At 42.9% G+C, this 71,356-nt stretch overlaps 3 protein-coding genes across 7 annotated transcripts; 1 reads left to right on the top strand and 2 right to left on the bottom strand.

Annotated features, from left to right (window-relative positions):
- Positions 1 to 22,151: 22,151 nt before the first annotated feature.
- Mix23 (mitochondrial matrix import factor 23) lies at positions 22,152 to 41,744 on the bottom strand. 4 transcript variants are annotated; one of them, XM_034515099.2, is made up of 5 exons: positions 41,355 to 41,744; positions 31,848 to 31,973; positions 29,365 to 29,511; positions 24,547 to 24,606; positions 22,152 to 22,431 (listed from the first exon to the last, which is right to left on the bottom strand). In XM_034515099.2, the coding sequence occupies exons 1-5, from the start codon at positions 41,403 to 41,405 to the stop codon at positions 22,381 to 22,383; spliced, it is 435 nt and encodes a 144-aa protein (XP_034370990.1). In that variant the 5' UTR covers positions 41,406 to 41,744; the 3' UTR covers positions 22,152 to 22,380. The 4 variants fall into 4 exon arrangements, with proteins under 4 accessions (XP_034370990.1, XP_076799005.1, XP_076799006.1 ...); XM_076942890.1 differs by having other exon boundaries at positions 41,249 to 41,385; XM_076942891.1 differs by lacking the exon at positions 41,355 to 41,744 and adding an exon at positions 40,365 to 40,455.
- Positions 41,745 to 41,845: 101 nt separating this feature from the next.
- On the top strand, positions 41,846 to 68,045 carry Fam162a (family with sequence similarity 162 member A). Its single transcript, XM_034515098.2, has 5 exons — positions 41,846 to 42,029; positions 60,151 to 60,273; positions 61,660 to 61,768; positions 65,669 to 65,777; positions 67,787 to 68,045. The coding sequence occupies exons 1-5, from the start codon at positions 41,996 to 41,998 to the stop codon at positions 67,877 to 67,879; spliced, it is 468 nt and encodes a 155-aa protein (XP_034370989.1). The 5' UTR covers positions 41,846 to 41,995; the 3' UTR covers positions 67,880 to 68,045.
- LOC117717759 (WD repeat-containing protein 5B) lies at positions 54,530 to 70,796 on the bottom strand. 2 transcript variants are annotated; one of them, XM_076942888.1, is made up of 5 exons: positions 68,181 to 70,796; positions 64,982 to 65,059; positions 61,453 to 61,815; positions 55,306 to 55,547; positions 54,530 to 55,024 (listed from the first exon to the last, which is right to left on the bottom strand). In XM_076942888.1, the coding sequence occupies exon 1, from the start codon at positions 70,443 to 70,445 to the stop codon at positions 69,459 to 69,461; it is 987 nt and encodes a 328-aa protein (XP_076799003.1). In that variant the 5' UTR covers positions 70,446 to 70,796; the 3' UTR covers positions 54,530 to 55,024; positions 55,306 to 55,547; positions 61,453 to 61,815; positions 64,982 to 65,059; positions 68,181 to 69,458. The 2 variants fall into 2 exon arrangements, with proteins under 2 accessions (XP_076799003.1, XP_076799004.1); XM_076942889.1 differs by lacking the exon at positions 64,982 to 65,059.
- Between the last annotated feature and the right edge of the window lie 560 nt (positions 70,797 to 71,356).

Here is a 71,356-nt window from a genome sequence, read left to right as displayed (position 1 = left end):
CCACATCCAATAGAGGGTTAATATCCAAAATATACAAAGAACTCAAGAAGTCAGACTCCAGAAAACCAAATAACCCAATTAAAAAATAGAGTATGGATCTAAAGAAAGAATTTTCAGCTGAGAACTCTCCAATGGCTGAGAAACACCTAAAGAAATGCTGAGCTTCCGCTGCTCGCCCCTCTTCTGATCTGAGGCCTGGGCCGGACCTTGTGAGTGCACCCTGGATACTGCCAGACACATTCTGGGGGATCCATAGAACCCATAGCCAGCACTAGCACTCCCCTTCCGCTGCTTGCCCCTCTTCCAGTCTGAGGCCTGCTGGTGAGTGCACCCTGGATACCACCACCAGACACATTCTGGGGGCTCCACAGATTCCACAACCAGCTTTAGGTAGGAAAACCCACATACTACCCTGAGCTCATAGCCGGGTGCCCTGAGTGCTCAGAATCCAGCAGATACCCCCCCCGCCCCTGCCGGCTAGCACCCCCCTTCTGCCCATCTCCCACGTCTGAGGCCTGGACCAGACCTCTGCCAGGTCTGCAGTTGTGTGGACCTCGGATTCCACCTGAGACATCCTGGAAGGTCCACTCAACCCAGAGCCACAGAGGAACAACTGAACTCAAAGTGTCAGACAACATATCTTGAGATATCCAAGAGGAGACACTGCACCCAGAACAGCAGACAACTAGCTGGTCTGCTACCTTGGAGGCACCATATCCTGAGGCATCCTAGAGATACCACCTTAATCAGTGCAGCTGGAAAAAATCACAGAGACATCTGGACCCCTAGAAGACCAAACACAATCGAGACAACTGGAAAGGCAGGCTTCAATCAGAGACAGAAGTACAGGTAGCACTAGATTTAACCAGATGGCAAAAGGCAGGTGCAAGAACATAATCAACAGAAACCAAAGTTACATGGCATCATCAGAACCCAGTTCACCCATCAGAGCAAGCCCTGAACACCTCATCACACCAGAAAAGCAGGATTCAGAATTAAAATCACTTCTCATGATGATGACAGAGGACTTTAAGAAAGACATAAATAACACTCTCAAAAAACAGATAGAAACCCTTAAAGAGGAAACACAAAAATCCCTTAAGAAATTGCAAGAAAATGCAACGAAATGGGAGAAGGAATTAAACAAAACCATGCAGGATCTAAAAATGGAAGTAGAAATAATAAAGAAATGACAAAGGGACAATACCCTGGAGATAGAAAACGTAAAAAAATGATCAGGAGTCATAGACACAAGTATTACCAACAGAATACAAGAGATGGAAGAGAGAATCTCATGTGCAGAAGATACCATGGAAAACATTGACACAACTGTCAAAGAAAATGCAAAATACAAAAAGCTACTAACCCAAAATATACAAGAAATCCAAGACACAATGAGAAGGCCAAACCTAAGGATAATAGGAATAGATGAGGGGGAAGACTCCCAACTTAAAGGACCAGTAAATATCCTCAACAAAATTATAGAGGAAAACTTCCCTAACCTAAAGAAAGAGCTGTCCATAAATATACAAGAAGCCTACAGAACTCCAAATAGTTTAGACCAAAAAAGAAATACTTCCCGCCACATAATAGTCAAAACATCAAATGTACAAAACAAAGAAAAAATACTAAAAGCAGTAAGGGAAAAAGGCAAAGTAACATATAAAGGCAGACCTATAAGAATTATACCAGACTTCTCACCAGAGACCATAAAAGCCAGAAGATCCTGAACCGATATCATACAGACCCTAAAAGAACATAAATGTCAGCCCAGACTACTATACCCAGCAAAACTGTCAATCAATATTGATGGAGAAACCAAAATATTCCATGACAAATCCAAATTTACACAGTATCTCAACACAAACCCAGCACTTCAAAGGATAATTGGTGGAAAACTCCATCACAAGGAGGGAAACTACAACCTAGAAAAAGCAGGAAAGTAATCTTCCAAAAACCGTAAAAGAAGGTAGCTACACAAACATATCTCCACTGCCAATAACAAAAATAACAGGAAACAACACTCATTTTTCCTTAATATCTCTTAATATCAATGGACTCAATTCTCCAGTAAAAAGACATAGACTATCAGACTGGATACGTAAACAGGACCCAACATTTTGCTGCATTCAGGAAACGCACCTCTGTGGAAAGGACAGACACTACCTCAGAGTAAAAGGTTGGAAAACAATCTTCCAAGCAAATGGTCCCAACAAACAAGCTGAAGTAGCGATTCTAATATCAAATAAAATCAGTTTTCAACCAGAAGTAATCAAAAAAGATAAAGAAGGACACTTCATATTCATCAAAGGAAAAATGTACCAAGAGGAACTCAAAATTCTGAACATCTATGCCCCAAATGTAAGGGCACCCACATACATAAAAGACACTTTACTAAAACTTAAAGCATACATTGCACCCTACACAATAATAGTGGGAGATTTCAACACCCTACTCTCAGCTATGGACAGATCATGGAAACAGAAACTAAATCGAGACACAATGAAACTAACAGAAGTTATGAACCAATTGGACTTAACTGACATCTATAGAACATTTCATCCTAAAAAAAAAAAAGAATATACCTTCTTCTCAGCACCTCACCGCATGGTACCTTCTCCAAAATAGACCATATAATTGGTCACAAAACAGGCCTCAACAGATACAAAAAGATTGAAATAATCCCTAGTACCTTATCAGACCACCATGGATTAAGACTTGTCTTTGACATGGACAAAAACAACAGAAAGCCCACATACACTTGGAAACTGAACAATGCTCTACTCAATGATAACTTGGTCAAGGAAGAAATTAAGACAGAAATTAAAGACTTTTTAGATTTAAATGAAAATGAGGACACATCATATCAAAACATGTGGGACTCATTGAAAGCAGTACTAAGAGGAAAAATCATAGCTCTAAGTGCTCACAAAAAGAAAGTGGAAAGAGCATACATTAACAACTTGACAGCAAACCTGAAAGCATTAGAACAAAAAGAAGCTAGTATACCCAAGAGGAGTAGATAGCAGGAAATAATCAAACTCAGGGCTGAAATCAACCAAGCTGAAACAAAAAGAACTATACAAAATATCAACAAAACCAGGAGCTGGTTCTTTGAGAAAATCAACAAGATAGACAAACCCTTAGCCAGACTAACCAAAGGGCGCAGAGACAGCATTCAAATTAATAAAATCAGAACTGAAAAGAGAGACATAACAACAGAAACAGAGGAAATTTAAAAAATCATCAGATCCTACTACAAAGGCCTATACTCAACAAAATTGGAAAATCTGGAGGAAATGGACAATTTTCTAGATAGATACCAGGTACCAAAGTTAAACGAGGAGCAGATAAACCATCTAAACAGTTGCATAACGCCTAAAGAAATAGACACAGTCATTAAAAATCTTCCCACCAAAAAATGTCCGGGGCCAGATGGTTTCAGTGCAGAATTCTTTCAGATCTTCAAGGAAGACCTAATACCAATCCTCTTCAAGCTATTCCATCGAATAGAAACAGAAGGAACACTACCCAATTCATTCTATGAAGCTACCATTACACTCATACCTAAACCACAGAGAGACCCAACAAAGAAAGAGAACTACAGACCAATCTCTCTTATGAATATTGATGCAAAAATACTCAATAAAATTCTTGCAAACCGAATCCAACAACACATCAAAACAATTATCCATCAAGATCAAGTAGACTTTATCCCAGGAATGCAGGGATGGTTCAATATTCGGAAATCCATCAATGTAATCCACTACATAAATAAACTCAAAGAGAAAAACCACATGGTCATCTCACTAGACACTGAGAAAGCATTTGACAAAATTCAACATCCCTTCATGTTAAAAGTCTTGGAAAGATCAGGAATTCAAGGCCCATATCTAAACATAGTAAAAGCAATATACAGCAAGCCAGTAGCCAACATCAAACTAAATGGAGAGAAACTTGAAGCAATCCCACTAAGATCAGGAACTAGGCAAGGCTGCCCACTCTCACCTTACCTATTCAATATAGTACTGGAAGTCTTAGCTAGAGCAATTAGACAACAAAAGGAAGTCAAAGGGATACAGATAGGAAAGGAAGAAGTCAAAATTTCACTATTTGCAGATGATATGATAGTATACTTAAGTGACCCTAAAACTTCCACCAGAGAACTCCTAAACCTGATAAACAACTTTAGCAATGTGGCTGGATATAAAATCAACTCAAACAAATCAGTAGCCTTCCTCTATTCAAAGGATAAACAGGCAGAGAAAGAAATTAGGGAAATGACACCCTTCACAATAGCCACAAATAAAATAAATTATCTTGGAGTGAATCTAACAAAGCAAGTGAAAGATCTGTATGACAAGAACTTCAAGTCTCTGAAGAAAAAAATTGAAGAAGATCTCAGAAGATGGAAAGATCTCCCATGCTCCTGGATTGTCAGGATTAGTAAAAATGGCTATCCTGCCAAAAGCAATCTACAGATTCAATGCAATACCCATCAAAATTCCAAATCAATTCTTCATAGAGATAGAAAGAGCAATTTAAAAATTCATCTGGAATAACAAAAAACCTAGGATAGCGAGAACTATTCTCAACAATAAAAGAACCTCTGGGGGAATCACCATTTCCGGACCTCAAACTGTACTACAGAGCAGTAGTGATAAAAACTGCATGGTATTGGTACAGAGACAGACAGGATGATCAATGGAATAGAATTGAAGATCCAGAAATGAACCCGCACACCTATGGTCACTTGATCTTTGACAAGGGAGCTAAATCCATCCAGTGGAAAAAGGACAGCATTTTCAACAAGTGGTGCTGGCTCAACTGGAGGTCAACATGTAGAAGAATGCAAATTAATCCATTCTTATCCCCTTGCACAAAGCTCAACTCCAAGTGGATAAAGGACCTTCACATAAAGCCAGATACACTGAAATTATTAGAAGAGAAGTTGGGGAAGACCCTCGAATACCTAGGCACAGGGGAAAAGTTCCTGAACAGAACACCAATGGCTTATGCTCTAAGATCAAGAATCGACAAATGGGACCTCATCAAATTGCAAAGCTTCTGTAAGGCAAAGGACACTGTCAACAAGACAAAACGGCAACCAACAGATTGGGGAAAAATCATTACCAATCCTACATCCGATAGGGGGCTAATATCGAATATTTGCAAAGAACTCAAGAAATTAGACGCCAAACAACAAAATAACCCCATTAAAAAATGGGGTACAGAGCTAAACAAAGAATTCTCAACTGAGGAAACTCGAATGGCCGAGAAGCATCTTAAGAAATGCTCAACATCCTTAGTCATCAGGGAAATGCAAATCAAAACAACACTGAGATACCACCTCACACGAGTCAGAATGGCTAAGATCAAAAACTCAGGTGATAGTAGATGCTGGCGAGGATGTGAAGAAAGAGGAACACTCCTGCATTGTTGGTGGGGTTGCAAGCTGGTACAACCACTTTGGAAGTCAGTCTGGTGGTTCCTCAGAAAATTGGACATAGCACTACCTGAGGACCCAGCTATACCACTCCTGGGCATATACCCAGAAAATGCCCCAACAAATAACAAAGACATATGCTCCACTATGTTCATAGCAGCCTTGTTTATAATAGCCAGAAGCTGGAAAGAACCCAGATGCCCTTCAACAGAGGAATGGATACAAAAAATGTGGTACATTTACACAATGGAATATTACACAGCTATTAAAAATAATGAATTCGAGAAATTCTTAGGTAAATGGATGGAACTAGAAAATATCATCCTGAGTGAGGTAACCCAATCACAAAAGAACACACATGGTATTTACTCACTGATAAGCGGAGATTAGCCCAAAAATTTGAAACAACAAAGATTCAACTACCAGACGACATGAAGCTCATGAAGAAGAAAGAACAAGTGAGAATATCTAGGTCTTTCTTAGAAGGAGTAACTAAATACCCAAGGGAGCAAATATGGAGACAAAGTGTGGGACAGAATCTGAAGGGGGCGTTGTAGGGAGACCATTCCATCTGGGTATTCATTCCATGTGCAGTCACCAAAAATAGACGCTGATAGGGATGTCAGGATGGGAAAGCTGACAGCAACCTGATAAGGCTGTCTCCTTAGAGGACCCCAGAGTCGGACATACCCAGAGACAGATACCCACAGCTATCCATTAATCTGATCAAAGGTAGCCGGGCGGTGGTGGCGCACGCCTTTAATCCCAGCACTTGGGAGGCAGAGGCAGGCAGATTTCTGAGTTCAAGGCCAGCCTGATCTACAGAGTGAGTTCCAGGATAGCCAGGGCTACACAGAGAAACCCTGTCTCGAAAAGCAAAAAAAAAAAAAAAAAAAAAAAAAAAAAAAAAAAAAAAAAAAAAAAAAAAAAAAAAAATCTGATCAAAGGTTCCCAATGGAGGAGTTAGAGAGTAAATTGAAGGAACCTTAAGGGCTGGTGGCCCCGTGAGGAGAGCAACAATACCAACCAGCCAGAGCTCCCCAGCCTAGGAGCACATATGGAGAGATACATGACTCCAGCTGTATATGTAGGGGAGGATGGCCTTGTTGGGCATAGGTGGGAAACAAGGTCATTGGTACCCTGAAGGCTGAGCACTGAGGGGGGGGAATCTGAGGGTGGGGAGGGGGGCTGGGGGTAGGTGGGTAAACACCTTCATAGAAGCAGGAGGAGGGGGGATGGGATAAGGGGTTCCTGGGTGGTGGGGGAAATATGGTAAGGGGATAAAATTTGAAATGTAAATATTATATCCAATAAAAGAGGGGAAAAAATAGAAAAGCGGTTAGAACCAACATTCTTAATAAAATGTCAGCCCTCTTTAAAAAAAAAAACTATCTTGATACTAAAATTTGTTTTGAGAATTGTATATTGCAGAATGATCAGCCTTGGTGTATCTACTCAACAAGCAAGCTGGGCAGACCTGCTCAAACCTCTGAGGTCCGGGAATTCCATCTGGAGGCAGCGAAGACACAGCATCAGAGGACTGTCAATTTGCTCTTCCCCCCACTCCTCTTCTAATATCTCAACACCCATAATCAGCTTGAAGAAGCTAATGATGAGTCAGCGCCCCTATTCCCTGGGCTTGGGGACTAAGGTGGTAAATGTTGGGCTGTCTTTCTAGGGAAAAATAGTGGTTTTGTCGGAATAGAGAGGATTAGCTAGGGTTTATTGCATAGCCATAACCTATTAGTAGAAATCTGTATAATTAATATCAAGATGAAGATATAAATTCTTAAATGGCACCAATTTACTTTGTTTACAAATTTTAAGGTTTTCATTGGCATGAGCTTCTTAGTGATACAAGAGTGAGATGAATATTGTTACTCTCATAGGCATTGTACCAGTATAACACATTTAGGAATACAAAGCTTAGACCCAGTCCTTCTTTAACTTTTTTTTAACTGATTTGAGATGGTCAGCCTGTGAGTTAAGGGACTATTATAGCAAAGTCATAACTTGGAGTTTATTATAAGGGTGTTCTCTATGTTTTATTTAGAAATAGCTGAGTGGAGTTAACAGGCAACAGTCCAGATTACCTTACATGGATAGCTGGCTTTCAAAACATCAGAAATCCTTAGAATTGACATGACAAACATTTCAGTATTAATGTTCATTTTCATTAGAGACCTGTCTGCTCCGGACAGCTTCCTATATTGAATTCTAAGAAGAAATTGAGCATCCTTGGAGTTACTCCAATTGTGGTGAGACAGCCACTAGGCAAGAATTGCCACTTTCCTTCTACAGACAAATTACTGTCCAGAAAAGGACACACTTGCAGAATAGTCGACTGATTATATCTGCCTAGACAGAGTAATCAGCCCTTAATAATTCTGCATCACTAAGGTCTGTCAGATGATCCTGGGCCAGAAGGCAGACGAACAGATGCTCCAACGTTTTGAAGTAGAGCGAGTGTCTTGGTGTTCAGAGGTCTCTATAAATTGGCTAAGTTTTAGAAACTATGATTTGTGCTTCCCACAATTATAGTTAACTCAGTCATTCTGGATTTCTGATGGGGTTAAAAACATATAGCTACTGACCTTAAGAGAAAAGATTTGAGTGGATGGTCGTCAGCTGACATTCATCCTAAAGCCAGGTTCAGAACTAAATGTTTTAGTTAGAATAAATGACAGAGGAGCTGGTTAGTCAACAAAAGGATGGACTGAGTATTAGGACTATCTGTACCTCACTGGTACAAATTGGCATAATTATGCTCTAATTGTATTTTGAGAGAAAAGTTTCATTTTAACAGGAAGGGTGATGTGTAGGAGGAGCTAAGGTAGGAGGAGTACTGAGAGGGAGAAAAGGAGTAAGAAGAGGAGAAGAAGAAGGAGAGGAGAAGCTAGGTGATGAAAGAGAGAAAGAGGGGGGAGACAGGGAGGCAGATATTCATGTATCTCCACCAGTCAAAGATGGTTGTTATATCTAGGTTGGTCAGTGGGTTACACCTCTGATTGAACAATTCCAAACTTATAAAGCCTATGATTAACAGTATTTTTAAAAAAAATGTATAAATGCAAAAAGGAAAAGGGGGCATGGGATAGGGGTTTCCTAAGGGGGGTGGGGAGGAAATGGGGATAGGGGATGCCATCTGAAGTGTAAATAAAATATCTAATAAAGAAAAAAGAAAAAAAAAAGAAATGCTGAACTTTCTTAGTCATGAGGGAAATGCAAATCAAAGTGACCCTGAGATTCCATCTTATACCAACCAGAATGCTTAAGATCAGAACTCAGGCGACAGCAGATGCTGGCAAGGATATGGAAAAAGAGGAACACTCTAATGCAAGCTGGTACAACCACTCTGGAAATCAATCTGACAGTTCCTCAGAAAATTGGAAACAGCTCTACCTGAAGACCCAGCTATATCTTTTGTGGGCATATATATACCCAAAAGATGCTCCAACATATAACAAGGACACATGATCCACTATTTTGATAGCAGCTTTATTTCTAATAGCCAGAAACTGGAAACAACCCAGGTGTCCCTCAATGGAAGAATGGATACAGTGTCTCCTCCTCTACAGCCTTATTAACACTTACTGTGTGAGGACACACCTCACAGTCATTTTGATTAGTGGGTTCAACCATAATTTTCATGTCTCTGTTAGGTGCATGCACAGGGTCAGCTGTTCAGATCTCTTGCACATTCCTTCATTGGGCTATTTGTTTTACTAGATGATTGAGTTCCTAATAAACTTTGCATATTAATCTCTTATTAGGTGTGTGTCTTTTTTTTTTTGGTTTTGTTTGTTTGTTTGTTTGTTTTTTGTTTTTCGAGACATGGTTTCTCTTTGTAGTCCTGGCTGTCCTGGAACTCACTCTGTAGATCAGGCTGGCCTTGAACTCAGAAATCTGCCTGCCTCTGCCTCCCAAGTGCTGGGATTAAAGGCGTGCGCCATTAGGTGTGTGTCTTATAGACATTTTTTTCTTAACCCATAGATGTCTGGCACTGAGTGGGACAACTTTCATGTGCTCCCATTTGTATGCTGCTTCTGTTGCCTGTGTTTTGGGGGGATCAAATCTAAACAATACCCCCCAAGGCCAGTGTTGTCATATGCATGTTTTGTTTTATTTTAACTTTGAGAAAGGGCCTCATTGAGTTTCCCAGACTGCATATTAATTCACTCTGTAGTCCAGCTGCTCTTAGACTTACAGTCTGCCTGCCTTAACCTTCCAAGTAGTTGGTACTGAATGCTTATGCCACCAGGTATGACTGATATTTTAAGTTTGACAGATAGTACATTCAACTTGTGGATATCTTTGGGCCACAAGACTATTGTGCTTCACTCCTGAGCCCCAGAGACCAACCAGGAGCAGATTCCAATGCAATCCAGTTAGGGTCTCTTTGTTACAAACTTGAGCTTGGGCTTACTCACTGCCTTGGTGAAGCAGCCCTGAACTCTCATCAGGACAAGGTTTTATAAGAAATTGGAGCAAGTGAGGGGTGTCCATCCAGGCAAGCAACTAATTGAATGAATATTGTAAGCTGACAGGCAGATGCTCTGAAACAAGACCATGAACAATCAAAAATGGTCTGAAAGTATATCTGAAACAATCAAACTAATCTTTAACTGTTGCTAGGAAGTATCTAGGGATAACTTTAGGGTGTGGTCCAAAGACAAGCCATGGGGTCCTTCTTGATACTTGGGTTCAGCTATGGGTCAAGTTCTCAGGGTTTGCTTTTCTTTTTTCTTTTTTCTTTCCTTTTTTTTTTTTTTTTCTAAGATGAGGTCTGGTCCCAAGATAGAGTAGCTTTGGCCTTCCAAGACCATTTTAATATTAGTGCTTCGAATGTATGGATAAACTTGCCCCTGCCTGCGGAGTCTTCAACCAGATACCCTAAGAAAGAAGGGGAGAGAATGAAAGGGACAGGAGATGCAAAGAACAAGACCAAGACAAATTTTTTGATCGAGGTCATTGAGCTGTAATTTCTCAGGCAATTTATACAGGCAGGGAAGGGGATAGATAATGTGGGGGAATTTCACAGAAGCTGGGCGTTCTGCCACGATGGATATCTTGCAACCGCCGATATTTTTGTCTGGCTCAAGGCACAGCAACCACTTTCCTTAGGGCACAGTGACCATTGGCCACCTGCTTTCTCAGGAGTCAATGGCTGAGGAAAAACAAAACCTAAAACTATTCTTTCAAAATGGAGTAAGGTTGGCTCCCAGCACAAACTATTCTGAGTTTTTTTTCTATATATCTCTTTAATTTTTTTTTATTCATGTTTTAGAAGTTCAGGCAGCCTTACCTACCTGACCAAATTTACTCCTAAGGGTGTGGAGGGGTGGGAAACCATTACAATGAGATTTATCTCTTAATTTATCATTCAGACAAACTAAACACTACTGGTGCCTTGTTTTGTTGTTGATTTTTATTTTATGCATGGTCTGACTATGCAGCCCATGGATGGCTTGACCACACTAGTTTATGGTGTATACCAGGCTAGTTTGATGTAACTCAGGGTGAGGCCATCATAGCTAGGACTTTGCTTTTTATTTCTGAATTAGTCTCCAGGATCTTTTTTATTTACCTGTACAGATTTCCTATTTCCTCATCATTCACTTGTCAGTAGGGTGCACATGTCTGGAAATTCCTCCTAGGTTCTATTTGGAGCATACGATTGTTCAGAATAACACTGTACAATGCCCCCAATCTCACAGAACCCAGAGGAAGCGGGCCTCCCAGGAGCTCTAACCTGGGCAGTATCTTAGGTAAGGAGACAGCAATACCCACCCCAAACAAGGAGTAACTGGGACCCACTAGGAACCTGGAAGTAACTCCTGGCCTGGAGCACTGGTTCCTTCCTGTCTGCACCTGAGCACTGAGCAGATCTTGGGCCCCAGCTCTAACTCCAGTAGTAACACCCACCCCCACACAGTTCTGATACAACCAAGATAATAGGAAAGACTGGCTCCAGTCAGAGACAGGGCAGGTAGCACTAAGGAGATCCAGATGGTGAAAGGCAAACGGAAGAACATAAGCATCACCAATCCAGGGTACTTGACATCATTAGAACCTAGTTCTCCTACACTAGAAAGTCCTGAATTCCCCATATCACCAGGAAAGCAAGATTCAGATTTTAAATCACTTCGAATGATGATGATAGAGGACTTTAAGAAGGACATAAATAACACTCTCAAAGAATTTGAGGAGAACACAGGTAAACAAGTAGAAGCCCTTAAAGAGGAAACACAAAAATCCCTTAAAGAATTACAAGAGAACACAACCAAACAGGTGAAGGAATTGAACAAAACCATCCAGGACATAAAAATGGAAGTAAAAACAATAAGGAAATCACAAAAAGAGACTACCCTGGAGATAGAAAACCTAGGAAAGAAATCAAGAGTCATAGACACAAGCATCACCAACAGAATACAAGAGATAGAAGAAAGAATCTCAAGTGCAGAAGATACCATAGAAAATATTGAAACAACTGTCAAAGAAAACGCAAAATGCAAAAAGTTCTTAACACAAAACATCCAGGAAATCCAGGACACAATGAGAAGACCAAACCTAAGAATAATAAATTTATAAATTATACCCCAGAAAGAGCAAAAAAAGTAATCCTCTTTCAACAAATTCAAAAGAAGATAGCCACACAAAGATAATTCCACCTCTAATAACAAAAATAACAGGAAGCAACAATCACTGTTTCTTAATATCTCTTAACATCAATGGACTCAATTCCCCAATTAAAAGTCATAGGTTAATGGACTGGATATGTAAACAGGACCCAGCATTTTGCTGCATACAGGAAACCCACCTCAGTGACAAAGACAAAGTCTACTTTAGAGTAAAAGACTGGAAAACCATTTTTCAAGCAAATGGTCCTAAGAAACAAGCTGGATTAGATATTCTAAAACCTCCAGCCCGAGAACACAAAGGGAGGGACTCATGGCTCCACCTGTATAGGTAGTTGAGGGTGGCCTTGCCAGGCATCAGTGGAAGTGAAGGGCCTTGGTGGTTGAAAGTTTGGATTCCCTAGTGTTGGGGAATTTCGAGAGCAGGGAGGCAGGAATGAAAGGATAGTGGGAGCACACCCTCATAGTAATTGGAGGAGGGGGGATGGAGTAACGGGTTAGGCATCAGTAAAAGTGGATGACCTTGGTGCCTGAAAGTTTGAATTCCCTAGTGTTGGGGAATTTGAGAGCAGGGAGGCAGGAATGTAAGGATGGTGGGAGCCCACCCTCATAGAAACTCCCAGAATTATATGGATTAGACAGACAAAGGCAGGTCTCCAGAAGACTAGATTCCAGAATTGAAACAAAAATTATTGTGATACTAAAATTTGTTTTGAGAATTGTGTATTGCAGAATACATAGCCTTGGTATATCTACTCATCAAGCAAGCTGAGCAGACCTGCTTGAACCTCTGATGTCCTGGAATTCCAGCTGGATGCAGTGAAGACACAGCATCAGAGGCTTATCAATTTATTCTTTCCCCTGCCCCTCTTCTAATATCTCAATGCCCATAATCAGCTTAAATAAGTTAATGAAGAGTCAGCGCCCCTATTAACTGGGCTTGGGGACTGAGGTGGTTAATATTGGGCTGTCTTTCTAGGGAAAAGTAGTGGTTTTGGTGGAACAGGGAGGATTAGCTAGGATTTATTGCATAGCCATTACCTACTGGTAGAAATATGTATAATTGTTATTAAGTTGAAGTTGTAATTTCTTAAATGGCACAAAATTTACTTTGATTTCAAATTTAAGGTTTTCATTGGTATGAGCTTCTCATTGATATAAAAGTGAGATGAATATTGTTACTCTCATAGGCATTGTGCCTATATAACACATTTAGGAATACAAGGCTTAGACCCAGTCCTTCTTCAACTTTTCTAACTGATTTGAGATGGTTAGCCTGTGAGTTAAGAGCCTATAGCAAATTCACAGCTCTGAATTTATTGTTAGGGTGTTTTCTATATTTTATTTAGAAATAGCTGAGAGGAGTTAACAGACAACAGTCCAGATTGCCTTACATGGATAGTTGGTTTTCAAAACGTCAGAATTCCACAGAATTGATGTTACAAACATTTCTGTATTAATGTTCATTTTGATTAGAGTCCTGTCTGCTCCTGACAGCTTCCTGTTGTGGATTCTAAGAAGAAATTGAGCATCTTTGGAGTTACTCCAGTTGTGGTGAGACAGCTACTAGGCAAAAATTGCGTTTTTTTCATCTACAGACAAATCACTGTCCAGAAAAGAACACATTTTTGGAATAGTCAACTGATTATATCTGCCAATACAAAGTAATCAGCCCTTAATAGTTCTGCATCACTAGGTCTGTCAGATGATTCTGGGCCAGAAGACTGAAGATCAGATGCTCCAACGTTTTGTACTATAGGGACTGTCCAGGTGTTCAGTGATCGCTATAAATTGGCTAAGTTTTAGAAGCTATGCTTTGTGCTTCCCATAATCTCAGTTAACTCAGTCACTCTGGATTTCTGACGGGGTTGAAGATTTATAGTCTCATAGCCAATCCTAGCTATTTACTTTGAGAGAAAAGATTTGAGAGGATGGTTTTCAGCTGACATTCATTCTAAAGCCAAGAAAAAAAGCCAGGTTCAGAACTAAGTCTTTTAGTTAGGAGAGATGACAGAGGTTCTGTTTAGTCAACAAAATGATTGACTGGGTATTAGGTCTATCTATTTGTACCTTACTGACACAAATTGGTATAGTTATGCTCTAATTGTATTTTGAGAGAAAATTGTATTTTGTATTTAAACAGGAAGGGTGGTATGTAGGAGGAGCTAAAGTGAGAAGAGTAAGGAGAAGAAGAGAAGGAGTAAGGAGAGGAGGAGGAGAAGGAGAAAAGGAGCTAGGTGGTGAGAGAAAGAAAGGTGGGGGGACATGGAGGCAGATATTCGTGTGTCTCAGCCAGCCAAAGATAGTTGATATATCTAGGTTGGGTATTGGGTTACACTTCTGATTGTATGGGCATCTTGTTATTGAACATTCCCAAACTTATAAATCCTTTGATTAACATTTAAAAAAATGTATAAAAGCAAAAAGGAGAAGGGGTTGGAATAGGGATTCTCTAGGGAGGAGAAATGGGGAAAGGGGATGGCATCTGAAATGTAAATAAAATATCCAATAAAAAATAAATTTAAAAAACACTGTACAATGCTTTGCACTTCTAGTGTAGCTGCTGCAATGCCTCCACTTAATTTGTAAGCTCACAATAGTCCTCATATTTTTCGTTCAGTTTAGACAAAGCATGATTTACTCTTCAATCATTTCAAACACTGACTTTATTTTGCTTGTTTGCTGGTTTCTGTCTATTTTGTTTCTATCATTCCCCTTCTGTTAACATGTGCTTGGCTTGACTCTTTCTACTCCACACACAGCTCTCAGCAGCGTGATCATTGTCGCTCTTGGATGTTTTACAAGTTTTGGACTGTTCTCTATTATTTTTTGCTGCCTTCATTTTTATGGTTTTATGTCTTTTTGTAAAGCTATTCATCGATCCATCAATTGCTCTGGCGTATATTGCCTCATGGTCCTGTGTTTGTTAATTTCCAAAATTCTTCCTGGTAGTGATTTCTACTTTTACAACATTGTGATGCTAAAAAATAAAAGACATTTGCATGGTATCAGTCTGCTTAATTGCTAGACTTGTCTTGTGGTCTGGTATAGGACATGCTGGACAATGTTCTGTATATTTTGTTAGGTCAACTTGGTCAGAATTGTGAAGTCTGGAGTTCTTTTATTGATTTGGTCTGGACAATCTGTCCAATATAAAAAATGGTATATGGAAGTCTCTTGCTGTCACTGTATTTCTTTTGTTGTTTTGCGACAGGGTCTCATTGTAGCCTGTGCTACCCCAGAACTCATGATCATCCTGCCTCTACCTCTGGGGTACTGGACGGCCATGTGCCACCAACCCCAGCACCTATTACTATATTTTAAATTACCTACTTCCTCTAAATATTTTGATAAACATTTTCTTTATATATTTAAGTGCTTCATAGTGGTGGTACAGTTACTGAACCCTCTTGACATACTGATCTCCTCTTTCATCACTTTTAACTTCAAGTCACTTTGTCTGAGACAAGTCTCAGCACCACTACTCTTGGTTTCCATTTTTGTGAAATACCTTCTTCTGTCCTCCCACTACCAGTCTTTATGTGCCCTTAAAATTAACAACTGTGGGGCTATAGAGATGGCTTAGCAGTCAAGAGCACTGGCTGCTCTTCCAGATGGTCAATTCCCAGCAACCATATGGTGGCTCACAATGATCTATATGAGATCTAATGCCCTCTTCTGGTGTGTTTTGAGATAGCAACAGCATACTCACACAAAATAGATAAGAAAATCTTTTTTTTTTTTTAATTAGTAACTGCTAGAATATATGTTATAATTGAGTCTTGGGGTTTTATATTTACACACACACATATATTTATTCACTGTCTTTTCATTGGAGAATATAAGCCATTTACATTCAACGTAATTACTGACAGTAATGACTTATATTACTATTGTGCTGTTTTCTGGTTGTTTTATAGATATGCTGCATCTACAAGAAGGTGGAGGCAATGAGAACAGGGCAGTTGGTACTTTCAGCACTATAAAAGACTGAGAAATCTCCCTGTAGGCTTATGCTTCTACTTCAGAACTTTGATTGCTCCCCTAGCTACAAGGGAAGCTAGGCACCCAGTAGAAAGAGCTGGGGTTCTATCAGTAAAGGAGAAATGGGGTGTGGCACTAGCAGTATCACACACATTTGTCGGGAGCCAAGCCCAGGAAATTACCTGCTGTTTTAGAAAGTCTAGTCAGTACAAGGTTAAGAAAGGACATTCACAGGTCACAGGTCTCAGGTCCCAGGAACCTAAAGAACGTCTGGCATTTCCTTGGAGCAGATTATGACAGTGGGATGGTCTAGGGTGATAAGATTATGACAGTGGGAAGGTCTTAGACAGTAAGGATCCCATAGTAAGATAGCCCTAAACAATGACCCTCACCCAAACTTCCCGGTTTGCTGTGTCTTTATAACCTGCCCCCAAAATTAAAGTTTCAGAGCTTGATCAGAACCCAGACTTGCTCTCATTCTTTGTGTCTCTTGTCCTTTCATTCGTTTGCCCCCTTCCCTAAGGTCTCGTCGAATCCCCGCGGGCCGGGGCACACATTCTGAAAACTGGGAAAGATCAAGGGTTTACAAACAGAAGAGGAAAGTCAGCAAGTTAAGAGTATGGCCAAGACCTGATTGTGGGAGTACACAAAAGGGACACCTAACCTGAGAGGTAGGCATGGCTTAATGAAGTGACAGCGGAGACAAGAGGTAAAAGTTGGTCAGGGGAGAGAGAAAGCAAGCTCAGACATTGGAAGTGACACTAGGTCTTGGCTAGGAGCAGAAGGCAGCTCAGTACTGGAGAGGAACAGAGGGCATTGCGCAGTGATGGTGGGAGGAAGCCAGGGCAGTGGGGACATTCAGAGCCATTTAAAGAAATCTTTTAGCTTTAAGGTAGTGAGCAATCGTTGAAGGGCTTTACATGGGATAGCTTTTGCTTGCTAGAGTTCAAAACTGGAGTGGAAACAATTCATTCAGTAGCAACTATTTCTAAGCACTAGCGGACTAGCTACCCCACCCGACATAGTGTTGGGAGGGATATAGTCACCCAGGCCTTGTCCTCTCCCTTCCACAGGAATACCCCCAGGGGCCACTGCATCTAGAAGCCAACTGCTTAAATCCTCCCCTGCTTGAGAATTCTTATAAATGCTGAAGGAAAAATCAGAGCTTTCTTAGATTCTAGCAAACTTTATTTCTGCCTGGAGCAGCAGTTTTCAATCTGTGAATTTCAACCCCCAACTCTATCACAGGGGTCACCTAAAACCATCTGCATATCAGATATTTACATTATGATTCATAACAGTAGCAAAACTATAGTTAGAAAGTAGCAATGAAATAATTTTATGACTGGGGGTCACCACAACATGAGGAACTGTATTACAGGGTAAAAGCATTAGGAAGGTTGAGAACCACTGACCTAGAAGAACATAACTTTAAACTGCTATAAATACAACACTTTAGTTGATAAAAACAGGTAACATGGTAAGACCAATAAAATGCAGAATGTAAAAATAATAAATCCTAAAACCTTACAACTAAAGCCTCAGGGAGGGACTAAGGAGATGGCACAGCTAAAGGTGTTTGTTGTGCAAGAAGAAAACCTGTTTGGTCCTCAACTGGGAATGTTAAAGCAGGACCCTAGGGCTTGCTGACAACCTTTCTGTCTGAATCAGTGAGCTCCAGGCTCAGTGAGGGACCCTGTGTCATAGCACTAAGGTGGAGACAGAGTGAGGAAGACATTAAACATCAACCTCTGGTCTCCATGCAGACGCACACAGAAACACACAGAAGAGCAAACCTTAAATGTTATCCTTGGGGCACCATAGTACTTATTTCTGAAAATCAAGGTTAAAAGGAGCATGGGACGCACATGGTAAAGCACACTTTTAACCCCAATACTCAGGGACCTAGGCAGGAGGATCACTGCAAATCTGAGGGCAGCCTAGGCGAGTAAGACTCTGAGTCACAGGAGTATAGCCTGGCATGGTGGCTCATGCCTTTAATCCTAACACTCAGGATGCAGAGGTCGGCCAGTCTTTTTGAGTGCAAAGTCAGTCTAGTCTATATAGTGAGATATAGGCCAACAACAAGGCATATATAATAAAACCATACTAGCTCGTGCACTCGCGTGCACACACACACACACACACACACACACACACGGGTGCTCAAGTACACACATGCCTGATTCATCAAACTCCCAAAAGGACAGAAGTCCAAATCATAAGTTGTGTCACATCTTTACACAAAGTATGTATTTTCTAAATCATCAATTTTACTTGGTTTCTCTTTCTTCTTCTCCTTTCCCACACGGATAAAAAATTGACCTTGCTAGAAATGATCATTTTCTATTTTCCTTACTTTTTCAGTGTTTATGCTTGGAATGAATTCTCCTAAAGGGTCAATAAAATTTAGAGTATTCTGCAAGGCTAATTAAGTATGTATACAGAGATCGCAAGGAAGCTGTCTGATTCTAATGCTTCATTAGACCCCCTAACCCTGGGTAGCACAGACACTTTATAATTGAAACGAATCTCCTGTTTACATGTTACTCCTGAATACGTGGGACATTAGCAGACTACTGAAGTAACACTAGCACAAACTGCTCCATTCCCAAATAGCTTTAAAGCACAACTTACATTAGAGACTAATGAACTGAAAGTCCTTAATTACAGTACTGAATATGTTTCAATACCTAATTAAACTGGTTCCTCATTATGTTCTCCGACCAGCAGTCATTTGCAATCCACTCACTTCCCTGACTTCCTTATCTATATTTTTGCATAGAACTTGACGTGTTTCTTCATGAGCCTGTCATCTGCCAAGTAAAAGCCAAATTCATCTCTGAATATTGGCATGTTGTTTCTCTCAAGTACAAGCAGCAAATCCAAATTACTGTGCAGTAGTGACTGTGGACAGGGGTCTCAGCAAGCAAACCTACCTTCCAAAATGATAAAGGGATTTTATCTTTCAACCTGAAGCTTTAAATGCTATTGACACAGGTTCAGTGCATTCGTTTACACTAATTCACTCCAGACTGAGGTAAGTGCTCAATTAATGTCATACTGGATTAATTCAAGCACCTAACATGACTAGATTAGCTAGAAGGCACTCTGATGGTAGGTCTGACAGTCTGGACGGCTCATATAATCTTAGCCAAGATTCCGAATTTCCCCAAGAATGTCATCCTAGCTGTATTTTCATTTACATCATCCAGACTTTTATCTCATGTCATTTAAAAATTGTTACAGACCAACTCTATAGAAAAGACTTTCAGTATTGTCTTTTAATTTTTTTTTCTCGTGGAAAAAGTTATATGGTAACTGTAACCAACTTTGCAAGAAAGGATCTATGTGGCTCTGGAACTCGCTCTATAGACCAGGCTGGCCTTGAACTCGGAATTTGCCTGCCTCTACCTACCAAGTGCTGGGATTAAATAAAGGTGTGTGCTGCCTTAAGGTCTTTTCTTTTCTTTCTTTTTTTTTTTTGGGGGGGGGGGGGGGGCTGGAGATCAAATCTAGACTCTTTTATTATGTAGGTAAGCACTCTCCTGAGCAAAGTCCCAAAAGGGTATATCAGCATCTCCAGCAAACACAGTAAACACTCCAAAAAGTTTTGTCAATGAAAAAAAGGAACTCTTCTGCCTCCATGGCTGACTTCCAGAAACATAATCTGATGATCACCATGGTGCCTGTTCAGGCCTACCAGAAGCCAGACAAGCCAGAGCCACATGCTCAATTTAAATCATGACTAACCACAATCCAAACCAGCAGCGCATGTCCTCCCTAATCACATCTGTGATTGCGACATTACAAGGCAGGAGTGATAAACAGATCAGCCAACTGCCTCAGAGAAAAACAGCATTACGGTAGAGCTAATAAGAACCCTTTGAATGCAGCTGGTCTGGCTTACAGTAGGAAAGGAAGTCAGAGAGACTGCAGAACCGTGAAGATTTAAGACACCACGGCTAATGTGAAGATGGAGAAATAGGGCCCATGTATTGAGAAATGCAGATAGCCTCCAGGAATAGAAGGGGACTTCGTCATGCATGTAATTTCTGCCACCAAGCTCAGCGAGCACAGAGGCAATCTTCCCCGGCCTCTGTGAACAACACAAAAGCCAGTCTCATTCCAAACTGCATTTCAGCTTTCACTGAGTCCAGTCTACCTGGACTTTGGAACCCCAGGACTGTGACACAGCAGATATTACTAGGATGACACTAAGCAGTTAACCTAGGATGGTCCGGTCTGTGGCCACAGAAACCTAGTACCCTGCGCACAAAGTACTTCACTGCTGGGATCCTCGACTCCAACGGGGCTCTTCGCTTTAGTCATTTACCCCTTTTCCTTTTCTAGAGCTTACGCTTCTCTTTGTGTCCGTGGAAAACTGTCTAGAAAACACCACCAATCCCAACCTAAATTAGTTTTATGTGTAAATGTAGGACCGTGAAAGGCAGCCTGGTTTCTGGTCTAGCACAGGCTAGAAACTGCAGGAGACCCAAGTGATCATAAGGGACAGCGTGCGTTTCTCCAGGCTCCCAGACTCCAGGCTCCTGACACAAATCTATGGAGGGCTATGGCCTTTAGTCACTTAGGGCAACATCCCTACTACATCCACAGTAGAGGCTGTGACTACAGGCCCCGGAGCCCCAAGATAGATCTCCATATTAATGAGGTACCTAAAGGCCAGAAGGGCAGAGCCAATTAAACATGCCTTCCCAGACATTCCTCCTTGCAAAAGGTATTTAACCTCAGGCCCTCCCTGAGAAAACTGAGGTACAATTTCTCACCTACTTTCCGCCATGACAATAAACATCTTAAGACCATGAACTGTTTCTCTTCTTCAGGATCCTCCGTGGGGAACAGTGGAACAGACCTTAGCCTACAGGGCCACCTCTAATTTCCTGCAGACCTCTCTGAGTTTCCAGCCACAGTGACCACCAACCCAAGCAAGCCGAGGGAGCTGCTGTGACCAAGTCAAGAACTCTCATCCCTGAGAAACACAGCCAGAGCTTCTCCCCCTTTCTCCCATTTCAGGTGCGGGCCAATCTAACCCATATGCCCCCACTTCATTCTCAGCTCTTTCGAAGCCCCCAGAGGCCCAAGAGCCTGAGAACCAGCCTGTCCCCGGCCACCTTTTGGCCCTGGGACCCCCCCCCCATCAACTCCAGCAGTCCCCAGGTACCTCAGACTATGCTCCCCACCCCTGGAGTGGGGTCCAGTGGCTTCCCAATAGCCTCATGTCCAGCCAGCACTGGTGTGAAGAGTGCAGTCAAACTTCTCCTTGCACCTCTGTCTCCCCGAGTGGCCCTAGCCCTGTGGCTGAACAGACTCGGGACACACTTTAACCCAACAACCAGTCCAGGACACACCTTAACCCAACATGTAAAAACAAGATGTTTTTTGAGACTCGGTTTCTCTATGTAGTCCTGGCTGTCCTGGAACTCACTATGGCTGACCTCAAACTCAGATCCACCTGCCTCTGCCTCCCAAGAGCTGAGATTAAAGATGTGCACCACCACAGCCTGGCTCATGATAGTTCTTTTGTGAGACAGGTTCTTACTATATAGCCCCGATGGTCTCAAACCTGTAATCCTCCCCTCTCAGCTTTCCAGGGTATTGGATCACAGGCATCAGTCACCATGTCCAGCTTTCAAAAGAAAAAGTGTTTGTTTGGATAGAATGCAACCTGATTTTGTCATTTTTTTCTCCATTTATGTTTATTTTATAAGTACGGGTATTTTGCCTGAATGTATGTGTCTGTGCCTACTTCCTACAAAGGCCAGAAGAGGGCATCCGCTCCCCTGGGAATAGAGATTAGACAGTTGTGAGCTGCATGTAGGTGCTGGGATGGAACCTGTCCCCTGAAGAGCAGCCTGTGCTCTTAACCACTGATCATCTCTGTAGTCCGATTCTGCTCCTGTAAAATAAACCCACAATGACAAAGACAAACTAATCTATAACCCCATCCATACCAATAAACCTGTGAAACTCAGGCAGGCATAATGACATGGAAACTCTGTACAAATTCTTAGAGCACTGACTATCTCAACTTGCAAAGCCACCAAATAAATATGTACACAGAGTCAGAAAATTATTTTAATAGTTACAAAACATTTTTTACAGAATCAGTATAAAATAGCAATTGATTTTTTTATAATTATGAGAATTAGACTTGAGGTCTTGGCTGAATGGGGCTGAACCAACCAAAGGCCTGGGCCTGCTGGCTCAGAGACCACCCTCGGAAGCTGGCCCTGCTGACATCTGTCATGCGTAGGCGATGAGATGACCCGGTCTTTTTAAAATATTCTCTCTCTACTCATTCTTTGGAGGCTTGAAGTGAATTCGGCAGCGTTCATTAAACACCTAAGATATTCAAACAGAAACAAAAGTCACCCAGATATCCTGTTTAAGTCAGGCCTAGATATAAATTTAGATCAACAGATTCGGAGGATGTTACCATTTTTGATAGGGTTAGGAAACAGTAAGCTTCTTTAGCACATCAAATTAAGCATAATGTATACCTTGGTAACATTCACTAGACAATCTCAGCGCCCATTTGCTGGCTGGACCTGTCTTCTGCTAAATTATGTATATTTATGTATTTCTTGTTTGGTTCACCTTGCTTCCTAAAATTTGAAACACACATCATAAATGTGGAGAATGCCTCATGACTAAACGGGGCTCTGCTTCAGAAAGTTTATGGCAGAAGGTAATTCAGAGAAGATAAAAGGTTTAACAAGGATAAGGGAGCTGTTAACATTCTTATGTGAGAAGACTTCTGACATATGTTAAATAAAACACACACATACTTCATACTTCTGTTCTTTAACAAAGGAAATGTACCGGGCACAGGCGCATGCCTTTAATCCCAGCCCTTGGGAGGCAGAGGCAGGTGGATTTCTGAGTTCAAGGCCAGCCTGGTCTACAGAGTGAGTTCCAGGACAGCCAAGGCTACACAGAGAAACCCTATCTCGAAAAACAAAACAAACAAACAAACAAACACTTTAAAAAACAAAGGAAATGCGATATAATGAGAAAGTCACGGGCATGTGAAAGCATGCCCCTCCCTCCATGGGGAAGACCTCACAGCAGAGGTACTCCCTTTAATGTTCTGAATTTTCACTTTGAAACAGGGTCTTGCTTTGTGGCTCATACCGGCCTTGAATTTGCTATGTAGCTTAGCTTGACCTGAAACTCACAATCCTCCTGCTTTAGCCTCCTGAGTTATGGGCCACCCCAGGCTTGGCTAAATTTCGACTTTCCTATGGGCTAATGATAGAATACTACTCTCTCTTGATGCCTAAGTATAGCCCACTGCTAAGTGTCGTGAGAACTCTTAGGGTTATTGGAGTGTAACCCCATTATACTGAAGAACATCTGGGATATCACACCCAAAAGGTCCCACTCTATCAAGCTTTGCATGTATCAAAATCCTCAGACAGGCTCTCAAAAGCCAGATATTCACCATAGCCTTCTCCCATCATAGTCCCAGAATAAATGATCACTTCTTCAGAGAATGCATGAATATCCAATCACTGGCAAACCTTCAGGCAGCACAGCCCCCATGCTGATATCAGCAAGGACAAGGTCAGGTCACATTTCGGCAAGGAAGACAGGATAAAGAGATGCCACAAGACACTCAATTTATAGTCTGTAATTTATTCATGTCTTCACATGCTGTGAGTCTTTTTAAATTTAATGACACAGTAAACAAGCTGGCTACAAGTAGATACAAGATGACTTCACTTACAACTTTAAAAACAGTTAACAAGCCTGGCCATGAATATAAAATCTAGAAGGTCATACATCAAGATAGCAATATCACTCTGCTTAATAATTACATTTATTTATTTATTTATTTATTTATTTATTGTTTGTTTGTTTGTTTGTGAACATTGTGAAACAAAATTCTTTCTGCAACCAAAGCTCCTGACGAGATAAGCAGTTATTAAATGCCAGAAGTTACTCAGAGCCCAGTGGCTAATATTTAACCCAAGGCGATCTAGCAGGAGCATGGTAGGGCGAAGTCTGCCTGTTCTTTCCTTCTCCTGGAACTTATTTATCCAAGTGTTTCCTCTCCTTAATGTTCCCTGTGTAATTGCATTCAACGAGACTCAATGAATCTTAACTCACACAATTGCAGAATAATGCTTGCAACTTTGTTTTTACGAAAAGTAACTGCTCAAAGGGCTAATTTTAACAAACAACCTCTTTGAAAGTTCTCACTTAACTACAGTAAAAAAAACTCTGAATGTTAAACATGCAAAATCAGTGTTAGGAGGTACAAAGAATGTATCTAACCCTGAATGTATCCAACAGAATCCTCTGGGGCAGTTACTAGCACCCACACCCTCAGCCATTCGTTGCTGGGGGTTCTCTGTTCTCGGAGCCTGCCTGCACTGCCCCCCTCCTCCCCGTTGCTTCCTGCTTGTTCAGTTTCTCTACTATTTCTCTATAAAAATCAACATTATTTCCTACCTTCCAGCTCCTGTCATTTACCACTTCTTCAACATTTAGTTCTGACTGCATCCATTTCAACTGCAAAAGAAAAATAGAAATTCTGAACTGTAAAGAGTTAAAACTATAGCCCCAGTGCTGGAGAGTGGTGATGGGGTGGATACAAGCAGATCCTGGGGCCTGCTGGCCAGCCAAAATAGCAAAAACTGCGAGCTCCCAGGTCAGTGAGAGACCCTGCCTCAAAAAATAAGTTGGAGAAGTGACTGAGGAAGGCATCCTGACATAACCTCTTGCCTCACACACAACAGCACAGGCAACCATACCCCCACATATGCACTCATATGTAATATAAAGAGAAAATAAATTTTTACAAAGCATATGTAATATGCATTAATTAGTAAGCTATCACTTTCGTTTGAGCTCTTTGAAACACTGGCCCTGGAAGCACCATCCCTCCACAGTTCAGACCCAAGCGTGTCTGTCTCAAGGTGTCCTCCGAGGCCCTGTATCTAGGGATGAGCTGGCCCTACTCACTGTGTGACAGGAAGGAAAAGAGCAGCAAACCAGCCCAAGGGTAAAGTTTTCCTGAAAACAACCAGAAAGTAAAGCATGTCTAATAGATGTCACCACTGCTTCTATCATGACAGAAACATGCCTCCAGTGGGAAGGAAGCCAGAAGTTTGGCTATAGCTTCTCTCATCCGCAGGAAGAAAGCTCACTGGAACTGCCAGCTGACTGCCCCCACTGTGAGGGCTGATCTGGTGAGGTCACCTCCACCTGTTAGGATCTGTTATTCCACCTGGAAGCCTCACTGAGGGGACACTGGTCTGCCTGGGACTCCTAGTGGAGAATTCTCCCCAGCTGATTCCTGCTAGATACTTCAAGAACCCAATTCAATGGTGTTCCACATGGGTACCGGTAAGACCTGTGATGGAGGAAGGGAGGATCTACCCAAAGAAACCGGGTCTCCCATGTGCCTACTGTTGATCAAGAAGAAGGAGCATCTTCTGTAGCCAACACTGGCTACAGGGCTAGCATGAAGGCAAGCTTTCTCAGCTCTCCTCTCTTCTCTACAAGGCACTGACTACTAAAGGTCACTGATGTCTCTGTAGGTGTCTGTTCAGATGTAAAATGTCTCTAATTCTCAATTCTGTGTGACCTCTGCTCCTGGAGCAGCAAGGTATAAAAATCTAAGATGTTAAGAAGTTTGCCGAAGACTTGTAACAGACAGAAAAAAAGAAAAAGAGAAAATTGATACCAATAGGGTACAGAGAATCTTAATTTGCTACATCATGCTGTATATATAATTTGAATTCAGTTCTTATGTAAAGAAGAAATGGTAAGTAGTAAGAAAGATGTTATGGAGGTAGAAAATGAGGTAATTTTTGACAAGAAAAGTTAAAAAGAACTTTCTTTGTTCTCTAAAAACTCTATGAAACTGCTTCCATGTCGTAACATGGAACCTGGAGCAATCTAGTTCAGTGGTCCCAGGACGTGGTCACTCACATTTGGTTCCAGAATAAGCTAGCTCATATTTGAACAGGGAGTGGGGGTGAGAATGAATATGTTTTAGATAAAAAGGATTTTATATAGTAAGAGATAAAATGCTTGGAATTTTCCAAATAGAAAAGATTAAAAAAAAAAAAAATCAGAGCTCTAATATATAAAAGGCTGGAGTAGGCTGTATAAGGTTTGTGAAGGATGAGACTTAAGATGGTATGCTTGGCAATTAAGTTATTAAAATGCCTAGCCACTTACTGGCTTGTGACTTCAGAGCTACCAGTTAGTGTCCCTGCATCCTCAGTGAATGAGGAAGGCCTGGAACAGCTGGAGGACTCTTTCAGAGTCCATAACCACACTTGGAAAATGAAACAGCTGTAGTATTTCCTCATCTGCTATGGCACTACTCACAGTTGCCCTCACTGGCTTATATTTCCTCACTGCTTGCTTCCGATGCCCCTCCCTGCAGGCCGTGGCTGTGCCTTCCAGGCACGAAGGGCAAAGGGGCAGATCTGAGAGCCGAGCAAACAGACACAATCACTGTAATACCAGGGCTTTGCTGGACTCTATACTTCACTAGCAACAGTAGGCAACTCTGACTTTTCAGTATGACTTAGCAGTCCTGGCCCACACCCTGTCAACATCGTAACAAAGCCAGGAAGTAAGGGTAGCATGGCTACTGCATGCTCACACCATCACTGATTAGGATCCATTAGGCTGAGCACAGCCTGTGTCTTTCCTCCATCACTAGTGAAGCTAATGGATTAGCTGGAAAGGATGACCTTTCCTCATAGTGAAGGACAGGTTTGCATTCATGCTGTCAAGAAATAGAAAGCTCAGAGCTACTTAGACCCTGATCAATTGTACAAAATAACCTTCAAATGACCCTGAACATCAAGGGGAAGAACAAGGCCTATTTGAACACATTCACCACCTGGAGACTCGGTCGCTGCCTGATGAACTAGCAAGTATGCAACAGAGACCTAAGCAGTACTCACGGACAGAGAGACACAAACACAGGGAAACACTGAATTAGCAAAACAGCTGAAAAAGCACAGCAGCCTGGCCTACTTGCTGTGTGCCCCTGTGCATCTGGTTACATCTGCTAAACAAACACCAAGCTCTACACTACTTACTATAAGAAAAAGTTCCATATTGCCTTTTCAGTCATCTGACACAAGAACTATAAGTTGTCCACTGTGCTATCTTAAACAGACAACTGTATGGTGGCCATGTAAGAAAAGTTATTAAGAAATAATAAATGGCCTGGTGAGATGGCCAAATGGGTAAAGGTGCTTGCTGCCAAATCTGATGACCTGAGTTTAATCTCAGGAACTTGTGTTCAGAAAGAAAAAAAAAAAAAAAACCAGCTCTCCAAGTGGTCTTCTGACCTACACACACACATATAAATAAATATAATGGAAAAATAAGAAATTATCAATTTAAGGGCACAGCAAGTGCTTGGACACATCCTAGAGAAGAGTAGCATGTGTACACAGGAGAGAGAAGGGAAGAGAGGAAGAGACTGTGAAGCAGGCAAACACAAGGAACCAGGGAGAGCTCTGCATGGGAGATCTTCACATTGCTTTGCAACTTTTAAGTTTGGAATTACATAAAATTAAAATGATACCTAAAAGTTCCCTAAAAAAAGGATAGCAATGTATTCCATGTAACAAAATGTAGCCAGCCCTCGGTATGATCTGTGAATTCAAGCAATTGGAGATCAAAAATATTTGGGGTGAAAACGTCACATGTACCAAACACAGATACTTGTATTAGCTGTGATTAGCAACTGCAGGTGACTTAAAGTACAAGGAGGCTGGGGAAGGAAGTTAAATGCAAATACTATGCCATTTACATATGGGAGCTGAGGCCTGTGGGCTCTGATCACCCTAGTGGGCTGAGGACCCAGAATACCAAAGCACAACTGTTTTCTTAGTAAGCCACAAATAGGGCCCAGCAGTGACTCTGCCCGTTAACTGTAGTACACGAGGAAAAGCTTCCTTTCACATGTCCCTGAGTGAGCACCTGACTTGTAAACTGGATTTATCATTTATTTAGTGTGTGTGTCTATGCATAGTGAGCAGGTGTGGAGATCAAAGGAAGATTTATGGGAATTAGATCTCCTCTTCCACCATGTGGGTTTGAGATCAAACTCAGGTCTTCTTGGCAGCAGGCATCCTTATCTGCCACTTAGCTGGCCCACAATATTTTCTTAAGTAACAACACTGCAGAGATGCTGTTAAGTGTAGAAAAGGTATACAAAACCCCACAATGCCTACAGAGTAGGGTGGACATTACCCTGAGGTGCTGAGGCTCTCTAACTACATTCAACCATACTATGTCTTTATGGCTGAAGAGTACAATAGCCAGAACGTAAGGAATCTATATTATATTTCTGCAGATTCCTATACAAGGAAAGGGGTAAATATTTCCAATACACAAATTTATGAAGAAATGTTTCAAGTAAGCAGACACTCTTTCCCAAAAAGTTTTTGATGTGGTATTGGTCAGTATTGATGTTTTGTCTTAAATACTGGAAAACATCACAGGAAAAGAAATAAAATACAATTCCATGTTAATTTTCCCCAAGCCCCTATGCTGCACTTGTTTATAAAATATGCATTCATTTACTATACCACATTTAAGCATAATGTAAAGCCCACCTGGCAACAAGACACTACTCTTCTGGCCCCTCCCCCACCCCTCTCATATGTGTATGTGTGTGTGTGTGTGTGTGTGTGTGTGTGTGTGTGTGTGTGTGTGTGAATGGGAGCCTGAAGTTTGTCATGTGTCTTTTCTACACCACACTCAACTTTATTTACTTTACTGAGGCTGACCCTGGTACTAGCCAGCTTGCCCAGGGATCTCCTGTCTGCCTCTGGAATTCTGCGATTACAAGTGGCTGATAAGCCACCCAGGATTTTTGTTATTGTTGTTATTGCTGTTGGTTTAATTTATTTGATTACTATTTGTTTAATGTATTTGTTTGACAGAGGCCAGCAAGGGAGATCAGATCCTCTAGCAGTAGAGTTACAGACAGTTTTGAGCCTTCATTTGAGTGCTAGAAATCAAACCAAGATCCTCTGGAAGAGCAACCGGCATTCCGAATCACTGAGCTATCTCTCCAGACCCAACCACCCAGCTTTACTGATGGCTTTTCAGTCCTCATACTTCATAGCAAACAATTTATCCACCAATTCAGCCTCCCAACCCTGTACTGATCACTTTTTTAAAGTAATAATCACAACCTACTTGAAATTGTACATATTAAAACTCCATTTTGAAGGCTATATTTGGGAACCGTTGCCTCAGAAATACAAGGTCTGCTCAGCTTACCTTTGTCTGCTCTTTTCTAAGTTGCTTTAATAACGTTAAGTCATCCAGGTTCTTTTCTCTCTCTTCTCGGAGACTTTTTACTACTGCTGACGTCTGGGCTATACAGTTCTTTATAACTCTGTCCCTACTGACATGAGCTGCCATCAACTAAAAGGACAAAAAAATGAAAAGAGGGAAAGAAATCACATTAATTTGTTACATTTTAGTATTAGAAAAAAATAAGACTTCAGGAATTTAATAGTTTTTAAAACAATTTTTAAAAATCTCTGCAAGAGAAACCTGTTGGCTGGATTGCTTAAATCAGCTAAGAGGGAAAGCCTCAGAAGGTGCAGAGGATGAGGCCAGGCTGCCTCCTTCAACAATCCAGGCCAGTATCTCCTGCTCCTCCTTCCCAAAGTACCCAGGCGGGCTTGCCCTGCTACCTCCTGCCTGTCCTTGCTCTCCTCACCAACCCCTGCACGTGCTCCTCTACCTCACTTTCACTTCTACCCCCCCCACCAGTGACTGTAGTCTCTCCTTTTTTGGTCTTTCCTAGTGGTTTCAGTCTCATGTTACTAACAAGGGAAAGATGTTGTGAACAAAGGGATGTGGAGAATATCTTAGTTACGTAAGGAAATGTGACATTTAACTATGCAATCAGAGGCCTTTTCAAAAATTTACAGTATTGACAAAGAGAAGCTGAGGCAGAGCTTAGTGGCTCACGGATTGTGTATGCTGATTGCAAGGATAACTGACAGAATGATTTCCATACCCCCTTCCCCACCTGTCCTGGGTAGGCAGGTGTAATGGTCATGGTTCAAGCTACCCTTCCAATCACACCTGGGGAGATCTCAGTGAAATTACTTAATTTTATCATGAGAAGCTTTTTGAGGTTAACTTTCTAAATGTATGCTTTGGCTCTCATGATCTTTTCTATAAAGAAATGTCACCATTAGGGAATGCAAATACGTCTTCACCAGCTATAAGCAACTTTGGATGTTCTCATCCTCAAAAAACACAACACTCAAGAAGAGGTCTTAGTGGTTCTTACTGGCTAAGGGCCCCACAGTCTCTAGAACAAAGTTAGTTGAAATATAATAATGACCACTCTGGTAAGCATATTAATACATAGAACAATACTTTCTTAGTTCACTAATCCTCTACAACACTATGAAACTGAGGTGAAGAGAGATTATACAAAATGCTCAGTCAGCAACCTAGGAAGCAGCAGATGTGAGATTTGATTTGGTCCTGGAAACCATATTGCTAATCAGGATACTATCAACCCCCATGCTAACAGAAGACTGGAAATGGGAAGAACTGAATAGTAGAGACTATACAGGTAGCAGGGAGGAGAGCAATACAGAGTGATCATACATTTCTAGTCAGAAATACCTGAAGACATAAATGCACTACCAAATATCCCACAGTACGTTAGGACTTGGAGACCTGCCCCCCCCCCCCCCCCACATATTTGCCATGACTAAATCATAAAAACACCACACCTTCTAATTTTCTAAAACCAGTTATTCAGTTATTTACCTGATGCTCAATAGAATAACAGACTTTTTTTTTTTTTTTTTTTTTTTGGTTTTTCGAGACAGGGTTTCTCTGTGTAGTCCTGGCTGTCCTGGAACTCACTCTGTAGACCAGGCTGGCCTCAAACTCAGAAATCCGCCTGCCTCTGCCTCCCAAGTGCCGGGATTAAAGGCGTGCACCACCACCGCCCGGCAACAAACTTTAACTAAATAACAAAAAAAACAGAACTAAGATATCAGTAGGTAGTGTTCTGAATTTAACTGATGAGTAAGTTTGCCAACAGAATGATTTTTTTCCACACCTACAATCTACACAGTAACCTTGTGGTAGGAGAGTATAAGAAGCACGTGCTGTTTGAGCTTTAACTTCCAACTTAATGGGGAGGGCATCAGTAAGGTCCAGCACAGCTGCACCATTTCCTTCTGCTTTTGCAGATTCAAAGGAAGACTCTAGCAGGTAAGGAGCAATCTACACTGGAGATGCTCAAGCGTCAAGAAGGGTGCTTTATTAAAACCTGCAGCTTCCTCTTCCCTTTCTAGCACACACTTCCTCTCCCCTTCCTGATAATGGAAACAACAAAAGGCCTGCAAGGCCTTCATTCTTCTTGCCATTAGCTGCTTGGTCTCTTGGGACTGATCCATCCGAGGTCCTCACTCTTGCTGCTCACTGTCTGGCCTGCTTCATGGTCCCTGTGCTCATCCCATGCCCACTGTGTGTTTAAGCAGAAGGCCATGAGAACACATAGGCCAGAACACCGCTGCCCCATTCTCACAGACTTGTGCGCACACCACACAATGTCTGGAGCTGTAGAAACCATACTGAAATCAGTGTGCTCCACCTTCAGGTAGGTGGACACAAGATGCCATGTGTTTTTCACAGTATAGATATAAGTCAGTGTATTTTCCATTGTACCTGCAAAGAAAGGTATAAAAGAAGCACCAAAAAGAGACTCAAGATGAACTTACAGACTCATACAGCTGTTTACAGGTTTGGCTGGCATCGATTTTCCCTGCAAAGGAAGCTGTTGGAACCGTAGTGTTTAATTCATGTACTATTCTGTCATCAATTGTCCTCATCACCTTGAGTAATTCCTATATATATTTAAAATAAAAGAACAGAAGAATATAATCTCAATGAAATGTTAAGTGATAAGTTAAATATTTAAGCAAAAGGAGAAAAAAAAAAACTTGGATATTTTACAACCCTTTTACATAAGAGGAAACAAGCCAAACAGTACAATCAAACCTCTTTGTCTTTATCACAACAATGACAGGTGGGATATGTAACCATGATTCTAGCTCTGCGGCTCAACAATGAAATCCACTGTCCCGCACGATATTTAGCAAACTCTAACTTCTATCCAGCACATAGCCAGAACGGACTCTCCAACCTTAATATCATGCGCTCTCCACAACCATCAGTGCCCTGCTCTAGCCTAGCTTTGCAAATGCAGGGCTAGGACAGGAGGGCAGGGCTGCTCAGCTCACAGGCGTGAGGCCACACACCACCACCCTTACCTTGCAGATCTCTGACTTTCTACTATGACTGTAGATATTTTTGTGATAAAAACAGAACAAATTTGCTACTAGAGAAGAAACATACTTTGGCCTTTTTATTCATTAAGCAGGTAGGAACTAGTCTAGCTTTTCTTTAGTAACCCTGGTTGGTTCACATTTCTCAAGGCTTGGCTTTCCTTCAAAGTCTCCAACTCACACAAACCCAATCCAAAGGAAAACACCACCAAAAGCTATTCTTACTGCCAAGTGGCTGGAGACGGGGCTCAGCAGGGGTGCGCTTGGCTGTCTCCTGTGAGGCTGTTTGGTCCCCAGGAACCTACTCTCCCTGTGTGGGGCAGCTCTGCTCCTTCCTCGGTGCTCTAGAGAAAGGCCGAGCTGCACTGTCCTCAGTTAACAGAAACTCTGGGCTGACGTTCTAACAGTATATACACTTCCCTTTTCTATATATGTGTTCTTAAAGTTGTTAACACCTCCTATACTACCCCTCTCCCCACAAAAAAACAGTCACTGAAAAGCCGCTGAGAGAACAATCACATTATATTATAAACATCCAAGTTACCATTGGACCTTAACATGCATTAGAGCGAACTTCACTTGAAGTTCACTTGTCTCCCTCAACTTACCAGCCCTTCTTTTCTTTGTCAAACTAAACCCAAGACTGGAAGCAACACTTTCACTGCCGGCTCAGTTGTTACAAGCGTTCCTGATCCTTAGCATCAGTGCTGTCAGGGGGGTCTATCTAGAACTGAGCTCCAGCTGCGCTACACAAGGATCTCTGGTGGCTAAAAAGACAGCGCTCCCCAGAACCTTGTGAAATGGGTTTCCATCTGCCCAAAGGAGTTCTTTCCCTTGCCTCTGGCAGAAGGGACAGGTTGTGTATGAAAGCCCATCAGTAGTCTCCAGGATCCCTTTTTACTGCAGCCCTTACATACACCTACCTACCTTATACAAAATTTGAAAAATATTTAATTGCCCAAAGTTAACCATAAGCAATATAGTGACAAGTTTTCTTACTACTTTTATACATATTTATGAAGTAACATTTTAAAAAAACAACACACAGTGAATACAGTGCCTCTGTTACCAAAAACACTGGACATCACCCTAGTGCTGGGAATCAAACCAAGGTCCTCATGCATGCTAGACAAGTGCTCCACCACTAAGCCACTCCAGGTTTCCTTGAAGACATTTTTAATAATCCTATAAACACTCTGTCTGTGGAGGAGTCAAGCGTTGGCAACTGCAACCATTTTATCAGCACATGTAGGCTAAATTCTGTTCCCTACCACTCCACCGTCCTTAAACTGCAGAGTACTTTAACAGCCTGCGCATGATCTCAATACGCAAACAGATCAGCTTTCATAATTTCATAATTTTGACTAATAAATCACAGGCAAGGGCTTGTGAGAAAGCCCAACAGATAAAGGCACTTGCTGCTAAGCCTGATGAGCTAAGTTCAACCCCCAGACTCATATGGCAAAGGAGAGAACCAGCTCCCACAGGCTGTCCTCAGACCTCCACTCACTTGAATACAACGCACGTGCATTCCCTTTCCCAAATAAATAAAACTCAATGAAAACACCTTAGGCAAGTACAAGTTCATTATCTTGTCTCCTTTTCCTGTATTTATTTTTGTTGATAGTATTCTTTGCACACCATAACTCTTAGGGGAAAATCTCAATATATTTCCAGGGCAACTACCACTTTAAATAGTATGTCATATAATGTAGGGTATATAATGTCCACCAGTAGTAAATTCCAAACAAGTGATAGAAGCACTTGGTGAGTCAGAGGGAAGAAAACAGTTGGGTGTGGTGGCACAAGCCTGTGATCTGAGCACTCAGGAGGCTGAGACAGGAGAACCATGGGCTGGAAGCCAGCATGGGCTCCATAGCAAGAGCCTATCTCTAGGAGGGGGAAAGACAGAGCCAGCCTAACCTACAACATGACTGCTTTTTCCCATACCCCCTTTAAAACTCTTCTTCCAATTCTGTTTCTCCTTTGTTCACAGTGAACTTACTATCTTCTGAGGCCAGATTTCAGTTGTGCCTCTTGGATAGTTTTCCTTGGCCAGGAAAGCTCTCAGAAACTTTCTTCTTTGAACAGTATAACAAGAAGCAGAAGAGTGTATCCTTTTACTAACTCATACGGCATTCAAACAACAGATACTGATAGAGAAATACTGTGGGGAAGGGAAAACTAATCCCATGAGTGGAACGTGACCAAGTTGGGGTTCGGGGCTATTTTGGGTAGGGAGATCAAGAAATGCCTCTGACAAACACTGGTTGTTCTCTCTCATATGCAGATCCTAGCCTCAAATCTTACAGCAGCGTGATTGGCCAGGGGTGCTGCGGAGGCCAGAGAACTACAAAGGGGACATTAGAGAGAAGGAAAAAAAGAATCTTAAGGGAGGTGGGACAGTAGACCACAAGCAAAATGAGAGTTGGGGGAGAAGACTGGGGTTAGGCTGGAGCAGGCCAGAGGGCAGGCAGAGAAGACAGGGTAGAGGGAAGTGTTAACTTGAAGTAAGAATTATGAAAAATCCCTAATGAAATCTACTTTGTAAGCTCTTAAAAATACAATCTGCTTTTTTGAAATGTTTGAAAAGTGGTGCCCTGCACCAGTGGATAATGGTCATCCCAGAAGCCACACAGTATATGAACACCCCAATGCCAAGTATGGAATACCTCCCTATAAGCTGCTAGTCAGTGAGACCCTAGAGCCCCCAAAACAATCTAAGTGACTGTCATTACTCTTGGTTGCCCACCAGACTACTTGGTAAGATCCAATTGCTGAAGATGCCACACATTTTGGTCACAGGACATAAAGACACCAAGATGAAACTAAGCAAGAAGCATCCTCCCTGGTGGTTAGCTTTCATCCTGCCAAGAGGTGCTATGAGGCTCCTAGGGAAGAAAAGCCATGAATGGTCTTATCTAGCTGTGGGCACCATGAATTACAATAACGACCTGCCAGGCTAGAGGTTAAGTAACCACTCCTGCAACAGTGGCAAGACTGATGAAGATAACCAACTATTTTCTGATTGGACTTGAAACCTGCTCCCCAGTAAGTATGCATACCTGGTATCATAAACCCAGTCGAAAAACCATGGCTGAACAGGTCAAAGGCCCTCCTATGGGAACCTACTACTGTTGTGTTTGCTAACAGACATGTCAAGACACCTCTGAAATTCTTACGCTTATACCCACAGATCAGTGCTGCTCTCAGTCATCATCAGAGAAGCTTCTTTTTGCAGTGGATGGCAGTTAATGCAAAGACTCATAATTGGTCAAAGTGCTGATAAGTGACTATTGGTTGCTTGGCCCTAAAATCTCTATCAGTCACTCCAAGGCTCAGGTACCAGAGATGGTGGGAAGAATGTAAAAATCCAAGGGTGGAGAAGGGTGCTGCAAGACAGTTTTCTGGACATCATCAAGGCAGAAAAGAGCAAGAAAAAGAAGAGAGAGGAGGAGAAGGAGGAAGATGAAGATGATGAATCAGTTGGTTCTATCATGGTCTTTTCTTATCGGTAAAGCATTTAACCTCCTGTATAAAACTCATTCCTTTTAAGGAAAAACAGTGAGATGTAAAACTGTGAAGATTTGATTTTAAGGTTAGAGAGGTTTCTCAGTGGTTAAGAGCACTGGCTGCATCTTCCAGAGGATCCAGATTTGATTCCCAGCATCAACATAGTGGCTCACAACCACCAGAAACCAAGGAACCTCATACCCTCTTCTAGGCTCTGAGGGCACTAGACATGTAGGCAGTGCACAGACAGACATACATGCAGCCAAAACAAATATATTTTTTAAAAGATTTGCTTTCAAACTGTACAGCATAATTTTTTGTACAGTTAACACACCACCAAATGTCTTTAGGTAACCCTGTCCTGGTAGTATTTTCAACACCCACTAACCTTGCCTGGCACAGTAGGGGACTGGGAATTGGCATGGGAATTCACTGAAGGTTCAATATCACTAAGAATTCAGGAATTGCAAGGATGCCCTTGATAAAACCACTTAACCAGACCACGGAATGCATGAACACAGTGTAAAAAGAGACTCAGTGTTGTAGGATATATTATAGGATTTTAATATTTTCTGAGAAGCACAGAAATGAGTGAAATGCTCTAAGAATGGTGGCTATCTGATCAGATTGTGTTCCAAAATGGCTGTCTAGAAAGTGGACTGGACACTAGCATTGGCAACATAAGAGACTGACACAGCAATCCGGGCAAAAGATTACACAGTTTAACATTTGCTGAGCTTTTATTGACGAAGCTGAACTTTAACCACTTTTTGAGTCTGAATACCTGCTATAACTTTAATCATGATAAACAAATCCTCCCAATAAAACAACGTAAACACACTATTAAGGTCTTTACAGAGCAATGGAATTTGTCTGTACTAATTGGGTAATGAATCTACTTTTAAAAAAAAAAATGCATTAGTGTGTGTGGGTGCACATGTGCCATGGCATGCATGTACTCAAGAGGACAACTTTGTGGGTTTGGTTCTCTCCAAGTTTGAACAGGCTCTGAGGATCAAACTCAGGTTGCAATTAGGCTTGTGTGGCAAGCACTTTTACCTGTCAAACCATCTGGCTGTCCCTGAACCCACCCACTACTTTTGCAGTCTTATCAACAGAATCTATAAAGGAGGTCTGTCAAATACACTATTTTCCTCCCTTTCCTGTGTACTAGTAGATTACCAACGATCTAAAACTGGGCTTTTAATACAGTAGACACTAGCGTGCAAAATTATTTAAGTTGAAATTCTCAATTTAAAACTGTCAGTTACCACAGCGTACTCATGCTGAAAAGCTACATGTTAGCAGCCACTACTACATGTATACAGAACAAATATAGAACATTTCTATCACCACAGGGAGTTCAACTGCATAGAGCCAAACAAGTGAGGCTGCATGTTACTGAACCCTGAGAACCTGAGTTCCATCCTAATCCACATAAAAGTGGAAGAAGAGAAACAAATTGTCCTCTGGTCAAACATATGTCCAAATGTATGTCCTGCACTCTCCCACCATGCACTATCTATACAATAATAAAATTTTAAAGGAAATTATCTGTACTGATGCATACTTGTTCCAGGATTGTTGAGAATTATATGTTATTATTAAATTTCATAGGTAGATTACAAAAAAAGGCTAAATCTCTCACCAAGCCCATTTCCTTATAGTGAAAGAAGCATCAAGCCCTATGTCAACTCCAGGAGGGCCTAGGATTAAAGGCTAGGTAGTGTAAACTCAACTCAAAATCAATATACCCAAATAAATATTTCTAATAGAAATTCAGAAACCCATTCTAGAAAGAAATCGTGAGTTGATTTTGTCCAAGAGAAACATGACCTGGGTCTCAGCTGTGGAGAAGGGGAAGGTACTTGTAACTGAGTGACAGGCACAGGGAGGAAGCACGGAAAACAGGAGCATGTGCTGAGGAAAAAGTTAGAGTAAGTAACAAGTCAGAGGGTTCAAATACACACAAGGTATCGAAAGGGTTGGGAAAGAGAAGCATTTGGAAGATTTTGTCTAGAGGAACTTTAGGATTTTGGTTGTGTTTTCTTTTCCAAGACAGGTTTCTGTGTATATAACCCTGGCTGTGCTAGAACTCACTATATAGAGCAGACTGCCCCCGAACTCACAGAGATACAGCTGCCTATGCCTCCCAATTAAAAGCATGTACTACCACTGCCTGGCCTAGAGATGCCCACATGCCATGCCAAGTCCTTAGAGCTTAGATTCTAAATTCAAAAGAGGACACAAAAGTGACTAATGAAAGGATACTTATCCTAAATCCGCAAAACTCGCAAGTCCCACATGCTCCTCTGACTCTTAAGTGTTGAGATTAAGCCCAGCACATGTTTTTCTTGACCAGCCCTTGACTGTATTCTCCTAAGAGTCTAAGGGAGCCAAACTTTTCAAGATTTGTAATGCTGGTATAAAAAAATACACTGTGCTTACAGCCAGAAGTCTATCAAATATCATCATGTACAGAGTATACCTGACAACGGCAATAAATGACGGTTACTGGTTTATGTATTTATCATGCTTTTCATCATTACTTTACTTCATCTTTCCATCATTACTTTAGCATATTTTCCTCTTACTTAGAGCAGCTTCATAAATCTCCTGTTTACTGCATCACAATTGCATCAAGAAGCCATGACAGGGATTGGCTTAAACCTAGATAAGATTTAATTACTGTTCATATTTGTACAACATAAAATCACCTGTAACACATTTCTCAGAATATATCCCCATTATTAAGCAATACATGACTGTACAGGAAATGTTTTGCCTGTGTGCAATTACCTCTGCCTAGAATTCAACTGGTATTATCTAAGGCTCAACTCAATTATGACCTCATTTTCTTTCTTTTTGAGCTCTTCTACATTAGCTCCAGATTCTTCTTCATGTTTTAATCCTCATTTAAAGCTCCTCATCTCATACCCTGTCCACCATAGTATCTCCCAGAGCCTGGTAGCTGATAGATACCTGGTAGTGACTAAATTGTTTACCCTGGAGTGCATGGGAAAGCCCTAAGTCCATGTAGGCAAGGCTTTTGGGAATAGAAGTTAAATGGAGATCACAACCAAGCACACAAAATACAATCTTAGCTACTTGAGAGGCTATGGCAGGACTTCTTGAACCAGCCTTGTTACTGGGGCCAGCCTCCGCAACCTAGTGAGATTTTGTCAAATCCACACACATATACACAGATACATAAACAGAGGTCAACTGGGCAGGAACCCTAATTGCCACAACTGGGGTCCTCATTGGAAGAGGAAGAGATATTAGTGACATTGCTCCAACTGCACAGACAGAAAAAAAGGTGTGAAGACACTGTGAGAAAACAGCCGGCACACCAGAGAAAGACCTCACCAGACGCCAACCCCAACATGATCCTAATCTTGGACTTCTGACTTCCAAAACTTCAGGAAACCACATTTCTGCTGTTTAAGCCACTTAGGTCTGTAGTATTTAGTTATGTAGGCTCAAACAGGCTAAAACCGTACCCAATCAATTGTTGAATACATGCTAAAATGAGATTTGAAGCATTCAATTTTAAACTTTTTATTTTGGAGTCTATTTCACTTTGGAGACAGGATACTTTCTGGAAATATTACAATGAAAGTGGGGCACAAAAAAAACTCTTTTAAGCTTAAAATACAAGTTGCGTAGGAAAACCCATGAGAAAACTTTTCAAGATGAAAGCATCAATTTTGATGTTGACTTGGTCTGTCTTACAAGAATATGTCTATGTCAAAACTAGGAGGAGCATTTGTAAATACTTGTGCACTGCATCATATACAAAATAGTAAACAAGTCCTGAACTTTAGTTAATATGCATGCAGCATATTTTAAAATACTCTTCATTTTTTTCAAGTGACTTTAAAACCCCTTTTCAAATTAAAAGGTGGACAACAGATATAAATAGACATAAATAAGAGTCAGAGCAGGTATAGCAAATCACTGACCACAGAATTTTGATGGTGGTTACACAGAACATTCACAGAACAATTCTTTCAACATCTCATAATTATGGGGTAAAATCCTACCTAATATTTATGGGGGAAAAAAATGCATGACTTTCAGTTTCTTTCCTCTGGCATTCAGTGCAGGCCTTTCCGTAGTTAGGATACCTACATACAAAGTGATCTAACAACTCTTGAGAATGTTAATTTTGATTAGTAATTTGTGAGAATTCCAGTTAACCATGTCTTATAATTTTACCAAATTCATCTAAATGTAAATGCCATACTAACATTTTACATTGTTACCTTCATATATGTTCTTGTCCTATCTGTGAAGGAGTGGAAACAAAAATTAATGCCTATCGACAAAATTAAAAAATATACTAAGGCTAGTTCTGGATAAACAGGTCTTTTGATTTTTTTTTTTAAATGGAGATATTCATTAAATCTTTTAGCCAAGGGACTGATAGAGTACCTGTCTATTCTTGCAGAGAACTCAGGTTCAATTCCTAGTACCCATATGGCAGCTTGCAGTAGTTTGTAACCTCAGTCCTGTGGGATACAATGTCCTCTTTGGGCCTCTGTAGGTATTGCACAGATGTGGTGCACATACATTCATGCCCACAAAATCCCAATGCCCATAAAAATAAATGCCAAAAAAAAAAAAAACCCTTTGACTAAATTATTTACCAAATAAATCAATTTGGTGAGGTTATCTTCAAGAATACCACTACCTACAAGCTTCTCGAGGTATTAAGATTACTACAGATAGGGAAATAACATGTTTAACAAATTTTACTATCTTTACTTAAAATACATTTTTAAAGGTCATGTTTTCTTTAACTTCAACTCTCATTTAATAGCTGAACCGTCATTGTGAATTGATCAATATCCGGATCGTTATTCTTGAATTCTTGGGTATCGGACCTTTAATATTTTTAGTACAAAAAGACACATTTAACTTATTACACCTTCTCTCGGGATCAAGAAGGCAATAGCACTAACCAAGTATTTGGCTTAACCCTCCCTCCAAGCTTCCAAATACTCATAGTGTCTCACCACAAAAGAAGGCACTATGCCAAATACTTAATCAAGCACACAAGTTCTCTTTCACTTTTCTCGCTCCCACAAAATCTCAACTTAGAAGTGCGAGAGTATTGGTAGAAGCTGGGAACGAAGTTTAGGGAACTGCTGAACTGGTAACAATCCCTACCCACAGCTTGAGAGCTCGGCTTTACCACTCCAGAATGACCCGGAGGGCCCCAGGCACCTCCCTGCACTGAGCACCTACGCTTCCCAAGGCCACCCCTAGCCCCCATGACCTCCAAGGGTTCCCCTAAAAGAAAAACTCTGAACAACCTGCTTTTCCTACAGTTTGTCTATCCTCCCTCCCAGACCAAAGCACCGACTAGGATCTGGAGACAAAAGGCTGGACAAGTTTGCCACGTGAGGAAAACCTCATCACCTGGAACTCGGCGAACTCTTCACAATTCACACCGCCACTGGGCGCCGCCATATTGGACGAACGCGAGGACCCCGCGGCTGGCCAATCACGGTGGAGCAGAGGTGTCCGCAGTGCTGCCTGACAGCAAGTACTGTGAGCCCGGGAGAGGAGAGCAGGGCTTGCCTTCCTCTCTCTGATCCTAGAGCATAGGGTTGTTAATGAGGAGTGAGACCTCGAAGAAGCGCGGAGAAACAAGGGCGTCTGGAGAGGTGAGGGTGGGCAAGCGGTGAGAATGACTAGATGTTTTTTTAAAACATAGCTAAGTGGAAAGCAGGCTTCCTTCGGACATTCCTGAAGCCAGGACGCCGTAGGGCCCTGGTCCCCGAGTCCCTCCGCGTGGGTGACTCCCTTGCACAGTCAGAAAACACTACTCAGCGCTTCACAGTTGGCAGACATCGCCCTTCCTCCTCCGCCTTCATGCCCAGGCAGGCAGGGCGCTTGGCCGGGTCCTCCGCTCGTCGCGCACGTCCCGCACGCCCGCTGCGTCACGCCAGCACGCCCCGCCCACCCCGCCAGCTCCCTCCCTGCGCGGGCACTCGGTGACATTGAGCGCCAGCGCCGCGGCCGCTGTGGGGTGCTGTGCGTCGGCGGAGCAGGCGGCCATGTGGAGCCTCCGCGGCCTGCGCCTGGCGGCTGGTGAGACGCGGGTCTGCGGGTGTCAGGAGGGGGCATCACCGGTGGGGGTGTCCTACTTTCTGCGACCATGTAAGGACCGCAGCGCCTTAGCAGACGCGGGGGGCTGGCCGAGACCCTGGCATCTGGCGCTCATTCACGCAGCTCCCATCTTAAGTTAGTGCTTTGATGCCTCCACCTGGTCCCCATCCTCCTGTGAGCACTTGCTCAGAGTTATCCCTGGAAATAATGCTTTCCACCCTAAATTTCTCCTATCCGTTATTCTGGTTGCGCCTTCCTACTTGGCTGCTTGCCCCTCTTTAGGTGAGGGACTCAAAGATCTCACAGAATACAAGTTATTGCTGTCTTAAGATGTGGGTGGTAGTACATACTTTTAAACAATAGCGCGACAAGTGCCTCAACTTTCTTAGGGGAAAGTGTTATGCTAATGTAAGGTCTGTAGCCTGTTTTCTCAGTAAACATTGGAGCGTGTGAGTGTTTTGGAGTCTGGTAAAGTGAACGCATCCCGCCTCCGGGAGATCTAGAGAGCCTTGAATTATCAAGTTGAGAAATCAGAGGGTTTGCAGCTTGTACCTTGAGGGTCTTTAGAGGGTAGTTTACTCTTTTGATCATCTTTTTGATCATCTTTATGAACTTTCATGATCTATCCTTTGTTCCATGTCATCAAATCACTACAGAGTTGTTAAATTTTTAAAGAAAGAATAGCCCCACGTTTTGCTACTGGAGTAATGTACATTGTAAATGCGATTGAATCAATGCAAAAAAAAAATTAGTAAATGTAGAATAGTTTCGTAATTTTGAACAGTAGCCAGTGAAGAGGTTAGATTTTACCGACTGGAAGACATGTTTCAATGGGTCAGCATTGCTTACATCCTTAAAGGCTAACACCCACTCTGCTCTAGAAAAAAAAAAAAAAAAAGGAGGGAGAAAGAAAAGAAAAAGCCCTCATTCTATTGCTGGTTTTGATTTGTTATCAGTTAGGATCTAATTATCTAAAATCTTTTGTGTGCATGTTTATTAAGTTTTGTAAAGTTTTCAAAAGAGCAAGCAAGAGATTCAGCAATCTGTGAGTTATGCAAAAGGCACTTAATACACACTGGCAGTAGTTACTTTTCTAGACTGTAGCACACGTCATGGAAACCTAAAGTGTCTTGGAAGATTTCTGATGCTTTGGAACTTCACTGCTGGGCCTCTAACCAAGACAGAATTCCTTGCACGATTTAGCAACAATTTATTTTACTTCCGGTGGGGAATGTTTTAATAGCTCACCAAGGATGTTACCGACAACTACTTCCAGGTGATCTGTGAGTGTCTGGTTTGTGTGAGCACTTTCCAGTGATTTCTTTTACCTGTTTTATTAATAAAAGCATTTTCTGATTTACATTATCTGATTTCTACCGCGCCCCCCTTGGGTCTTATTCCCTCCTGTCTTTATAAATAACCATAAGTCACGGGCTAAATAACTTATGCAGCGCCTCTTGGTGATGAGTGTCAGCATCAGGAGCGCAGTGAGCTTGTGTTCTCTGCAGTCCATGCCGCTGCCGCTGCCGCTGCCGCTGCCGCTGCCGCTGCCGCTGCCGCTGGGGTGTGCACATTCGTAAGTTAGTTATATGGCGGGTTGGAGCTTTTTTTTGTTGTTCTGTTTTGGGGCATTCGCTATGTAGTCCGGCTGCCGTGGACCTCACGATGTGGGCCAGGCTGGTCTCCTACTCACAGATACCCTCCCCGGTGCAGTTGGGGCTCCTTAAGGTGAACAGATGTGAAATCTGCACACATGAAGTGCAGATGTGTTTGGGAAGTGGGCGTAGACTTTCATACACAAATGGACTTTCAAGAACCAACTGTGGTTTGATAAATAACATTGACCATGCCTGTGGTAGCTCAATTAGAAATGTAATCTAGGCATTGTTTTCTTACTCAGAATATTCAGAATAAGGTACTGTTCTGAGTGAATAATGTTTTAGATACCCCAGCTCATTTTAAGCAGTAGATCTGTGCTTAACAGCTTCCTTTGGCACTCCTGGGTGGACTCCCTGTGTAAACTGCCTAGAGGGTTTATGGACTTTAGTTGTTTGTTGTATGAATGTAGTTAGATGTAGGTCAAAGTTGTTAGAAAGTTGCCTCAGGTGAGAGGTCTTGTGAGCCTCTGAAATCCCGTTCTGGCTCCTATGATCATGTACTAGTACGAGAGAGGCACCGAGGCTTACATCCATGTCCCAGCAGTGCAGGTTCTTTTAAGAAGCACAAATGTAAGACTAACCGGCTTCTCACTCACCCTGCTTTGACTTCCATTAGCAACAAGATTAGCCTTGCCATATAGTTACTAAATTCTCAGCTTTTATAAGTATCTGTTACCACTTATTGCTTTGATGGATGGACTCTAGGAAATACCTTGGATCGGGCAGTGGTGGCGCATGCCTTTAATCCCAGCATTTGGGAGGCAGAGGCAGGCGGATTTCTGAGTTCGAGGCCAGCCTGGTCTACAGAGTGAGTTCCAGGACAGCCAGGGCTACACAGAGAAACCCTGTGTCGAAAAACCAAAAAAAAAAAAAAAAAAAAAAAAAGGAAATACCTTGGATTAAGCAAATATAAGGTGAGTTTTCACATCTCTTTTCTCCTGAAAGTTCAATAAAATAGAACTTTTAAGATATTGTATCTTTATTTAGGTGTGTGTGTCTGTGTGTTGTATGTGAATGTTTGTGTACACATTTTGTACCCTTATGAAGGCCCGAGAAGGACATAAGGTATCCTGCTCCATCACTCTGTTCCCTCACTGAGCCTGGAACAGCCAGCAAACCCCAGAGATCCTCAGGTCTCCACCCTCACAGCCTGCTCTTGACAGCACTAAGTGGCCACACCTGGTTTTTATGTAAGAGTGGGGGAGGCAAACTCTTATCCACTGATCCATCTCCTCAGCTCCAAGACCTTATATCTTTCAGTGGGATGATTGCGTCAAAGAATGAATCGACTTAGCATAATATTCTTTATACCTTCGAGAAGTTCTGTTACCCTGTGCTCCATTGACTTGCCAGCTTTTACAGTGACCTTTTCATTGCTGTTACCAGTGCAGAAAACCATGGGCTTCTCCTGTCTAACCCACATCCCAGAACACTGAAGCCAAGCAGTATTTTAGAAGTCATCTAGTCCCTTAATGTATGTAAACGAAGGAACTTACACTACTTTTTGCTTCTAGAGACAGCATTTGTTATTTATCCCAGCTGCCCTGGAACCCTCAGCCTCCTAAGTACTGGGCTGTTCGATATGCACCGCCACCCCTGGCTGGAGGAGAAAACATAAAGGATAGGAAGAAACTGGCTTGCTAAGGGCCACATAGGTTCAATGCTGGGACATAACCATTATCTGCCTCCCATTCTGATTTTATTTCCATTCCAGTTTGCTCCTTCATTGTTCTTTTATTCTTGCTAGCCAACCCTAAATGAGATCATATCCATCGTAACTACTCCGATTTTGGCTTTGCTTATCATATTGCTCCAGGTGGTGCCAGCGGGTTTCTATTTGAGCCTACACTGTGTGTCTCATACACTGCCCATTTCTTAGGGCTTTTTATTACAGTGTATAAACCAACCCATATAATACAGCTAGAGAGCACACAGTGTGTATTAGCGTCTAGATTACAGAGCAAATTGTGAGTGCTGCTGAGCTGGGTCCTGCCTGCATTATGTACATCCCACGACTTCAAAAATGGTAATGTCATATTGGTAGCTTGAAATCTGCTATGGTCACTGGGAAGCACTTGTAGGTCAGGGATTCCCTACCCCTTTCATCCTCCCAAGAGGCAGTACACTTTAGAATTTAGAGGAAGGGAAGGGTTAATGAGATAGGATTATCAACTGAAGTTTCCATGGAAACAGGAAGTGTGGCAGTGATTTGGGGAAAGGCAGCAAGGAAAAACTCAGGTTACCCTGGGGCAGTAGGAATAGGTGTTAAGGAGTTTGAACCAGATGAATTTTGGCAACAAGAGAAGGCTTCAAAGCCTAAGCATTTTTTGAAAAAAAAACTGGAGCATTAAAAAGGCAGCTGTATGCAAGTTGTATTACTGTGACCTGTAGAGATTGTGACGTAATGTGTGACGTAAATGACTCAGTGGTTAAGAAGGTTTGCTGCCTTTGCAGAGCACTGGAGGACTGGAATTTGGTCCCAGCACCTATGTGGGGCAACTTCAGCTCCAAGGTTTCTGATGCCCTCTTCTGGATTCCGCAGACACTTGCACTCACATGCACACATGTGTACCTATAATTAAATATATTTTTTTAAGATAATACTTATTTTTATTTGGTGTGCAATAATGTTACTTGAATGTATGTCTGTGCACACATGCATGCACTGCCTGTGGAGGCAGGAAGAGAGTGGTGGATCCCTTGGGACTGGAGTTACAGATGCCTGTGAGTTGCCATGTGGGACCTGAAGATTAAACCCAGGTCCTCTGAACAGCCAGTGCTCTTAACACTGAGTCACCTCCTCCGCCTGTACAGAGAGAGAGGGAGAGGGAGTTGGGAGGAAGAGAGATAAGAAAGAAAAACAGTCTGGAATGCTCTCGAAGACCTGTTAGTTGAGCAAAAGTAGATGTATTACTGTGTTGTAGGTATTAGTGGGTTATAGGTGATGATAAGATCTCTCAGTTAAAGACCTGTGGACCTAAGAGAAGAAAAATATAGAGGCCATTGTAGTGAAGTTAATTAGTGAAGTCATTTAGATTTGAGGAAAAGAAAAATGTGCTGGTTGGATTTTTGGCAAATTGACACAAACTAGAGTCACCCGGAAGAGGAAACTTCAGTTGAGAATTTGCCTCTGTCAGATTGGCCTGTGGAACATTTTCTTGATTACTGATTGATATGGGAAGGCCCACCCCACTGTGGGTGGTGCCAACCTTGAGCAGGTGGTCCTAAGTTGTATGGGAAAACAGGCTAAGCAAGACACAGGAAGCAAGCCAGAGTTTCATGGTTTCTGCCTCTGCTTCTGCTTGACTTCTTGCCCTGGTGCCCCTCAGTGATAGGCTGTGATTGGGGTGTGTGAGCCAACTATATCCTTTCCTCCCAGGTTGCTTTTGGTTAATGTTTTTATCACAGCAACTGAAAGCAAAGTGGACAGAAAAATGTGGTCAGTAATGAGGGAGGGATTAAGTTCTTGAGGAAGGATAAGATAGACTCCACTGACAAAGATGGCAAGGGGAGGGGAGAACGAGCTAATGATGGGAAGGTAAAATGTATCGGTTTCAGTGGATGCTAGTCACACACTTAAAGCATTTCAGTGAAGTGAAGGTAAGTGCATGCCTCTTAGTCATTCATTGACTATGAAAGGAAGGTTAGTATTTTACTTATAGGACCTGTTGAAATGGTGAATGTTTTCTCCAAGATCAGGGACCCTCATTTTACTGTGGCATGAGACAGGAAATCTGGCTGTCTACTTCTTGAACTATATAAATTGTTTCTACCTTCCTGAAAGCAAATTGTTATATAAAGAACTTTAAATGTAATTCTGTCCTTTAACCCTCCACTGTCAGAGTCTAGTTCTTAGAAGATGATCAGAAATATCACTAAGGATATTTATTGAGGAGGTTACAGTGGTTCACAAGGGTGGGAACACAAGTTCAAGACCAGCATGGGCAATAGTGACTCCCCATTTCAGAGACAGGCAGGCAGGCTGGTTGGCTGACTCACTGGGTTTATTAAATTCAGGTAAATCTGTGTTGGATGTTATACATGTATCAGAGGTATTTCTGATATCCAGAAACGGTGTTTATAGCTTTGTGCCATAATAAGGATACAGTATCTGATTATGAAAAATAGATTGTGTGTGCATAAGAAAGTCTGGAAAGAAACACAGCGGGTTCTCCCTGGGAGCTGTGTGGGCAGCACCTTCACCTCTACACTGTACCTTTATGTGCCCTCCAAATGTTCTGTGATGGACAAGCATCGCCTTTATCATTTAAGTGTGGTTTTGTGGTGTTTTGTTCTTAAGGTGGGACAGTGGCAGAAATCAGACAGTGGACAGTAAGGATAGGCACAGATAGCTAGGCACAGTGTGGCTCAGGAGGCTCTCAGATGGACGAGGTCACTAGTTCAGAAAGAGGGATTTGTGTTCTGAGCCTGCTGGAAAGGATGAGAAAAAACAGATGGGGTGGGGAGCCTGTTTGCTGTTATAAAGTGAAGGCCTTGAGTTTCACACAGCCACTGCTGGGAGTGTGCAGGCTGTGGGGTGGGGTGGGGGGGTGGACAACAAGGAATGACTCCATCTCATTGTAGTTGAACCATGAGATTCTAGGAGCTTTTTAAAACCTTTATTAAAAAACTGGCCAGGTCCCAAAGATTTATTTATAAATTTGTATTATTTTTTTAATCTCAGAAAATTTTTCCCATGGAACTAAAGTTACAAATGGTAATTAGGAGCTCGGCCAGCCTCCAAAACTCAGTGTCAGTCTGTCCTCCAGTTCCCTCTGTCCTGCTTCTCAGCACCTGGTTCTTCCCCGAAATCACAGCTCTGCTGTTTGCCGTGTCAGCCACTCGGGCTGCAGTGTAGACATGCTTCCGGGAGGGTTCCACGTCATGCCTTCCCCTCCGGCTCCTCTGTCCGACCCTGCCTTCACCTCGGGCCTCCCTGCTTCCTGCCCTGAAGACTTGTACCTAAAACTCTCTTCTCTCTCTGCTCCTAACTGCTCCGAATGTTTGGCAAACTTTGGGGAGAGGGGGTTGTGGCAGATGAAAAGATCCTCAACTGTGGGGGAGCACGGGGAGCCACAATAGCCTGAGCCAGAGTGACTTGGTCAAGTATTGTCACTTTGCTTTGGAAAGCCTGTAGAGAGGCTCTGGTGCCATTGGCATGGCCTGCCAAGCGGTTCCCCACATCAGTGCCACATACAAAAGCAGCGCAGACCAGTGTCTGCAGCCAGGAAGAATCCATCCCTTGTCAGAGTAGCTGCAGATGTGAGTTTCCAAGCCATTGGGTCTGACTCTGAAAAGGCTCAGTACAAGGTAATAGATCTGGTTTGTTTGTTTTGTTGTAATGAGCGCTCAGGGCAGCTCAGATTTGCTTCTAATAGAGAAACCATATCAGCGGCCCTGTTTTAAGTGAACTTTGTGGACCAGAATGTCAATCCATAAAATGTGTAGTTGCCGTAACTTACTCATTCTTTTAGGTCTACTGAGCACTTTTAAAATTTTACATAGAATTTCAATAAATTAAAAAATATAGTATTGATAAACTGGTATATACGGACTTGGCAATCCCTGGAATACTGTATGTCTCCATTTTCCCTTCGAGATTTAACACGTGTGTGCGTGTGCACACACACACTCTTAGATCTACCCTCTCCTGTCACAACTGTAATAGCATCAGCAATACCCTCATTTTAGTTTTAAAGGAATTAAACAGGCATTTGAGGGCTAACATGAGAACCACCTAGTTATTCACATATATTTTTAACCAGGACATGGGAGAAGAACATTGTTGCCTCAGAAAGAGCTTCTTCCAGCCAAGGTCATGGCAGTTCCCGGCCTGGAACATGAGGGAAAAGAGAATGCAGTGGCTGGCAATAGTGTCGGGGCTGCACAGTGGGCTTTGGACATCACTGTGGGAAGCGGGGTACTGGGGGAAAGAGGTGTGCATGGGTTTCCCCCAAGAGCTGTGAGAAGATGGAGTAGTAGGATCATGCACACAGCTTGTCAGTAAGGACTGACTGTGTTAGGGGCTTCAAGCTCTGCAGATAGACTCCATTGGGGGTTAAGATCTTAACTAATGGGCCGAGCATTAACAAGAGAAACTAGCAGTAAGACTGAGCTGCTGCTTAATGGATTAGCTTTGTGAAGGGATTTTGGATCCAGACAGAGATAGAGGAAGCGTTAAGCTTTGAAGTTGCACCCTGGTGTCTTAGTTTGACCAGCAAAACTAAGAAGATGACTCAGGAGTTAAGAGCACTTGGTCTTACTGAAGACTCAGGTTCAGGTCCTAGCACCTCTATATTTTAATATATAATATCTATATATTGAAACCTCTATAACTCCAGTTCCAGAAGATCCAATGTCCTCTTCTGACTCCCAAGAACATCAGGAACATGCATGGTACCATGTATACATGCAGACAAAATACTCATACACATAAAATTTAAATATGCACATAAATTAGAAAACACTGAAAACAACTTGGCTTGCACACCTCCATTCCAGTCCTTGAGGGAAAGACAGGCTAGGAACTGAAGACTATGAGGAGGACTGCTTACTGGCCTGCTTCTTTTTCCAACCTAGGACCACTGCCATAGTGAGCTGGGTCCTCCCACATGCATCATTCATCAGGAAAATGCCCAGAGCCTTGCCTACAAGCAATCTGATGGATGCACTTTCTCAAATTCAGGTTCCCTTATCCCAGATGACGCTAGCCTGTGTCATTCACAAAGCCTAGGACCAGCAGGACCCACAAATGGTGGTGGCTAAGAGAAACTATGTCACATGAGAACTGCACATTAGAACAGCTCAGGAATCTTAAATCATTCAGAGTTCTGAAGGTTTGCCGTTGACTGTAAGAGTCTGCATCTCTATGAAGCTCCTAGCTGAGCAACACTGCCCAGACTTAACAGTATAGAGCACTGGTTTCCAGGTGTCCATCACACAGTCTCCTGAGCAACTGTCCGAGTGGATATGGGTATCTGTTTGCATCTCAGAAGTAAACCTTCATATGAATACATGAATTGCATCCAAAGTGCAGGTTTACATTGTATAGGTGTGGGTGGGAACTGGCTGCCCTTCTGACAAGCTCCTTGAAGGTGCCATCCACACTTGGGAGCAGCATGAGCTTAGACAAGCGGTTCTCAACCTGTGGGTCTCGACCTTCATAGGTTGCATATCAGATATTTTCATTATAATTCATAACTAGCAAAATTACAGTTATGAAGTAGCAATGAAATGATTTTATGGTTGCAGGTCACCCCAGCATGAGGAATTGTATTGAAGGGTCGAAGTGTTGTGAAGGTTGAGAACCACTGGCTTATACTAACAAAACAAATTCCATCCTAGAATTTATTCCTTGCCCCCAGGACACAGTAGTCATACCGGCCGGCACATGCTCAGCCTTTTCTTTTCTTCTCCCATACCAGATGTATATTGGCATGTGAGTGAGAAGACTTCCAATTCTCTGTAACTGGTTTCATATGCAGCATCAATACATAAGTCTAAGGTAAAGACAATACAATGTGACAAATACCCAAGTGCCTATGTTTTATATGTGCGTGAGTGTAAACATGTGCACATGCACACATCCATGTATATGCACGTGCATGCACTTGTATGTATGTGTATATTTTGTGTGTGTGTGTGCTTTTAGTATTTTTGTTGTTGTTGTTGTTGTTGTTTTTCAAGACAGGATTTCCCTGTGTAGCCCTGGCTGTTTTGAAATTTGCTTTGTAGACCAGGCTGGCCTTGAATTCAGAGATCTACCTGCCTCTGACTCCCTAATGCTGGAAATAAAGGCGTGCGCCATGACCACCTGGATCCTAGAATATTTTTTACTTTGGAATAATTTTACCAAAAACTTGTATAGATGGTACACAATTCTGTTTGCCTGTCATCCAGTAACTTCCATAACCGTGACACGTCTTCAAAAACAAGGAAATTAGCATGGTTGGTGTATTATACCAACCCAAGTGCAGCCTTCACTCGGCACCAGTGACGCTCATTTTCTGGTCTAGGACCTGGTCAGTCTGAGACCCTACGAGGCATTGTTTCATCTGGTTTGAGGAAGCATCTTCACATTCTTTGGTTTTTATGACCTTGACAAGTGTTTTATACAATGTCTTTTTTTTTTTTTTTTTTTTTCCCGGTTTTTTTGAGACAGGGTTTCTCTGTGTAGCCCTGGCTGTCCTGGAACTCACTCTATAGACCAGGCTGGCCTCGAACTCAGAAATCTGCCTGCCTCTGCCTCCCAAGTGCTGGGATTAAAGGTGTGCACCACCACCGCCCGGCGATACAATGTCTTTCAATTTGACCTGATATTTTCTTTCTTTTTTATAGTTTATTTTTATTTTATGTGCCTTGGTTGGTGTTTGGCTTGCATGTATGTCTGTGTGAGACTATCAGATCCCCTGGAACTGGAGTTAGAAATAGCTGTGAGCTACCATGTGGGTGCTGGGAATTAAAGCCAGGTCCTCTGGAAGAGCAGCCAGTGTTCTTAACTGAGACTGAGCTGTCCCATCAGCCCTGAGCTTGATACTTTTAGATGATCAGCGAAAATTATAGGTTTTGGAGAAGAGTATCTCTGATACAGAGATAAAGTGTCTTTCTCTTCACAACATATTAAGTATGGTGGGGACCCATGGAACTTAGGACTGATGAATTTTTAACCTTGGCCAGTCAGTTTCTCCCTGGAGGTTCCTTTCTATAATCTGAGAGCAAATCACTAAATCATCAGAGAGGCAGAGATCTACATACATTTAAATTTTCTGGGAGGAAAATAAATCCCTTTTCCCCATTTATTTATTTATCCTGCTACTTACATTAGCATGGACTAATGAGTTATAGCTGATTGCCATATTATTTTATGTTTCTAGCCTGTGTGCTCTCTTAAATCAGTTCTTGTGTCTCTTTACACATTCCTTTCCATTTGTTTGTTTGGTTTGTTTTGTTTTCAAGACAGGGTCTCAACATGTAACTCTGGCTGGCCTGAACTGACTGTGTAGCCCAGGCTAACACACAGAGATCTGTCTCTGTCTCTGAGTGCTGGGACTAAAGGTACGCACCACCATATGTGGCTCCATTTGGTTGGTTGCTTTTGTTGTTGTTTTATGTTGTGGTTTTTTTGAGCAGTTCCTTTCTTTTTGGAATAAAAGATGTCCTGGATCCTTCTTGTGTTCCCTGTGTCTTTGTATAGATCTGCCATTGCTTTCTGGGGAGCCCTGATTCCTTGTGCTAGAGAGTGGTATTTAGGAAGCAAGACCTGAGACAAGTATACGTGGATTCCCGGTGTCCTGGTTGATATTTAAGTTTTTGCTCTTTGTAATGCAGTTTTAGTTTGACAAGTGCTGTGGCTTTTTAAAGTAAACGCTGTCAGACTTCATAGCCAGCGACAGATTTTGATTCCAAGTAGAGGGACACTGTCAGATATCTTACAGGTCCCTTTATGGAGACTGACTGAACGCTCATCTGTCCTCACTGATCACTAGAGATTAGTCACGTCCCAGGCTGCCCTGTGGTGAGTTATCTCTAAGATCTTTAAGGAACCTTGAGATTCAAAAACAAAAACAAAATTCTATCCATGTGTCATCCTGGACTGAAGGAGATTTTTATGGAAAAGAACTACCAGAAGAGAAGTCAGTACCTCAGCCAGCCTCACCTTCCACCCCTGTCCTGACCTCCCCCCTCCCCCACCTTGAACTCCACTCCCAGCCACCAGTTAGCAGCAACACTTATGTGGCAGAGGTTTTCAAATTGTGAGTCCCCAGACAGGCTGTGTCAGCTCTCTAGGACATGTTAGAGACATCCATTCTTAGACCCACCCATACCAACTGTGAGGAACTTAGGCAGAGAGGTCCAGTAGTCTCTGACTCTGATAGGCAGTTTGAGAACCTCTACTCTTCAAAGTAGCCAGCAGTTTGGTCAGCTTGGTCTGGTCAGAGCCTTACAGGCAGCCATGAGCCTTCATTTGAATTTCCTGCTAGGACTCTGGGGACCTAGAACTGACTGGTCAGCCAGGGACAGGCAAGGCTTCAAGTGCATCCACAGGGTTAAAGGGCTGTTTTTCTTTTGTTTTCTGTGTTTGTAATTTTGATCCACCAGAGAATGGAAAATTTCTCTCTTGGCTATCTGGGGCAATGTGTTTTATCTCTTAGAGACCAAATCCACAAACGTGGATTGTTTGTGCTCTCATTTCGTTATGAAATCAAAATCATGAGCTCATCAAGTAGCTTGTGATTGTTTTCAGTAATAACATTTGAAAATTGTTTGTATGCTCATATGTTGTTTTTCTAAGGTGATTAATATCATATGTGTGTATGTTTTGATCAGCATTTATCCTTTAGAGAAGTAGAAGTTATTATTGTACAGTATAGAGTGACAGCAGGAAAGGTTGGGTGGTGTTTCTGATGTGGGGGAAAATGTCTTCAAATCCCCAGCCCCATTTGTGACCTAGGTACATCTCTGACCTCATATTCTACTTCCCCGATCATTTACACCCTTCCAACTTCAGTGGCCTCTTTGTGGCCCCTACACCTACAAGTGACATTCTCAAAGAGACGCTTCCAACTAACTCTGAAATGTCACACATACTCATTTCAAATACATATACAGGTCATGTCCCAATGACCCCCTTCATTTATACTATGAGCTTCTGGTGTGTGTGTGTGTGTGTGTGTGTGTGTGTGTGTGTGTGTTTATCTGCCCCTTATACTGCCAAAGTGTCCTGTACATATACCTAGTAGATACTCAGTTATTATCTGCTGGGTGAATGAATAAAGACCTCCACATGCATTTATGTGGCTGGTGGCCACTGGACATTCTATAGGCTAGCTTGTCTGCTTTTATTATCACTGCTGAAACTGAACAAGTGTCAGTTTATCTTCTGTTCTCTTTGGAAAGGAGCCACTAAGGAAATAGTTACTGCCTTTACCCCATTTTCCATTTAGAGAGTAGAGTCTGTCTACAGACTCCAGTTAACTTTGCTCCTGTCTAGCCTTCCAGAGGGTAGGGATGGGACAGCATTGTGTGGGGTGTGTCCTTGTGAGTCACTTCAAACCAGTGGCTTCTTGGTTTAGCACAGCCCTGGAGATGGCTCTTGTAATGGTGGAACAGCAGTATACGCAGTGAAGCTGGGTCGGGTGCTTAACAGTGGTTGAAGTGGTAAGTTTTCTGTTATATCTGTTTCACCATCATGTGTTCTCACAGTGCAGTCTAGCCAGCCTGTTAGAAATGCAGCTCCTGCGTATCATGGTTCATTCTGGTATCCCAGCAGTAGAAGGATTTCTGTAAGCTCAGAGCCAGCCTGGGATACATCGTGAGGCCCTGGATGAAAAGAGGGAGGGGAAGAGAGGAAAAGAGAAGAGTCACTGGAGGTCAGTAGCCTGTGGTGTACAGCAGACAGGCCTGCAACTATCTGACACTAAGGTTTCAGGAGCTCAGAAGCCTGTGCGTCTGTCTGTCCTGAGAAGAATGACTGAGGAGTCTCTTCTCACACCCTCACAACCTGGTAACTACCTTTGTCCGCACTTCTGGCCCCTTGGGGTAGAGCTGCAGATTGCTCTAAAGATTACTTTTAAGTGAGTGAAGTTGAAACATGAACCAACCGGTGGAGCCTGCGGGAGCCTGCCGTGAGTCACATCTGCCAGACGCTGCCACTTGTTTTTCCAATTTGCCCTTAAATCAGATCAGCCCTGGTGCTGTAATACTGCATTACCACATTCAACACAAGCAAGCAAATGAGAGCAATTGCGGTTCATCTCCTTTGACATGAGACACCTGGCACCCTTGGGCAGCATCACTGTGGTACCTGTGCCAGGGTGGTCATGGTGCTGCCATGATCACAGACCTAGAAGAGGAAATGAGCAGGGTTGTTAGCAGAAGTCACTGTAGGTGGCTTTGTCCCAAGGGCCAGATTCTCTTGTGTCAGTCAGTAAGGGCATCTGTTACTGTGTAGATGAAAGTTGCCAGGGTTTTGTAAGGCCTCATGATCTGAGGAACATTTATTGAAGAAAAGCGAGTGGATGTGGTAAGAGCCCTGAGACTTAGCAGCTCTAGCTTGGTTGGCTTCATTCTTCTGTCGGCTTCGCAGCACCTGGAACACCAGCAGCCTCAGTCTTAGTCATAACAGGAGCTGAAAGGCAGAGGGATTCATGGCTCCCCACCCGGACCCGAGATTTCTCATTATTTGATCTGTGTAGCAGTTGGCAGGAACTTTCTACTCACAAAGCTCCTATTTCACCTGATTCTAAGCTGTGCAAACAGCTTTGTCTCTGGGTCATTTATGAAAGTCTGTCTGTGGTGCTTGTTCAGCGTGGTGCAGAGGTGGTAGCTGGGTAAACAAAAGCATCTATCTTATAGTCAGGGTTTCTCTTCCTGCACAAACATCATGACCAAGAAGTAACTTGAGGAGGAAAGGGTTTATTCAGCTTACATTTCCACACGGTTGTTCATCACTAAAGGAAGTCAGGACTGGAACTCAAGCAGGTCAGGAAGCAGGAGCTGATGCAGGGGCCATGTAGGGATGTTACTAACTGGCTTGCTTCCCCTGGCTTGCTCAGCTTGCCTTCTTATAGAACCCAAGACTAGCAGCCCAGGGATGGCACCACCCACAGTGCGCCCTCCCTCCTTGATCACTAATTGAGAAAATGCCTTACAGCTGGATCTCATGGAGGCATTTCCTCAAGGGAGGCTCCTTTCTCTGTGATAACTCCAGCTTGTATCAAGTTGACACACAGAACCAGCCAGTACAATCTAGAAGAAAAAGCTACGGAAGGCGTTCATTTTGACCTGACAAACTCTGGTGCGATGCTGGGATGGAGTTGTTAATGTAATACTTTAATGGCAGCACCCAATCTGTCAATCTGTCTTATGTTACAGAGCTGCCATCTTCTCTACTAAGCAAGGCCTGACGCCCACTAGCGACTGTATGTTGTGTTCTCGCTGCTTCCGAGGCTCAGGCTGCCAGCTCAGGCAGGCCAGAACACAGGCCCTGCACCCACGAGACGCCAGCATGGGAGATGGCTCCTCCAATCTACCACGCTGTTTCCACAAGGCTGGGCTGAGCCCAGACCATCCCACCATCCACGTGGTACCTGCTAGAAATGAGACTCTAATGTTTAAAAGTTATCCAATAGCTTTCTATATTTGGTAATGCTCAATTATCAAAATGCCCACACAATTGGAAGTATTAACCAATTAACTAACCTAGATATAAGTTGTTACTCAGGACTCCTCTCGATACATGTGTGGCTCTCCATCCTCCTACATCTCTCCTCTCTGCTCCTCCTTCTCCTCTTCCTCTCCTTACTCCTTCCACATTAGCTCCTCCCAAATTACTGAGTTTATGGTAAATGTTGGGGGTGGGAATATCTCGCTCTATGGAGTGCAGGAAAGAGTATGTACATCAGGAAAGACCAAGGGAGGCTTCAAAGCTGAGGGAGACGGGAGCTGCCTCCCTGGAGTTGAGACAGGCTTCATCCCCTCAGGGCTGGCAGCAAAGCTCCCAGACTCATTAGTGAGAAACTCTGATTATCAAGTGACCTCTAAACTAAGCAGAAATTTCTGTGGCCAACCAAATACATGAAGAATACAAGATAATACTAAAAGTAATTATATGCCCAAAATTACGTAAAGTAGATGAAAAGGACACACCTAGAAAAAACAAAAATTACTGAAACTGAGCCAAATAATGTTTTAAAACTCTGACCCAAACACTTAAGGAGAATTAGAACTCGTCCTTTACAACTCTCAAGGCAGGGTAAAGGGCTGGAGATGTAGCTCAATGTAATGTGTTTACCTAGCATGGCTCAGGATGTGGGTTGTGTCCCCAGTAAGGAAAAGGGAAAAGGGGAAGGAAAGAAAGGACAAGACCTTCAAGCAGGTATTAAATAGGTCTTATTATAGGTGTGATGGCATACACATATAAACCCAATACTTGGCAACTGGGGCAGAAGGGTTGGGAGTTTGAGGCCAGCCTGGGCTACATAGTGAGATTCCCATTTCAAAACACTTGCCGATCCCTTTAATGAGGGTGTGTATCTGGTACAAGCCCTCAAAAACATCAAAAGAAAACTACAGCCTCCTATCCCTTCTAAAGACAAATTTAGGAGACCACAGAGACTGAGGGGTCCTTGGGAGTGAGGGCAGAGGAGACAGGCTACAGTTAAAGCCTATTCCTCACTGCTCCAGTCTGAGGCTGTGAGACCCCGGCAGGCGCTCTGTCCTCTTAGCAAACGCACATGTGCCCATAGAGCTGTGAGCTCTGGTACAAAAGATAAGCACCAGAGCGTGCTGGGGCCCAGCTAAACCCATCACTTGCATCTTCCTGCTCGCTTTCCTGCTCAGTGGTACGTCCTAGAGTCTCCCCCTTTCCTTTGTCCCTGGACCTGGGCTCTTCTACAGTCCCCACTCTCAGAAGCCTGCTGTCTCATGCCATGACCTCAACTCCCTGTTTTCCCACTCCCATTAAAATTTTTTGGATGTCTCTGCTTTTAATTATGTTTAATCATTAATTGGTTAAATTATTCATATAGAAGGTGAAAGTTTCTGACTAAAATGTATTTCTTAAAAGTATTCTTTAATGAAGGTATCTTTCTTTGCTGGCTAGTTTTTTATTAATACACAAGCTAGAGTCATCTGGAAGGAGGAACCTCAATTGAGAAAATGTCTCCATAAGATCAAACTGTAGGCATTTTCTTACTTAGTGGCTGAGGGGGGAGCGCTCAGTCCCCATTTTGGTTGGGATCACCACTGGCCTAGTGGTCTTGGGTTCTGTAAGAAAGCAGGTTGAGCAAGCCTTGAGGAACAAGCCAGTAAGCAGTACCCCTCCATGGCTTCTGCATCTGTTCCTTCTTCTAGGTTCCTGCCTTGTTTGAGTTCCTGTCCTGACTTCCTTCAGTGATGGACTCCAATGTGGAAGTATAAGTCAAATAAACCCTTTCCTCCCCAGCTTGCTGTATTTAGGTCATGGTGTTTCATCACATCAATATCCTAAAACACTAGCTTTGTTCACCAAAAAGGCTTTGGAATGGTGACAAACCATGAATGTCCCTATGGGGTCTCTCAAACCATTCCCCAGATCCTTTTGGAGGAATGTGTAATTTCAAGTTAGGGGTGGGAACATTCAAAGTGGGTCTGGAACATGTTGTCAGAGAGGAAGGAAGCTGTCAACAGCCACTTATCTCATGTGGAAGGAACTCGGGAGCCACCCAAAGGTCCCTCCAAACCAAAGATGGGAACATTTGAGGACTGCCGGATAACAGAAGCTTTCCATGTGGTGGTGTGGGCACTCCTTACACTGCTTTTAAATAGGTCACCTACAGAGGTTGTACGAAGATGTGTGTGTGTGTGTGTGTGTGTGTGTGTGTGTGTGTGTACACATGTGTTTATTTGTGCAGGCATTTATCCAACAACCCTGGTGGATAAGGGTGCTGCCTTCCTGTAATCTGTGATGAATTCAGTAGGAAGCAGTTACCTCTGTGAGCACACAAAGGAAGGGTGGATGGGGAACTTTGTAAGGGGTAACCTGGGGTAACCTGGGCTGGTCAATTCAGTATCACTAAATGACAAAATCAACATACAGGCCTTGGAGTAGGGGAAGAAAGCGGCTTAGTACTTTTTGACAAAGTCTCAAGATAGCTTTCAACTCATTATGAATGAGAGAATGACCTGGAACTCAGGTTCCTCAGCCTCTGCTCCCCAAGTGCTGGGATTTCAGATAGGTCCCATGACACCCAGGTCTCCGTGTGGTACAATAACAAGTGTACACAACCTTGCTTGATTCTTAACAAACCTCAGCTGTCTGTCTTTAAGAGATGGGAACAATACTGCCATGCTGTCTTCATGACTAGACACGTGGAAAGTACCTGCAGAGACTTACTGATAAAATGTTATGCTATAAATTTCTAGTCTCTTAATCAGCAAAGTAATTGTATTTTAAAGCATAGTATCTTAGATACAGTCATCTTTCCTATATGTGTGTAGCTTGTATGCTTTACATATATTCTGTTTTCTAAACAAGCTAACATATTTTCTAAGAGAGCTGAATTTTTATCTGTTTTGTTTGCTTATTTCTTTGAGGCAGAGTAGCCCAGGCTCGCCTTGAGCTCACTGTGGGACCCCAGCTGGCCCTGACTTCGAATGCCTCAGCCTCCCAAGAACTGTGTCACCACACCCAACTTTTATGAGTTAATTTGTGTTTTGTGTATATAAATGAAAACTTGCAGATTTGTCCTTTCTTCTGGGGAGGGGGTAGTGTAAACAGGGTCTTGCTATATAGCTGACCTGAAACTCTGTGTAGCCCAGGCTAGCCTCAGACTTCTGATGATCTTCCTATCCCTCCTGACTGCCGGGATTACAAGCCTGCACCACCATACTCAGCCTCGTGCAGGAATTTCTCATCTTGAAAAAAGCATCAGATTTTCTCTATAAACTATGTATCTCTCTTTTAGGACATTGTTTTAGGTTATATGAAAGAAATGCTTCCTCGTCTCTAAAGTTTACCAGAAACACTGACTTTAAGAGGATCACTGGATTCTGCACCAAGCCACAGGAAAGTCCCAAAGCTCCAACCGGTAAGTCCTCATTGCTCTGTCCATGTATGGAATAGGTAGCCCCCATCCCTAGCCCTCAGAATTATTTACAATCAAAAAACCTGAAGAGGTTGGCCAGTGTTCCTACATCATGCTCAGTCATGTTGCTTGCCTTTCTTACTGTGCATGTTATTGGTTGTGTTCACAATACACAACGGCTTGTGTGTGTGTAAAACATCAGCTATCTTTCTCAACCATTCTCACTTTAAGTTAAACTGTTTTGTACTCCCGGCAGGTTATGCTTCCAGCCATCCACTAAAGCCCTCTGGATTTGAGAATGAAAGATACACACACACACACACACACACACACACACACACACACACACACAGAGAGAGAGAGAGAGAGACAGAGACAGAGACAGAGACAGATACACCCACCAGTTATTTTTAATATGCCTTGACTTGCTCAGCGGCTGGGCAGTTCTTATCCTTTTGCTAGCAAACACTCCCCTCCAGTACTTCTGAGTTAACATCTTAAAAATCTATATATCTTTTTTTAAGGATTTATTTAGTTTTATTTATATGAGTACATTGTTGCTGTCTTCAGACACACCAGAAGAGTGCATCACATCTCATTACAGATAGTTGAGAACCACCATGTGATTGCTGGGAATTGAACTCAGAACCTCTGGAAAAGCAGTCAGTGCTCTTAACTACTGAGCCATCTCTCTAGCCCTAAAATCTATTTCGTCTCTGCTACCCAAATACAACTGAGGAAGTGCCCAAGTGGCCACTTTCCCTGACTCTCACATGGGTGGTTAGATCTATCTGGTCTTTCTTCTGCCTCATCATGGCAATCTCTTCTCTCCTCTCTTCCAGTTTCTAGCCCATGCAAATCCAAAGGTCCTGCCTCAGTTTACCTGCCCAGCCATTAGCCATTGGCTCTTTTGTATCAAAAACTAATTGGGAAAAGGAACTTCAGTGTTGGGACATGCAGATTCCCACTTTTGGGGTCCAGATTAATTCAAAGAATTAGAACCAACCCCCAATACTCAGGAGAAGCAGATCTCTTCCTTAGCTTGGGGTTGAAGGTCTTTTAATGTAATCTAAACGGATACACCATTTTCTTATTGTCCTGGAGACAGGCAGGCCTTGCTGGCCCTCTCAGCTCATCCTCTCCATCCCAGCTTTCCACTGTACAGTGGCTGGGGCTTCTTACCTTATGCCTTAATCCTTGTGGTGTTGTGGAATGTCACTTGGGAAATTCTGTGCAATCCTACTCGTATAACATGAAGCTCTGGATAAGCCTGAAGTCTCCTGGTGCTTATGTTAAATGAACAACTGAAAGATACAAACAGCATTTTTTTTTTTTTTTCATTGCTTGACTAAAGTCTCAAGCCAGTTTCCTACCTGTTTTTCCCCACAGAGTCTTACAGACACCGGGTGCCGCTGCACAAGCCCACAGACTTCGAGAAGAAGATCCTGCTGTGGTCAGGCCGCTTCAAGAAGGAGGAAGAGATCCCAGAGACTATCTCGTGAGTGCTGAGCCAAGGGTTGTATGCGGCCTGCGTTTCTCACTGGTCTGTCAAGGAAAAGGCATAGTGCTTTTGAGTTCTGTGTAAAACCTGCTGACCAGATGTGGGAACATTCCTCACTCCCTGCATGGTCCCTCTTTGCAGTACCCAGAACAGTGTTTGTGGGAACATTCCTCACTCTCTGCATGGTCCCTCTTTGCAGTACCCAGAACAGTGTTTGTGGGAGCATTCCTCACTCTCTGCATGGTCCCTCTTTGCAGTACCCAGAACAGTGCTGGCAAACTGTTTAGTGTGTTTCCTAGTGACTGAAGTCAGCTAACGTTGAGTTACATCTCTTAGCTCCAGAACAGTGCGAAACGGTAGCATACACTATTTTAGTTTGTTTTTAAGCTTAGCATAATGATCGTAACTACATCCTACAACGTCTACAGAAGTGTCAGCCTTGAGAGTAATAGTGTTTTGATGCAACTGCTTTAGTTTGGATCTTAAACATCTTGCAAATGCCCACAGATGTTGGGTCTCTTAGGAAGTCATAGAAACATTAAGAGGTAAGGCCTAGGCAGGCAATGACAGCACATGCCTTTAGTCCTGGCACTTGGGAGGCAGAGACAGGTGAATTTCTGAGTTCAGGGCCAGCCTAGTTGGTTTATAGAGTGAGTTCCAGGACAGCCAGAACCACATACAAAAACTTTATCTCAAAACCAAAAAAAAAAAAAAAAAGGGGGGGGGGGCCAGGGTGAGGCCTCATGGGAGATTGGCAGGGATCCTAACCTCCTCTTCAGCTCTTCTGCTTCCTTCAAGGTGAGTGCTGCTCCGTCCCCACCTCTCACACTTACAGGGCAGCAGGGTAGTCTGCCCCTGCACAGACCCAAAGCCATGGGTGCACTCATCTTGAACTGAAACCTCAAAGACCCAAGCAAATTAAACCTCACACTCATCCTACACTGATCACCTTGGGTATCCCTCCCTAGTAACCAGGAAGGGGTTTCTTCTCTCACCTGCCTCCTTAACTTAGCTGCAGTTTAAGACTTTTTCAGAATTTCTAAGTGATCTCTGCAGGTTCCCCCAAGACAGGGTTTTGCAGCCTTAGTTAGCACTGTTGACACTTTGAACTGGAATATTTTGAGCTTTATGAATGACCCTGTGTGCTGAAGGATGTTTAACCACACCCCTGGCCTCTACCTCCTGATGCAGCAGTACTCTTTGCAAGAGAGTCTCCAGGCATTGTCACACGTCCCCTGGGGGCAAACCTGTCTCAGGTGGAAGCATTGTTTAGTTTTGTGCTAAAGACCCTGACTGAGTTCCCTGTCAATAAGAAACTATTCCTGACCTTCTGGCTCTGGTCTCAAGGCACAGTTGAAAAAGACCAGGGTTCAAGCAGCACATCTTGTCCAGATAGACAGGATGTCTGCTTTGCGTTCATAGATCCCTGCTGCTCCTGCTGGTTGAGTTAGGAGCTGTAGAGAGCACATCATCGTCACTGGAATGATTTCAGCAGGAAAGACTTAGTCTTCCTTACCCAGTTCTTGCTTGCTTGTGTTTCTTGATAATATCTCTACACTACGGGGCGGGGCTTGGGGAAGGCTACTGATCCGTGTCTGTTCGGCATACCTTGCCTCCCTTGTCTAGTTCAGAGATCTTCTCAGACCTGTGGATACTCTCTTTCATTACTGTTATCTGAGGATTTCATACGTACATAAGATGAGATTTGATTTAATGTAGCCTCCTGTTCCTTTCCTCCAGTTCCTACTACATTTCCCTTGCAGGTTCATGTTATCTTTTGTTTTTCTTTAAACCAAACTAGTTCCTTGTAAGACAGGTGGCAACTGTCATGGCCATACTTAATCTATTTATAAATGGTCTCCTAAGTGTAAGCTATGCTGCTGTTTGGGAGGATCATAAGAATTGGTTGACCAATGACATAAAATGGTGTTGGATCAATCAATGCCTTTTCGGTTACTTCTATAAAATACTATGACCAACCCAACCCCAGAGGGTTAGGGTCCAGAAGGCTGCAGACCTGAGACTGGAGGCACCAGACTAAAAGCAGGGAGAGGGTGAACTAGGAAAGGCACGTGGCTTTGGAGACCTCAGAGCCTCAGAGCCTGCCGCCAGCTTCACAGTCATCCAAGACTCTAATCCTCCCCACACAGTGCCACCTACTGGAGACGAAGCCCTCATTAAAGGACAGAAAGAAGGCTACTTCTGTGTCCTTGCCCAGGGGTAGACTTGACAAGGTTCTAGTCTCGGGCTAGGCCCTCAAAAGACTTAAGGGTTTGGTTCCTGGGAACCTGCCTTTCCCCTGAAGAAACTGGAATTGTTAGTCCCACAGCCACTATCTGCCTGATCTGTGACACACAAGATAGCCTGGGTCCCTTTCATGCGGCAGCATTGCTTGATTATCTTCTTGCTGACGTCATCCCATTGTAGGACAGTTTTCTGCTGACTCTGTCCCATCCCCCTCCACCCTCCTCAAAAACTCGATAATAGATTCTGTACTTTTTATTTATTTATTTTACGTATGTGAGTACACTTTGTTCTCTTCAGACACACCAGAAGAGGGCATCGTATCCCATTACAGATGGTTGTGAGCCACCATGTGGTTGCTGGGAATTGAACTCAGGACCTCTGAAAGAGCATACCTGTTAAACATGTTTTTGTTTCTTATTTGTTTTTGTGATTTTAGTTAAGCAGTTAAGCATTCACTGTCTTTAAAATTTGCCCCTGGTTCCTTCCATCCTGTAGGCCCAGCTTCAGTACCTGGAGAGCTCCAAGCACTGTTCTGCCTCCCAGGCCGCAGCTCTTACACCACATTATTGTTCAGGGTCCTTCTCCCACCTGGGCCTCCTCCAAGGCAGTATTTGAAATTATTACTCTTGCTCAATGTTATATGTGCTAACTTTTAGGGAGGATTAAAAAGCATTCCAATCCCATTAATTATGGGTAATGTCACACCTGATGGGAAGACCCCACTTGGACTTCATGTGTCCTGCCTTGAGGTTCTTCTAGGTAGCATATGGCACGAGAGTCACCACCCACTGCCTTCCTTCAGACTCACAAAGATAACTAGCCTTCTCCCATTTTATTTTATTTTAAGTATTTATTTAGTGTCTTGGGTGGTGCTTGTGATGCACCACCTGTATCAAGGTCAGACAATTTACACGAGTCCCTTTCACCACATGGGTCCTGGGAAGCCAATGCAGGCTACTTTACCTATGAGCCATCTTGTGTACCAGCATTCTCTTGAGACTCTTGCACATTAGGCCTTGTTGGTTTTGGCTGAGACATTGTCTGTTAAGGCATGTAGGTCAGCGGTTGGAAGACGGGTTGTAAAAGCTACTTTCTAGGTATTTGCCAAAGAGCACAGGCTCCACTGTCATTCGGTTTTGGCAAACCCTTCATGACAAGATTAACATGAAGGGACCACTGGTCAGGGACTGTTTCACTGGCCAGGCAATCTCAGGTCTATTCAAGGTCAGCCTGGTCTCCAGAGTGAATTCCAGGACAGTCAGGGCTACACAGAGAAACCCTGTCTCAACCCTCCACTCCCCAAAGAAGTGAAAAACTGGAGTACAAAAAGGATATCAACTCCTCCACATTTTTTTTTTTCTTTCTGAACTGTTTTTGCTATAATGTAAGCTCATAGCAGAGCTTTTGAGAGAATGAGTTCAAGGCTATAAAGAAAGAAAGACCCTATCTCCAAGAACAACAACAACAACAAAAAAAAAAAATAGTTGTGAACTTGGTCCACCCTTCCCAGGGTGCTATGAGGTCCTAGGTCCTGCCTTCTTTTTTCTATTTCACTGTTTGTAAATAGAAAAGGTTGTGATGCACAGTGTTTGATCCTGCTACAAGTTCAGAAAGGGAAGGGTTAATACTGTTTTCTCATTCTGATTCTAGGTTTGAGATGCTTGATGCTGCAAAGAACAAGCTCCGGGTGAAGGTCAGCTATCTGATGATTGCCCTGACAGTGGCAGGATGCATCTATATGGTTATTGAGGGCAAGAAGGTGAGAGTGGACTCCTCTCTGCCTCACCATGCTTTCCCCAAAGATGAAGGAAAGTGGTGATTGGCTCATAACATCTGAGAAGGGGGATACATTGTATTAATTTACTGGCTCTAAGAATACTTTGTGTTAGTTTACTGACTGAATGCTGCACAAGTGCAGTCCCTTCATCCCAGTAGGTGGTAGAGACCCAACTCCTCAGACCCATCCTGCATGCTCCACATGCACTCTGTAGCACATGTGTGCCTGCGCATGCGCAGTAAATAATAGTAACTTTTAAAGTATTGTCATCTTGCCCAAAGCCAGGCATCTCCCTAATGACAGAATTTGAACCTAGACATACTAGAGGTGAGAGTAAAATTGCTCCTCCATACAGAATGTGTGCTCTACAGCAGCAACTGGTAAGCTCACCTACTGGAATGTGAGAACCTGAGAGAGAAGCTTTCTCATCTACAGGCTTTATAATGAAGGCATCTGAATGTTGCACATGCGCCATACACCTTCCAGAACTCACAAAGTAAATAGAGGGACAAAACCTTAAAAAAATCAAAAGGAAAAAAAACTTTAGATCTAACTTTGCATGTTACCACATGGCCTATTAAACCATCTTGTTTTTAAGATATAGTTACTTTGGAGGCTGGAGAGATGGCTCAGTGGTTAGGACCTCTTGCTGCCCTTGTAGAGTATACCCAGGTTCAGTTCCCAGCACCCACATGACAGCTTAGAACCATCCATAACTCCAGTTCCTGGGAACCTTCACAGATACCATGCACATATGTGGGGCATGTACATACCTGCAGGTAAATATCTGTACACACAAAATAAGTAAAATCTAGAGCGTGCATGTGTGCTTTTAAATTCAAACACACACCTTGAATATCATGTCTAATTCTGTGTCATAGCTTTCACACAGATATTCTTTAACTGTTAGTCCATATTTAAAATATACTTCTAAAGAAGCGCTTGTCAACTGATCTTCCAGAGTAAAAGGAAGTGACCTGGTGACTCTCAGCGCCCTGCAGTCACATAAACGCACTAGCCATTTGAGTCTGGCCTCACAGGAGCACAAAGGGCCACGTGTGCTGACCTGGGTGAAGTTCTCTTGAAAATGAGCCTGTCCTACTTCACTTTTCCCATCTCCCTGTTTGACCTCTGACCTCCCATTCATGGTTCTCAGACTGAAACCTTTAGAAGCCTGTGCACGGCACGTGGATTTCTAGAACTCTGAGAAATGGTCGACTGATGTTAAAAATCTCCAGAAGCAAATTCCCCTAGGATGTCCTCCAGCACCTTCCAAGGATGCGTGCTACAAGGAAAAGCCATGGAGCTAACGTCACTTTAGAAGAGATAAGTTAGTTACCATCATGCTTTGTCCTTACCATTGACATTTGTTTCCCATCTGTTTTCTCCTCCCACGAAATTCTTCCCATGTGAAGTAACACGGATATCAGGAAACCCCAGCTCTTGAGGCTGCTAGATTCACGTACTTAACATCAGCACTGGTCTGATTATATAAGCTTCATACAAGTTTAACAGTTCCCACTGAGGGAAGCCAAAGAAATGGAGAGAGTGCTCCCCTGCTGCCAGTTGCTTTGAAAGGGTGGAATTCCGGGATAGATCATTCTAGAAGTCATCGGGGGTAGTATTTTGGTAAAGCCTGGGATTCCCAAAGCTCCATGTTATGTTAAAAGAAGAAAGGGACAGAAAGGCAGGAACAGGAACATGTACACATGAGTTAGGGAAGCAGAAAGAAGAGAGGAATGGAGTGCTGCATATTGTAAAAGTCAGGAAGGATGTGAGGAAGACACGGGGTTGGAGAGAGGAGGGGACTGTTTCTCTCCTTGGATGGGCTGTTGGCTTCTCAAGTCAGAGAGGAGGTGGAAGGTGTGTAGCAGGCATGACTGTCCAGTGTCCAGGCAGATGACCACTCCTGGCCTGTGCTGCACAGTCAGCACAAGGGGAGAACAGCCTCCCAAACCTGCCTTCATTTCTTCAAATGTGTTTCCTTTTAGGCTGCGAAAAGACATGAGTCTTTAACAAGCTTGAACCTTGAAAGGAAAGCCCGTCTGAGAGAAGAGGCAGCTATGAAGGCCAGAACAGACTAGAAGTATTTTTTCCAGATTTGGAAAACCAGGAGTAAGGTTGCAGTAAGAAGCCTGCTTTAGAAAGGATGTGACCTGAGACCCACTTTGCAGACATGCGCTTTGCACAAACATATTCTACTTCCCTGTTTCTGTTGTAGAGGTACAAATAAATTTTCTTAAAGAGTGACTTGTCTGTTTTGTTGTTTTGATCCAAGTAAAACCTTGCCTCCCCACTTTGCAAAGTGAAAAAGAGGCAAATAGTTTGAAATTTAGTATTATCTCTTCTTTGGAGCATCAGGTACATTAACTAGTTTCTACTCACCTACCAAAGGTGATGTATCCTCCTAGACATGGGTCTTATAGGTTTCTCTTCAGCATACCATGTCTGACAGGATAAGAAGCCAGGGTGACTTTGTGGAGTGGCTCCTCAGAGCCTTGAAAGAAGCTGGACTATGCACTGAATGGTTTAGCATGCCAGTAGGCAGCGGCATTTTGAAGAGCCTTTGAGGATGCCTGGCAGAGGCATGAGAGTCGAGTGGCCAAGAGCTCAGAGGCGCTTCTCATTCATCATGGACTTGCAGGGCCAGCTGCTACCTCCTAGTTCATGGCTTGGCTCCCAAACAGTCCCTTTCTACTCTCGGGGAATTACATTTTGTCCTTAGGAGAATGCCATGCCTGTTCTTGTTAGTGTTGGAAAGTAAACACTTACATCAGTACTTATATAGCCTTGTCCTTATGGCACCAAGGTGTCTGTTATTCATGTAGTTTCTGCTGTAACACTTCACCAACTCTCACATGCCTCCCTAGTGCTAACAGATGACAGGTCATTATAGCTACCAGACAGGATAGTTGTCTGAGTTAACAGCCGTGACTTTAAAGGTATCCCATGCCACTGATTGGGAACTTAATGGGACACACATTTACGATGGAACTCTGCCTATAGCTTCAGAATCTAGTAATCCTAATGCTGTCTAGCTATACGTACTTTTTGCCTTTGATTCATTTTTGGTATCAAATGCTTTGATTTTTGTCACTTGGCAAATTTATCATGAAAAAGCACTCTGTTTGTTGGATAGTTTATCATTCATAGAACAAACCCAACAGTGATTTATTGTCCCCCAACTTGACAGATTAATTTGGCAATTTGATGCCCCATCATATAGAATAACACCAAAAATATGCAAGTGACATGTCGAACATCTCCAATCCTCTCATTACCTCCCTAATGTCACTGCCCTTAATGACCTCCCAAACCAGAGGCTACACGTCCCTCCTCCCCTCAGTCATCCTGTTGTGTCACCTTTCCAGATATTCCAAAAACCTTCCTCCTCTGGGAAAGCTATTGGAAGAGAATGAAACAGGTAGTTTCTGCTGTAACACTTCACTGACTCTCACATGCCTCCAGAAATGAACACATGAGATTCCTAACGGGCCTCGAGATTAGGACTCACAAGCCCTAGACTTGTTTTTGCAAGGGTCTTATTTTGCAAATTAAAATGTCCAGACTGAAGCAGAGACAGTTAAGCTATGCCAGAATTCAGAGAAACCATCCTTTCGATTTTGTGTCTAACTTGGCTTCCCTCACTGGCTGCCAGAAACTTCAGTAGTTGCTTGACCACACTTTAATTGTCTTGTCATTTTCTAATGCTGCTGATGCAATGATGTTTTCTGTGGGGTGACAGGCTGCTGAGATCACAACATCTGTGTGACCTTGTAACCTCTGTACAATCTCTTTAGTCTGAAGGTTCCAGATGTAAACCATGTTGTCCTCTGAACCAGACACAACCCACTTTCTACCAGTAACAGAGAAATTGGCAAATATACAGTATTTCTCATTCTTATGACCAGTGTATGTCTTCAGGCATCTGCCCCTGCTATAATCCCACAGTTTAAGAGTATTGTCCAAAGTTGCAGTGAGAACGTATTTACCATTTGGAGAAAATTTTACAAAAGACACTGGAGGGTTACCTTCACCAGCAAATGTTCTTAAACACTGGCCTGACGAAGCATCCCAAATTCTACAAAGTCCATCATAGCTCCCGGACACTATCAAGGACCCACTACAATTAAAATTTACAGCAGAAATGGGGTCCGAATGAGCAGACAAAGTCTTGAGGCACTTTCCTGTTTTTACTTCCCATATTTTCACACTCTCATCAAAAGATCCGGAAACGATGAGGTTGGCTGGTGGGTTGAAATCACAGCAAAAGACGAAGTCACTGTGCCCCTTCAGTGTTTTCAAACATTTTCCAGATCTCACATCCCATAACTTTAGAGTCTTATCGTCTGAGGCAGAAACGAGAAGACTAGAATCTGAAGACCAGGCAACATCTGATATTTCCAGACTGTGACCATAGAGTGTTTTCTTACATTTCCCATCATATGCTCCCCAAATTATAATTAGTGCATCAGCTGCAGAACTTGCTAGCCATTCGCCATTAGGACTAAATTTAACTGATGATATGGCCGCCGAGTGTCCTGTAAGAGTAAGTCTGAGAGCATAGTTGGGTTTCTGCGGGTCTTCCTCGCGCTGGGGGGCAGAAAGCAGCGACTGCGCTCTCTCTGCTGGCAGATGCTCGTTCGCCATGGATCCGGCTCTGCAATTTGCGCAGGCGTCCGCCCCGAACTTTACGGAAGTTTTACTTGCCGTTGGAAGGCGGATGGTTTTGATTGTAACATGACACCTCGTCTTTAAGGTCCGTTCCCAGTCAGCAGCGAGGTTTAGACCACTCTTGCTTTCTTAACATCACAGATCACAGTAGTCCTGGGATCTGTACTCGTGCCCGGTGCTTTTAAAGGACTAGGCCGACCCGCTGGGGTTGGGGGCTGCACCTCTTCCACCCCCTCCGCAGCTCCAAAATGTCTGGGAACCGTGAAGAAATGACTTCACACGAAACAGGAATTGAGAGGCTCAAGTAGAGCCCAGGACGACGCAAGGTTCACTTCCTGCCGTGCTGCGCACGCGCCGAAGGAGAAAAGCATTTGCTTCCGGTTCTCCCGGCTAGGAAGCGGACACTGAACCCGGTTTTTTCCTCTAGAGGGTTGGGTGCGCCTATTGAGGGGGCCTCTGCCCACAACCACCCCGACTGAATTTAGCTGTCACAAGGTCTGCTTTTGTGGCCAGGAGACTGAAGCAGAGCCAATGCACAGACCCTAGGAACACAAGATTATGATGGAAGCAATCCGCAAACCTTTGGTTTTTAGCCCAGAAAGTTTACGCTTCCGCAGAAAATACACAGTAATCCAGGTTCTTGGTATGTTAGAGGTGTGTCTTGTCAGTAGGGCAAGACTGCGTGAAACTACCCTAGTTAGCACTACGGAAACATTTTATTTCTGTGCATCCTTATCACTGGTACTTCCTGGTAGTCAAGCCATAGTCGAACCTGAACTCATAGTCCTATTAACTCCCATTTCCAATGTACTGGGGCTGCAGGTGTGGACCATTATTTACATTCACGAGGGTGCAGGGACCGAGGTGTTGACCCAGGGTTTCGGTTT

Source organism: Arvicanthis niloticus, chromosome 12, assembly GCF_011762505.2.
Source record: "Arvicanthis niloticus isolate mArvNil1 chromosome 12, mArvNil1.pat.X, whole genome shotgun sequence".
NCBI classification, from domain to species: Eukaryota; Metazoa; Chordata; class Mammalia; order Rodentia; family Muridae; genus Arvicanthis; species Arvicanthis niloticus.
The sequence above is the reverse complement of the archived record's forward strand: the minus strand, read 5'-3'. Positions and strand labels throughout refer to the sequence as shown.

What these genes read in the sequence shown, in the direction of transcription:
- Mix23 (XM_034515099.2), bottom strand. Translation starts at nt 41,405, where the DNA reads ATGGCGGCGCCCAGTGGCGGTGTGAATTGTGAAGAGTTCGCCGAGTTC. An exon ending in GTAAACAGCTGTATGAGTCT is followed by an intron (nt 29,512 to 31,847) that starts GTAAGTTCATCT and finishes TTGTCCTTTTAG; the next exon opens with TTGATGGCAGCTCATGTCAG. An exon ending in TAAATGACAGGAGCTGGAAG is followed by an intron (nt 22,432 to 24,546) that starts GTAGGAAATAAT and finishes TGAATATCTTAG; the next exon opens with GTGTTTAATGAACGCTGCCG.
- Fam162a (XM_034515098.2), top strand. Translation starts at nt 41,996, where the DNA reads ATGTGGAGCCTCCGCGGCCTGCGCCTGGCGGCTG. An exon ending in CGGCCTGCGCCTGGCGGCTG is followed by an intron (nt 42,030 to 60,150) that starts GTGAGACGCGGG and finishes TCTCTCTTTTAG; the next exon opens with GACATTGTTTTAGGTTATAT. An exon ending in TGGTTATTGAGGGCAAGAAG is followed by an intron (nt 65,778 to 67,786) that starts GTGAGAGTGGAC and finishes GTTTCCTTTTAG; the next exon opens with GCTGCGAAAAGACATGAGTC.
- LOC117717759 (XM_076942888.1), bottom strand. Translation starts at nt 70,445, where the DNA reads ATGGCGAACGAGCATCTGCCAGCAGAGAGAGCGCAGTCGCTGCTTTCT.